The 71,025-nt window shown below is 44.6% G+C and overlaps 4 protein-coding genes and 1 pseudogene across 8 annotated transcripts; 4 read left to right on the plus strand and 1 right to left on the minus strand.

Moving 5' to 3' along the window:
* Positions 1-7,653: 7,653 nt before the first annotated feature.
* On the plus strand, positions 7,654-9,165 carry LOC120645099 (40S ribosomal protein S29). Its single transcript, XM_039921848.1, has 3 exons — positions 7,654-7,802; positions 8,555-8,654; positions 8,887-9,165. Exons 1-3 carry the CDS (start codon positions 7,741-7,743, stop codon positions 8,893-8,895), a joined length of 171 nt encoding a protein of 56 aa, XP_039777782.1. The 5' UTR covers positions 7,654-7,740; the 3' UTR covers positions 8,896-9,165.
* A 261-nt stretch (positions 9,166-9,426) lies between these two features.
* LOC120645098 (transcription factor BHLH133-like) lies at positions 9,427-13,546 on the plus strand. 4 transcript variants are annotated; one of them, XM_039921844.1, is made up of 7 exons: positions 9,427-10,594; positions 10,854-11,000; positions 11,183-11,865; positions 11,982-12,173; positions 12,262-12,327; positions 12,413-12,478; positions 13,210-13,546. In XM_039921844.1, exons 3-7 carry the CDS (start codon positions 11,437-11,439, stop codon positions 13,261-13,263), a joined length of 807 nt encoding a protein of 268 aa, XP_039777778.1. In that variant the 5' UTR covers positions 9,427-10,594; positions 10,854-11,000; positions 11,183-11,436; the 3' UTR covers positions 13,264-13,546. The 4 variants fall into 4 exon arrangements, with proteins under 4 accessions (XP_039777778.1, XP_039777777.1, XP_039777779.1 ...); XM_039921843.1 differs by having other exon boundaries at positions 10,854-11,865; XM_039921845.1 differs by lacking the exon at positions 10,854-11,000.
* A 3,518-nt stretch (positions 13,547-17,064) lies between these two features.
* On the plus strand, positions 17,065-22,364 carry LOC120645100 (adenylyl-sulfate kinase 3-like). Its single transcript, XM_039921849.1, has 7 exons — positions 17,065-17,446; positions 20,906-21,046; positions 21,134-21,283; positions 21,375-21,493; positions 21,615-21,699; positions 21,776-21,822; positions 21,979-22,364. Exons 1-7 carry the CDS (start codon positions 17,200-17,202, stop codon positions 22,075-22,077), a joined length of 888 nt encoding a protein of 295 aa, XP_039777783.1. The 5' UTR covers positions 17,065-17,199; the 3' UTR covers positions 22,078-22,364.
* A 14,198-nt stretch (positions 22,365-36,562) lies between these two features.
* Positions 36,563-37,126, minus strand: LOC120646432 (annotated as a pseudogene).
* Positions 37,127-42,265: 5,139 nt separating this feature from the next.
* LOC120645101 (disease resistance protein RGA2-like) lies at positions 42,266-54,710 on the plus strand. 2 transcript variants are annotated; one of them, XM_039921851.1, is made up of 6 exons: positions 42,266-42,825; positions 43,294-44,388; positions 47,505-49,668; positions 49,796-49,883; positions 50,035-50,041; positions 54,585-54,710. In XM_039921851.1, the coding sequence occupies exons 2-3, from the start codon at positions 43,315-43,317 to the stop codon at positions 49,587-49,589; spliced, it is 3,159 nt and encodes a 1,052-aa protein (XP_039777785.1). In that variant the 5' UTR covers positions 42,266-42,825; positions 43,294-43,314; the 3' UTR covers positions 49,590-49,668; positions 49,796-49,883; positions 50,035-50,041; positions 54,585-54,710. The 2 variants fall into 2 exon arrangements, with proteins under 2 accessions (XP_039777785.1, XP_039777784.1); XM_039921850.1 differs by lacking the exon at positions 54,585-54,710 and having other exon boundaries at positions 50,035-50,615.
* Positions 54,711-71,025: the final 16,315 nt, after the last annotated feature.

Below are 71,025 nucleotides of genomic sequence, written 5' to 3' on the forward strand. Positions count from 1 at the left end.
GATCTGTACTAGTATTTAGCCATTTACATTAAGAAGGATGTCAATGTGTATGATTTTGCATTGCTATCCCATCTTCACAACACAAACATGACAATGTGTCATTTTAAAGTCTTCAATAATCTATCCTGTTTTGACGCGAGAGAACAATCTAAACATGTATATCGAATCTATCTACCTCTGCTGGCACAACTGTGATAGCACATGCTTGGATTCCTGATACATGTGTTCAAATCTCTTTAATAACTTGGCATATCTCATTATGATAGTCAGCTCCATGTAAACTATTGATTGCATTGCATTATAGGAAGTTCAAACGTGCACTCAAAGCTAGTATATATAGTGCATGTGTACCTGATGTCTATCTGTACATGTTTGACAAAGTTTGGACAGGAAACCTCAAGTTGGCCTTAAAGAAATTGGGGAGATATATGTTTATTATGTATCCTGTGAGTGCAAGACGGAAATTATTAGACTATATATACTATACCAAATGTCATCTTTTAAGGGTGCAATACGCTAAAATTAGCTTTTTTCAGACTGAAATTCTACTTATTGCAAAGGCAGTACCTATGATCAATACCTTTAATTTTGTTCATTATTTAAGCATGTAGGAGTACGACCTATATCTTATCTTACTATTACTAACTAGGAAGGCCACCCGCGTATTTGCGCGGATAGATGTTACCATCTCTAATGTTACATTTTAAATTATTTAATTATTTATATTTATTATTTGTGTAGCTAGGTGTAAGTATATTTAAGGTTTAACTTTTTTAATCATTTTGAGATAGCTCTAGGTGTAAATTTTTTAATAGTACTCAAAGTTGTGTTTCGAGGATCGCATCAATAGCAATTAGATTATTATTCATTTGGAGGTAGTACTATTTTTTATATAAGAAATTTTTTGAGCATTTTTTAGGTTTATGTGTTACAGATAATGTTGTAGCGTAATATTTTTATTTATTTAATTTGGATTCTAAGTCAATGATTTGCGACAGCTTATTGAACTTTCTGGTACTCACCTGCTGGTGTTGCTGCTGCTTCTTGTTTGCTGTTATATTGGTTGCGAGACAAAAAGGAGAGGTTTACTCTCTCATTCCCAGCTTAATTCGTAGAATCGATAAAACATGTGAATCCAATTCAACCCCAATCATTTATTTCTTCGTTGTTGCCCCTAATCCAATAATAGTTCCTCCACACTCCACACTCCACTCCTCCGTGTCGTCCACTCCGTATCCGTGCTGGCTTATGGCCTTTCTTTTTTCTCATTTTCTTTTTTCTTATTTTTTCTCATCCCCCTTATCGTTTCCAATGGAATATGGATTTACTGCACCTATTTTGTTCCTCTCTTAGCCTTGGGTACTCATTTAATAAATTCAAATATGCTGCAACTGATTTGACTAAGATAGTGAAATAAACAATCGTTGACATAAGGTTGTTTCAGTTTTTTCAGCGCCATTTATTCGTTTCGACATGACTTTTGACTGAAATGTTAGTAAATATAACACATATTAACTTTGTCTGTATATATTTCAATTGTATGCTAAAAATAATATTATAGTTATTCAACTAAAATGATAATATTTCTCAGTAAACTGTGAGACTACAACTTTTCTACTTTTTCCGACGTGGTGCTATGGTGTGCAAATATTTTTCTGAAGCTTGTCCGGAATTTTTTTTATCAATGTTTATGCTCGTAGAAAAAATGAATTAAAAATTATGATTGTAATTTTTAAGAATCTCCTAGCTTACCCAACGCTAGTTGTTTGGAGTCTCATTACTATACTAAATATTGGATTAATTTATTTATAATGGCGTGGTGGGCTATATTTAGTTAGACACAAGGGTATTTTGGGTCGATTTTTATCATAATGACAGTAGTTGGATTAATTTCTTTATAATGGTGTGGTGGATATATTTAGTCAGACACAAAGATATTTTGGGTCGATTTTTATCATAATGGCAGTGGTGGGTAATTTCAATTTCTCTTATTTTCTTCGATTAACGTGGGAATTTCTAGGTCTTGAGAGTGAACGTGGAGGCTCCGTTTGTTGGCTAAATAATAAGATAATATATTGGAGGCTCCTTTTGAAGCCTCCAGGTGAAGCCACCTAGGATCCTAGGTGGACAGTCTAAAAAAATAGAGAAATTTTATAAATTCTTATAAAAATTAGAAACATCCGACCATCAATTCGGCAACTTTAATCATTATAGCCATTGGATCTGTTATCTTTTTCTAATAAATTACTCACCTTTGCCATTATGAAAATAGACTAAAGTAACCCCCCTAAACATGTATCTTAATTACCCACCTCTGCTATTATAAAAAATAATCTAAAGTAACCCCCTAATCTTCATGTAAATTACCCACTTATACTAATATAAAATAATATCAAATAACTCCCTAAATTTTCACATTATCCAATGATATCATAATAAAAAGTTAAAATAACCCAAATCTGAATCAAAATTATATTATTATAATAATATCTTAAAGCACATCAATATATAATTTTATACTACTATTTCTATCATTATTAATATATTATTTATGTTATTATTTATATAAAAATACTAACCATAATGTGTGTGTCACCATATATTTATGTATAAGAGAAGAGATAAGAATACTGATTTTTATGTTGTTCACATAGCTCAAACAAAGTGTTCAATTAAATACATATTAAACATATATGGAGGTGTGATGCAAAGTGAGAAAAAATTAATAGTAACTAAACCTATCACATTTATTACAATTACATAATGATAAATAAATGTATCTTACTCTACTGGGTTCGAATATTTAATTGATTAAAGAGAGCGTGAGATAAATAATTATTAGATATCTCTAACTAGCACGTGCAGAAGCAGGGGTTGATAGACTAGTTCTTCTAATTCTTGTTTCTCTTTCTCAAAAAGCACGTCTGTGCAAATCATGATATTCCAGTATGTCAAACTGTGTAGTAGCAAATGTTAATTAGTATAGGTACCTTCAATCTCTGAGTCGATATGATCTCTCCGCTGTTATGTACAGTAGTACGCGTGGAGGAGAAAGGCCCACAAACAGTACTGCACACATTGGACATTGCCGGGGTAAGGAGGCACAGGCTGATTCATTGTGGGGCCGAGTCAATGATGGTTGCATATGCATATATATATGGTCATTGGTACATTGTATCGAGAGAGAGAGAGCGCGCGCGGATGGATGGGTGCTGCTGAATGAACTCAAAGGATAAAGCAAATTAAGTATCCTAATACTAGAATCATTGTGTTTCGCAAAAGGAAGTTTGGTCTAGCAAGGAAAGATTTGGATATGCACACGAATGTGTCCAGTCAAAAGTTGGCCATGATTTTGGGTTCTGGTTGCCCAACATCGGCTATGATGTCATCTTTACCCCCAAACACTTGAAGAATCCACATGCGCATATATACTGTTATGCCCAAGTCTGAAACTACACTTATTTTGAACTTGTTATGTGTGTTCATTATGGTATGAGTATATTGAATTGAATACTGCTCATGTTCATCTAAGATAAAAACTAGCAGTGACTAAGACACCAAGGTAGAAGGGTAGGTTCCATCAACGTTAAATAATAATCGGGACAACCCTAGCTAACATGACGCCACGTTACTGCTCATGTTCATCTAAGATAAAAACTAGAAGTGACCAGACACCAAGGTAGATGGGTAGGTTCCATCAACGTTAAATCATAATCGGGACAACCCTAGCTAACATGACGCCACGTTAAAAAGGTGTCTTTACACAAGGATATACATGTAGCTAGGTTGTAGGTTATCATTACTAGAGCATTAGGTGCATCTCATGAATATCCAAGACGAACACACTTACGTCAATGATGGCTATATTCATCCAACCCAAAGGAACAATGATACCAATCAATCAATCAATCAACGAGACATGCATGCCATTCTTGTTGATCCATCGATCGATCGACCTGCCACCCACCAACTGTATTCGTGCAAAATGTTGCTCAATCGTTTGTGATACATAAGTTTTTGGAAGAGGATTACACTAATTAGTTTGGTTAGTGACCCATCATCATATTAGTTTGCTTGCTTAGCCACACCAATCTTCAGTCTTATCAGCAGCATCCAATGGATAAAAAAGATTCTGCCTTAGAATTATACTATGATATGATGCCTTACTGTGAGATAGCGAGATGTAGTTTGTCTCCTGAATGAAAAAGAGCACTTTTGATCTTAAACATCAAATAAAGAATTAATGATTAGTACATCACTTGTCAAAGCATGGTTAGTTGAACAATAATCAACTAAATGTCTGATCAATCAAAATTATTATATCGTGTACCCATAATCTATCTGGTAAGCCCATCCGGCCGAACTTAATGACGGTGTGTCATGCTGAGATCTGGTAGCCCTTCATCAAATAAAATGTTATTTAATCACTAGATTATGTAATGTCCATAGTTATGTGCTAGTTTATGGTACAATACATATTCTATATCAGCATTGTTGTTTAATGTTAGAAAAAGTTACCATTCTTAAGTACTATACTTAACCAACTTGTTGATCAAGTCATCTCTAAAGTAACATTGTATATCTCGATTCAACTTAATTAGGGATATCTCGATCAATCCTTGATGGGCACGTCCCGAATCACAGGAAAACTGATAGCTAGGAATCAAAACTTTTTATTATTTGCAAAAATGTCGACACCCTTGCTTCAGATGAAGTGCACTTGTAGAAAGGATACACTACGAATAATTCTTTGGTTCTGATAAGATGCATCTTCCCATCTAAAAAAACAACATTTGCTTGAGACAGACCTGCTATCAACACTTCCTAAGACAGCTCAAGCAAGTAAGAATTCCATGCATGAAACGGCCTGCATGCGTCCATTTATTGGAATCGTCCTTTTGCACACTTGTAGCTAAGGCTCATCTATTGATGTATCAGCTCGATGGGCACGAACGTGGATTGTTTTTTGTACGCTGTTGAGTCACTCACTGACTGTTTTCCCATTTCCCGGATTTCTTGGATGAGGTAAAATTAATTTTTAATGTCAGCATTAATCAGACAACGACCTAACTAGAGTTAATTAAATTTTTACACTATGGTAGTACCGCGATCGAGGATTTAAATTTTTTTCAAATCTGACTGTAATGCGAGAAATCTTTATAAGTTTTTGTTTGAACATGAATGATTGAATTGGACAGTCAGAAGTTTCATGGTTTTTCCTTTCCTCTACCATACCGCGCCATATTGCTCATACGTGCAGGGTGCACGTCCTCACAATACATACTGGCTTGGGACAACATAAGTGGCACCAATTATTTGGCCATTCGCCACAACAATTTGATGCAACCTAGAATTTGGCAAGACTGACGCTTCCACTACAAATACACATGTCATGCCACGGTTCGCACACTTGGCGCGTCACAATCTACACGCAAGATCACTCCAAGACAAGCAGCATGCAAGCGATACCGACACAAGAGATACTTCCAGAAATCCAGCAGCCTGATTGGACACTGGGCAGACAAAGGTTAGGCAATTGGCAAATCTCTGGCAATCATCCAATGGCCAGCACCAAAGAGAACAAAGCATGGAAAAGAACAGGGGGAGACAAGGAGCACTGCATGGGCATACAGGCATCTCAATCAGGGGACAACATCCATGTCAGCATTTATCCCCTCTGGAGCACACCACTTGGACTGATTGCTGCCTGGGACCAACCAGCCTTTTGCAGATGCAACGAATTTCTCTCCCAGTTTGTCACACTCAGAGTGCCCAACTTGGCCTTGAGATCTTCCCATCCGTTGGGATGAAATCGGAACAACTGCCTAACTCAAAATGCACAAGTACCAGGGTGAGCATTTTCTTTCCGAAGAATCAGCACCGCAAAAACTAAGGTTGATAGGGCCATCACCTTGTGAAACATTCAGAGGCGCAGCACAGGTCTCAGGCATCATAAACATTCAAATTTCTCCATGATAAGGCTGGCAATATGGTGAAGGAAACGGCGGTCAATTCTTTTCGTAATTTGGGTGAACTACTCATCACCCATCATCACAACTCTCCTCAAGTTGCTGGTTGGGGTCTATAAACCTAGAGTGAAAGCAAAGGGATAAGTTCTTTGTGCCTTGCAGTAGTGGTCCTAGTGGACAGAACAAAGTTGATCGGCGACGGCAACCAGATGCCACACTACTCCTGCTAGCTAGCTGCTCAATCATCGCTGAACACTTGGGACTTTTCCCAGTGCCCTTTCACACAATTCCCTGCATTTTTTGCAACGTGAAAAAGGCAGCGCATCAACAGATAGGTACACTTGTCGACCGCTTCTTCGAGCGCCTAACAAGACAAACGAATATGTGGCTTTGGTTGACCATCCAAACTAAAGCAGCCACAAGTTGTTGTTAAAAGTGAGAGCATCCATGATTTCCCACCGAAACAAAAAAGGTAAAAAGAAAAAAAATGAGACCATTCTCACTTCAGTGTTCACTCCTAGATTCCCTTCAGCTTTGTCAGTTCAGCTCTACTTGCACTAAAAATATCCACCAACTGATTCATCAGAACAATAATTCGGGCACACAATAAGGGTTCGATCGGTTCCGCTCCCTGTTGGTTGGCTTGATCGCCGATCTCGTCGCAATTACGGGATGCAGCGGCACATATCTTCCCAGGCAATAATCAGATGGAACTCACTTTCTGAAAAAGGGAGGAGCATTGGCATCCGACAGTCATCAGAATTCAGAATTGGCTTCTCAGGTTCAGATACTGCACCGTATCGTATTCTCCATGCTGCCAGATTGGTTGCGTTAACCATGTGTGTGTGTGTCAACAATTGGAAAGAGATTTTAATTCATGCGTGATTCTTCATTTTATATTATTTTAGCTCATCTTTTACTGGTTGCACGCATGAACTCATTTCGATTGGGGGGGGGGGGTTAATTTCTTATTATCCGGAAATACTAAAGATAAACAAAAAAAAGAGGGTTTGGACATGTCCGAAAAAAGAAAAACTTACCCAGCATCGGCTGAGATGGTTTGGACATGTCCAACGAAGGCCTCCTGAGGCGTCGGTGCGTAATGGGGTTCTTGAGCGGGTCGATAATGTAAAGAGGGGTAGAGGTAGACCTAAACTGACGTGGGATGAGTCGATTAAGAGAGACCTTAAGGATTGGAATATCTCTAAAGAGATAGCTTTGGATAGGAGCGCTTGGAGACTAGCTATCAATGTGCCTAAACCTTGAACTTATTTATTTCGGGTTTCATCTCTAGTCTACTCCAACTTGCTTGGGAAAAAAAAGCTATGTTGTTGTTGTAAAAAAAAATGAGAGGCCCATGGAATTTACCGGCAATTACACCTTGTGAGACTCGGGCCCAATAACCCTAGCCCATAATCACCGGGCTCGGCCCGGCACCAACCTTAACCGGGCCAAGCGGGAGAACTATACTAATAGCCCAATTAGGCCCACGTCCCGGGTAGAACAGGACCAGGCCCAGTGAGCGGTTGGCTCTGGGCCCACGTCAAGGATGGCTCTCTCGGCTCTCAAGGCCCAGGCCCAGCCCAGTTAGGCCCATGTTCCCAACCGGACTAGGCCCAGCCCAACGCGCGGGTCAAGAGCTAGGGTTCCGCGTCCCCCACCCCACTATATAGCCTCTCCACCACCTCGCGCCGCCACTTCTACGCCTCCCCATCTCCTCTCGCCCTCCCGCGCCGCCGCCGAGAAGGAAGGAAGGAGCAGGCAGGCGGAGATGGGCCACTCCAACGTCTGGAACTCGCACCCGAAGAACTACGGGCCCGGATCCCGCGTCTGGTAAGGAACCTGCGCCGCCGCTCTCGTCCCCGCCGCTAGGATCTCGGTTCCTGATGCTCATGAGCTGTGGAATGGCCTGGTTGTGGATAGCGAGATAAGCGGGTTCCATGGATCTGTGGAGTTTCTGATGCGATGCGATGGTTAGCTTGGTTCCCGTGGGTGTTAGGACCGTATGTTCTTGATGTGCCTGCTGTTTAGAAATATATACTCTGCGTTAATTTGTTTCTGTGTTTGAGCATTATGTTTGCTGCCTGAGGAGCAGGTGTGGTCATTGTAGGTTTCTAGAACGATAGTTGGTGTGTATTTCTAGGATTGTTTAGTTTCCCAGTGGAGACATGATCTGCAACTGTCGTATGGAACTGCGGTTCTGCTAGTGCTACCCTGTTAATTTTTTTTAGCCTTTGCTATTTTAGCATTTCTATCTTAGCTTCATGTAGATGTTGTGATATTACTGCTCATGTCTTGTGGTGAACCACAGAACCAACTCATGTCATCTCTTAGCCAATCTGTTTGTAAGCTTTGTGGACTATTTATTTATCTGTGCTGTAACTTGTTGTAATGGATATATGTTTGGTTGGTTTGATGGATTATGATTTTTGTGATTCGCTAGCGCTATGCAACAAAGAGAGGCTTGCTTTTGCTAGGGACTACTTGATTTGTTCCAAATTGTGTGTAAAATGTATCAATTTTTCACTGACAATAGTATTTATCATACAATGAATACTAACTCTGAATGCATTTGTATTTTGCAGCCGGGTCTGTGCTAACCCCCATGGGTTGATCAGGAAGTATGGGCTCATGTGCTGCAGGCAGTGCTTCCGCAGCAACGCCAAGGACATTGGCTTCATCAAGGTATCCCTGCTTGTGCAGTGGGCTCATTATTGTCATTAATTTAGCGCAGATCCTTGTTGAAGTCAGTTCAATAATTTGTGATTGTTACATACTTGCATCGGTAGATAAGTATAATTGTTTTCAACTGCATGTTGGCCTTCATTTGCCATCATTGGAAGTGATCAAGTTAGCTGTTTTTCTAATGCTACTGGTTACCAACTTTCGTCTGATATCTGTGTTCTTACATTTGCAGTACCGCTGAAGACATTGCCTTGATGGCGTCGAGAACTTCACCCGGGGTTGAAAAAGAAATCGATCCTTCAATAGGAGGCTCAATTTATGTGCTTTAGCTTTTTGTTCAGACCTGAGACTGATGTGCTAGTAAACTACTTGTTAAAGATTTGATGGGTACTATATGCCTGTTAAACTAATTATAATTAAGTGATTGGAGTATTTTGTCATGCTTGATATCTGGTGTGCTCAACCTGCTTGTATTGGTGCCCTCCAAGCTATTGTACTGCCAGTTCTATTCCGTGCTTCATGTATGAGCTTGGCGCTGATGAATGATGACATGTCTGTGCTATCAAACTGTAATGTGATACTAATAATTACAGTGTGTATTTGCTGGTACAATGGGTAACACCTAGTAGGCTGAGGCACTGTATCCTTGAGGCAATATTGCTACTGCAGTATGGTGTTGCCCTCCTCTTCTGTCATTTCTCTGTCTATCCTTGCTCTATTGCAGATTCTGTAATCTGTTAGCTAGTTTGAAATTTAGCTGACACTTCTGTTCAATGTTTTGCATGATAATATGCTTGGATTTGATGGTTGCTTTGATTTAATGCTTATTAAGATTGAAAGTTGGAACTGGATTACTGGAACTTAAAGGTGTTGCACAAGCAGGCAAATGTTTCTTGCTGATGTGCTCAGTCTGTATCCTAGTTCCTAGCTCTATTGTTGCAAATTCTTTGATTTGCTGCTTTGGTGAAACATAGCTGATAATTATATTAAATCTTTTCCTTGATATTCTTGGATTTGGTTGTTTAAATAGGGGTTGGGATGAATATTTTCTTGTGAATTAGCCAAAAGCTCAAAATGGTTGCTGCACCAGTGTGTCGTATCTTGATTTTCCATGATCTTGTCGTTGTATAACAAAATATAGCCTGCAGCTGTGCTGTGGAATGAAGTGGACAATGCGAATCACATTCTGTAGTACATTATAATTATTGTTCATTGTGCTCCGTAGCATGTGATTTGAACGCTCGAGTTATTGCTCAGACTCAGTGAGCAAAGATGTACATTGTTTGCATTTGTATACTGATGTTCAGCGAGCAAAAACGCTTTATGGTGATCTGATATCTTCTTGGGCTATTAACACGCTTTCTTTTGTATTTTTTGAGCGGGTGATAGTGTTGTTGAATGAGATGGCTGAATGATGCTTTAAAGAAACTAAAATCCTTAAAAAGAGTCTTCATTGTGAAGCTGGACATTATATCCTTGTAAATGCCTGCATAATTCTGTACGCCACACATGTCTGTACTGGCTTGGGGGCATAATTCAGTAAAATATAGGCAATTTGGCAAAATGAAGTGGACTTCACTTTATAGTGAATTGCCTGTTGCATAATGGTGTCCACAACAATCTTGTTCTTGCGTTGCACATTGAATGGAAACTGAAGTCCTGGGAGCTGGCATTGCATTATTAGTAGTATTAAGTAACATTATTTTTCTTACTAGTGCCCTTTTCTCTTGGCATTTCATATTCCCATACACAATCAGTGGATCTCTCCATTCTGGAATTTTCTGATGACAGTGTTTCTGAAGTCAGGTTGAGTTAAATTATTGCTCGTGGGTCATTAATATCCTGATGATCATTTCAGAGGCAGTACCCAACTGAAGGGCAGCTTGCTAGTTTTTTTGTTGGGAAGGCCGAAAGCATTGATGAACTTGGACAATTTGCAGGTACTTATTCCAAACTCCATGTCGTGATCTGCGAGTTTTCCTAATCTGTTGCTGCAACCCAGTTAATACGAGCTAGACCGTCGATCTTCCCACAAGCCGTGTTTGTCATGCTTAATACAAAAATGAAGCACGTCTCAAGCTGTCCTATTATACATAATGACTGACTTAATGACTTCACCTTGTCTCCTTGGTTAACATTTTCATCCATCATATGGATAATCTTCTGTGTCTTAAGTGTTATAGTTTCAATCCTGCACAGGGCCAAGACTTGAAAAATACAGATTACTGAGTTATGGTTTGATGATTCGTAAGTTAGTCAATCAGATGAAGGAGTGTTGCACATCTTGAACATGACTTACAAGTCACAAATCACAAAGAAAAATTCTGAATTGCAAGCTGAGCTTAGGTTCGCCTCCTTTTATTTTATTTTATTTTATTTTATTTACTACCTCCAGCACTTCTTCTCCATGATTACCTACACCCCCAGTTATCCTATGTCTGTTTTCCTTTGTAACTTAATTGCAGATCATGCGGATCATTTAATGCAAGCATATAATTGCCTTGATTATTGATCTTTTTTTTTCTTAGGCCACGAGTTAAGACATTATAATCATCTTGGACCCTTGGGACATCACTAAGATACTGCTCTCTCTTAAGTGGCTCAATGGGCAAATGATTCCGTATGCGATTTTTCTAGTATCTGAACAGGAAGATTGAGGGATGGGGCATTGCGTTTCAGGCATTAACTACTATCATCTAGCTGTCATTCTAATCTGTTTAAGATTGGGATGGAACTCGAGTCAAATTTATATCTGAAAAGATTCCCCGAGAATGCAGTATAAATGATGTCCTCACCTGCACCATGCATACAGACATATTACCAAGATTCCTCACATAGCTTCGAAGTAGAAAATATCAACAGAATGGAAGCAAAGGGCGCATCCATTTGGAGTGAGGAATCTGAGATGATTGCTCACCTGCAGTCCATGTTCTGGAACAGCAGCGATGCTGATGTCAGCCTTTCTTCCCCCAACAGTAGCACTAGTTCTTGTATTGAACCTAGCACATTGCCTACTGCCTTGTTCCTTCCATTTAATGAAAAAGAGAGTTATGACACAGCGCCATTGCAGAACGCTGCCACAGATTGGTGCTTTGATCACCAGAGTGAGTCCTTTGGTTCAATTGATACTGCAGTTACTGGTGACAAGAGGGCCCTTCTCATGGATGAGAGAAGGAAGAAGAGTAACAAGAAACCCCGTATTGTTGCCCCAGTAAGTAATGCCAACACACTGAAAAAGTTTTTTTTCCCCACTTCAACTGTTCCAACATTATATTTTATAGAACACGCAGCTGTTTCTGATATTTGTAATGGTGCAATTCATATTAGGTACTGATGACAACTTCAAGTGCTCTTGATGATAAGGCCAATACCGAGCTTATCAATATCAGCAGCTCCTGGTGCTGTAGCTCTGAAGATGATTCTATTGGCGTGTGCGAGGAATCTGTTGTTCTGAAACAAAGTTGCAGTTCTAGAGGTCGTAGTCGGTCCTCGAAGAATTCACAGAGTCTTTACGCAAAGGTTAGAATTACTCTATCTTAATTGCACACTAATCTCTGAATCATTTTTTTTTCTGATGACTTTTGTCAATTGTCATACTGTTTAACAGAAGAGAAGAGAGAGGATTAATGAGAGGTTAAAAACACTGCAGCAGCTAATTCCCAACGGCACCAAAGTAAGCTCTTACTGTTTTATATTTAGTGATCTCTAACTTTTTATACATTTGACAGTAGTGATCATTTGTTTTCCTGCATTTGCAGGTTGACATGAGCACTATGCTGGAGGAGGCAGTTCAGTACGTCAAGTTTCTACAGCTGCAAATAAAGGTTCTTCATCATGTCTCACTTTAGTCAGATCAACCTTATGAAGAAACATTTGCTTACAGTCGAAATTCATGGTTTTAGTTCTCACTCTAAAAAAATACCCAAAAGAAAATCATTACACTTCTGCTAAATTCACAGTACTTTGACCATTTCAAATAAACATAAATGTTTATAGTATTTTCAGGATGAGGTCATGGTAACAGAACGAAGGATTTACCAAGTGTCTGATCCAAATTTCAGATATCAATTTAACTTTGGCAATGGATAAAGTTCTACATATTATAGTGTTATAAGAAGGGAACGTATCTAGTGGAAACCACAGACTTCGTGAAAACCCGTGCAAACCATGGCAAAAAATCATCTAAATTCACAAGAAAAATTACACATGTAGATGATATGATGATACACAATCTTGTAAAATATCCTATCCAAACTCGACTTCGTTTGAGAGATATAAAAATAACAAATTTCTAACAAATCATCTGGACAGCTTATTGGCTTGAAATTTGTTATTTTTATATCTCATAAACGAAGTCAAGTTTGGATATGATATTTTACAAAGTTGTGTATCATCATATCATCGACATGTGTGATTTTTCTTGTGAATTTAGATGAAGTTTTTACCGTAGTTTGCACGGATTTTCACGAAGATTTTGTTTCCACCCGATATAATACATTTTTAATATATGATTAATTGATCATGCTCTAATGTACTCTCTCTTTTTCCCAAACAGCTGTTGAGCTCTGATGAGACATGGATGTACGCTCCTCAACCACTCGAGCATTGATATTAATTTGAATTCTTCTGTGAAGAAATGATGACTATCCAAAAAGAATTGGGCAAACTTATCATTCAGAAGGATTGGACCTGTCAAGTCAAACCCAGTACATGTTGCATCTGTTTTTAGACCTGTAATTAACCCTGACTTTACATAATTCAGTTGCTTCTTGTAAGTAAGAGCAAGAGATTAATTTATGATAAAGTTGGAGCAAGGATCTCCCTTGTCAAATGATGAAATAATGTATCAAAGATTTCTACACAGTTTACGATCATGAGGTCACAGTGGCCTACACACATAGTAAAAGTCTGAACAGCCTTGGTTTAGGCAATTCACTTTTGCAAGATAATGTTTCCAGCTGTTAAGGGAAAAAAGAGAGATTAACAAAAATTCGAGCTTTAATTTCTATCCTGGTCACCACTAATTAAAAAGGCCTGTTCAGGAGAGGTCTGTGCAAGCAATTTTCAGGATTTAGTTTGAGTTTGAAATAAATCCAATTGATCAGGATCCCAAAATCTGCTATTTGGTAGCTTTATTTTTCGGATGTCATTGCCCAGGTCTCCACATGCTATGTAATTCTGGGGAAACTGCAAACTGTCAGCTCGGAGAACTTCTTTAAAAAACTGCATTTTTTTAAGCACAATGTTCATCAATAATGTAAGTTTTTTTTAATAAAACATGCAACAAGATACCAAACAATGTCATCCATGAAATAGATTGCATTTCCTCTGCTTTTCTCGTCAGTGATACTCAAAAGCTTCTCGTGGATAAGAAGAGTAACCAAAACCTGCAGAAAGCGTCAGGCCAGGACTGAAGTGCTTGTAGCACTATCATATATAGTGGATCATGAGTTGTCATTACTTGTTTGCTGCAATGTATATCACCAAAGTTGCACCAATCATTTGGTGTTGTTACTACTTGCTTTTGCTTCTTTGCCACAAGTAAAGTGGTCCATGTTTGCTGCATAGTTTCCTGTTAAATCTACTTGCTTTGACATGGTTAGGTCTGAAATTTCCCTGTTTCATGAAGAAAAATCAGTTTTGCACATATTGCCTTGTAACATAAAAGCTTGATGTAAGTAAATAATTGCCAATCGCAAGTCTATATTGTTTCCAAGAGGTAACTACTTTGTATTCATTCCCGAAAGATAACTTCTTAACATCAAAAAAAGAAAAAAAGAAAGATAACTTCTTTGTTAAGGGACCTAGGACTTTATCCAATTGGTGATGACCTGTCCAATGCATGCTTGTTGTCACCACTATGAAACTTTATTTTTTTTTGGTTGCGCAACATGAGGCATGCACTAGATAGACACGAACACAACCATTTGTGGGTGCCGAGTGTTAGCACACAAAGGAGACATCTGATTGCCTAACGCGTCATGTCCCTCTTCTTGATTTCACATCTTTATTTATGTGCAGCTTGAAGGCAATCTTGGGCACCTACAAACTACTCCCTCTGTTCTTACTTACACATATCATATTAGATTTGTCCTAAGTCAAACTTTGCAAAAAACAGAGGGAGTAGTAACATGCCCAAATCTCCCGAACATATATATTTGTGCAGTTAGCATTTGTCGTTGAGAAATTTTTAGAAGTTATTTTAATTTTTTGAAACACCATCTACTGTTTTTGAAAGAAATTCGGCTTAATGTTTAACTATTTGACATTTACCTGAAATATGCATTTAGCTCTTACCAACAAATATTTTATTAATACATAATTTCTGTGGAACAATATTGATACTATTAGATTTGCAGTAAACATTTCTTTTAGTTACAATTTTGTAGAACACAAATAAAGTATTGATCAAGTAACTACTCCCTCCATTTCAAATTATAATTTGTTTGATTTTTTTGATCCCAAATTTGACCACTCGTGTTATTCAAATTTGTGTAAAATATCACTTCTTTTGTTGTGACTTGATTTTTAATAAAAGTTTTTCAAGAATAACTTAAATTCAACTATGTTTGTATAATTTTTTTGAATAAGACGAGCGGTCAAGCTTGAGCTCAGAAAAGTCAAATGAATTATAATTTGGAACGGAGTGACTATTTGTCAAAACCTTGTCCGCACGGAACGAAATACTCTTGTAGAAAAATGAAGAGACTAATTAAGAAAAGTTTCTAACTATGAAGAGAAATACAAGCTTTTGCGGTGATTATTCCCACGCCCTATCAATGGAGCAAGCAATTGTCCCCTTGCAACATCTTGTGGCCTGTGACCTAACAGCATCTTGCATGACCCGGGAAGTTGATTCCAAAACCACGTCATCTTCTTCCTTGCAAAACGGCCAAAGGATTTGAAAAGCATCTGCTACCGCTAAGATTCCAAGAAATGAGTGCCCTTTTACACAACGGAGTGCAACTCATCTCGACAGGGAGCCTGCAGGTTCATTGAACCTGCCCACAATTTTTTACCCCGGATTCGGACAGGAGGTGAGAGCACGATTCTTGACCACTTTAACCCTGTTTTTAGAGTTCTCCAAAACGCCCACTTATCCTTTTTCTAGACGCTGACTTGTACGGAACATGAATCTTTACGGCTGGTTTTATTGGAAATACAGGCTGGAGCTACTGGATTTGTTCGTACAAAAACCATGCAAAAAATCAACTAGGAGCTCAGGAATTTCAGAGGGTACATGCACTGTACTGAAACAATTTCAAATCATACTTATTTTGTTTCGTACCAAGTCATGCTAAAAGTCTAAAATGGAGCCCAGTATTTTTAATCGTACAAGAGTTCAAAATATAGGATTTCAGAGTGCAGTTATAAATCTCCGCGTACTGAAAATTCATGAAACAAGTCCACTATAACAAATCAAGATTTTCAATGCGCCCATGCAAAACGTGTTGTGCGTCCGTTACAGCAAAAGGTCGTTCTATGACAAATCCCTATCCGTAGGCGTGCAACTCTAGTGAAAATATGCTAGACATCAAAAATGGTGGAAATTAGTCCAAAATCGTACTTTGATTTTTTTTAAAAAAATGAATCTTGAATAGTTCATGCAATCCATGTTTAGTCAGTGTCATTGTGCAGTTGTCTAGCTAGATTCTTTTAGACGTCGATTTTCTATTTGCAGCTTGGACGAATTATATCTACGGTTTGGCCGAAATGAAGAAAATATATGATCATACAGCGTGCAAAAGGAAAGAACTATGGTTTCAGTACGTGGTTTCCCCTATCATTGGCTATATAGATTTCGGGTCAAAAGCTGCACACAACAGCCAATGTTTCCTGACTTTGGGAGGAGTTTCTCCGTCAACAATAAATACTTTCACGGATTTCCCTGTCCATCAGCTGGTAGCTTTCTTTCCGGTGGGATTGGACGGGGCTCAACCTGCCGCGAGACCGTTGAATATTCCTATTCAGCATGCAGCGTGTTAAATAGTTAAAGTTTACCATGTCTTACTGAAAATTGTGATCATGTTCAAATGAATTCAAATTTTCCACAAATTTTCCACCACAAGAGTATAAGGATTGTAAACTATTATATAGTTATACAATTAATTTGCATTTGTGAAACAACCCTCGTTTCAACCGTCGGTAGCGATGCACTCGTCGACCGAAATGACTTCGTCAATTTCAAGATCTGACGACTCGATCACTCTAGACAGTTACATGGGTGTGAACATCACCGTGTCTACATCTTTATTTCCACGTGTAGCAAAATAATAATAATAATTAGCATTTGATTTTGGTCTAACAGCAATGTAAGTCTGACAGGGTGGTGTACCTTCGCAGAAGCTGACATCTGCGTTCCACGGCCCTATAAATAGCACATCTCTCTCCCTCTCTCGTAAACTCGGCCTGACACGTTGGCACGCACATTTGTACACCAAACCGCTGCGTGTGTGTGTGTGGTAACTGGGTGTATATATAGCGTTCGACGCTGACCACCGAACGCCGCCGCCCAGACCACCGGCGTCCGTGTGACCTTGCCACCATGCTCGCGAGGGCTCCCCCGCGGTCGTGCCCCGGCGCCGGCGCCGGCGACGTCGTCGTTCGGTGCCGCCGCGAGGCCGCGCCGAGCAGGACGCCGTGGGCGGTGCCCGGTGGCCACCGACGAGCTGGCGCCAAGCTCGTCGCGGCGGCGGCCGCCGGGGAGAGGAGGACGGCGGCGGGGCAGGAGCCGGTGGCCGCGGCGGCGCCGGCGGACGGGACGAGGCTCGCCAATGGGTCGGCCGTCGCAGGTACGTTGGTGCAGCGATTCGATCGTTTCAAGAACAAGTGATTCCGTTTCTGTAATTTTGGGTACGGTTAAACGTTACTTCTCTTTGCGACTGATTAGCGTTTTAAGTGCCATTTTTTAAAAATAAACTGGAATTACTGCTGTAACCCTGAATTTTTACAGTAATTCCATTTGAAATAGAACAATATTACTCGTGCAGAAATCATGTGAGCAATGTTAAAACCATCTTGCACTCGAGCACTGATAGGATAGCATTGCATTTTCTTGAAAGAAACAAAGAAAATAACGTCAGAATTGGTTGACTAACCATGTGGAACACATGATCTATTTATATATGTATATCTCTATACACCCTACAGTCCTCATCAGTGTAGCCATACGCCCATACCGCATTCGATTGCGATTTTGTCAAATAAATCAACAGAGGGATGTACGGAACAAAAATGATTTGGAGTTCATCACCCTGACAGCTAGCTCAGCTCACTCAGCACACAGTCATGAGTCCTCTGTTCGTCAAAATAAAGAGTTGGTACGGACCGTAAGCAACACATCACAAGATTCAGATAAAGAATCTACAATTCTGGGGATATGTTGCTGATTTTTCTCCCTTTCGTTTTTGTTCTTGAGAGAAACTCTCTTTGTTTTTTTATTTTCTAAAATCTGTCACGAGGCAACAGAAGTACAGAACAATGCATCCATCACCATAGCTGCAGAGTTTTCGTAAAGAGGGGTGAGGGATACGCCGCAAAGTTGTGTTGACAAATGCCAATGGCATCACTGGATAACTCCTAACGATCTTCTCCTCCCTGATGAACTTTCCTTGTGCTGTTTGAGCCTAGGAGACAGAAAAAACTGCACGATTCAGGTCAGGGTCACGGGTTGAGCTTGAGCCTGATGCATTTAATGACTTCCTGAAAATGACTCCGATTTTGATAATTTGGTGCCTTTCTAGAACACAGATGGATAGCTTGGTGATCACTTTCAGAATGGGACAACATGTTCAGATTTTTAGATATATTAGGCTGATTGCTGAATGAGACAGCATGCCAAAGATTGAGATCGATTGGTACCCAGCTCGGTTCTTATGGAATCTGAATTCATGAGGGACCGAAACCGGCGACCAGAGGGGGGGTGAATGGGAGCCGAGCAAAATTTCTTCTGAAAATGATCCGTCGGCCTATATCCCAAAATCACCACAAGCCCTCAAGAGTTCTAGGTGAAGTTTGGAATAGCTATGAAAGAGCTAAACCATCACAAACAAGCCCTAGAACGAGCGAGCGAAAACTCAGAGGCAAACGAGAAAATCAGCAGACCTGGCAGACGCAGACCGGTCAGACCGCTTACACAGACCGATCAGACCGGTCGGGCTGGAATTGAAATCCCAGACCGGTCAGACCGGTTTCACCGACCGGTCAGACCGGTTTCACCGACCGGTTACTCCCAACACCCCACAAACAAAGCTTCAAATGTTGAATCTCGAGCAAACGAAGTCCAAATCCAACGAAACTTGGAGGATACCTTCACATCTGTCCCGTGAACAAATCCCCAAGAGATCTCTCCCAAAAGATTAAAGAATCTTGAGAATTCGGGGGAAAATCAAAGTGGATTGGGGTTTTCTCAAGAACACAAAAACTCCAATTCGTGAGAACTTGCGATTCCAGAGGGATTGGCACTAGGCTAGATACATAGGAATCGTCACAAAGAGTACAACAAAGCACGAATTCAAAAGGTTGTCTCCTCCAAACACAAAACACACCAAAAGAGGAGAATTCGAACCCAAAACGCAAGAGAGGAGGGAGAGGACGAGAACTCAGCACACAAAGGTGAATCTCAAACGAATTTCATTCATTAATCTCAGAGGAATTCACCTATACAAAGGCTAGAGCCATCCGCCCATCATCCTACCCACTAATTTGAGAGATTAGCTAAACCATAACCCTCTTTTGCGTTGGAGTCCTTGGCCCTAACCTGGAGCAGGGGCAAGGAGAAGGAAAAACGAAGAAGACACAAAAAGACTCAAGAGACTCCCCCAGCCCGTCGGGCTGGTGGAGGTATTTATACCCAGCTACTGCGGCTAGACCGGTCAGACCGATCCAAGGGACCGGTCAGACCGGTCGGGTCTGCAGCAGCCCTGTACACGTCCTCAATCAACGGTGGAGTTTCTTTCTTCGACTCGAAGTCTTCCATGTGATGCCTCCACGTTGACGAAGATCCGGTCCGCGGTTTTGGAGGGTCCGCGAAACCCGGGTAGATGGCCGGTTTTGAGAAAACCACCAAAACTCCACGCGCGGGAAGATTCCCGCCTCCACGCCGTGGCCCTAGACGCCGTTCCCGCCTCGGCCTCCTGACGGCCCTAGACGCCGTCCGACGCCCGTCACCTCCTCGCCCGCAGCGAGGCCCTAGATGCCGTTGACGCCCGTCGCCTCCGCCAGTCCCGAGACCGACGCCCGTGCCTCCACGACTTGGCGTTTTCGATCGGCGTCCGCCTGCTTGGTTTTGTGGCGCAAACCAAGAAACCCGCCTTCCGTCGCCGCTTGCGCCCTCGATCCAGGAGTGGATGCCACAGCTGCCGCCCGGCCTGAGCTCCTCCACGGCAACTCTCCGTCGACACTCGACGCCCGTGTACCTGCAATCCAAAGACCAAGCGCACGATCACACCGCACGGTTGACAATTCACTCATCACAGGCAGGATAGAGTACTCAACATTCCTCAATTCACTTATGCGATCATTGGAGATAGCCTTAAATCGAGGTTGATTGTGCTCTCAGTTCTACACTTCTAGCTCACCTTTTATTGTTAACCTTGACATGAACTGTAATGGATATTTCTTAATTGGTGCGATGCGATCATGCCAACCAAGAATTTTTTATCTTTGGACTGATAGGAAGATTCCGAATAAATGAGAAGGAAACTTTATTGATATGGTTCTTTATTTGGCACTGATTGGTGGTGCCAAAGTTATGGGTTCGATGGGTACTGACTACTGAGATGTCAGATCTTTAGGACCCATAATATGAATGACCATATTTCAGTGACTTTCATGCAACCTAATATTGCCATTTTCTTCAAGGTATGGTTATAACTACAGAAGTGGAGTACTCAGCATGCTTTTTGATAATGAAGCACAAGATTTTCACTATGCTTCTCAGTTACATGTTTTGGTCTTACAAGTTTTTTGTTTAGTAAAAATCGTAGTAAAGTCTTAAGTGTAGGAGTTGCACTGCAAAAGTTTCTCAGTGACCAATTAACTGGCTTATCCTTAAAGCACTACTCCTAAATCCTAAGTAACTGGCTTATCCTGAAAGCAGTACACCTGACCATTTAGGATACAGTATTCCAACTTTTGATTCAGGAAAACATAATTAACTGGCTTATCCTGAAAGCAGTACTCCTAATTGTCGTACCAGTTTTCTCATTATACTCTGTTCAGAAATTCAGAGAGTTTTATGGGCTTTACAGGTATAAGCAAGCTTGTGACCTCAACCGTTGGGAAATCGACAAATATCCTGTGGCATGACTGTCCCATAGGGCAGACAGAGAGGCAAAAGTTGATGAACCAGAAGGGTTGTGTCGTGTGGATCACTGGACTAAGTGGTTCAGGTCTGTATGAGCGGATCCAATGCCCATTTTCTCATACTGAATTTGCTCAAGCAGTGAAATTTAACTAGATCTTAACATCTACCACAGGAAAGAGCACGCTCGCATGCGCGCTGAGCCGGGAGTTGCACTCCAGAGGTCATCTGACATATGTTCTTGATGGGGACAACCTAAGGCATGGGTTGAACCGGGACCTCAGCTTCAAAGCAGAGGACCGTGCTGAAAACATACGCAGAGTAGGTCTGTTCGGCTCAGAAATCACTCTGCATTATGATCAGTTTCCACTAGAGAATTTCACTGCTTAAAGTTCTAACTGTGTTACTCTTTTCAGGAGAAGTAGCAAAGCTATTCGCAGATGCTGGCCTAATCTGCATTGCTAGCTTGATATCACCTTACAGAAGTGATCGAAGCGCATGTCGAAATTTACTGCCCAAGTCTTCATTCATAGAGGTATGCATGACTGACTTTGAACTTTCTTGTAGAAAAGTCAGAACTTGCTGTCTTATTCTACTATGGACTCAGTTTCAGACTTTCAGTAAGATTTATAGTTGAGAGGAGTATGTTTGTGCAGGTATTTTTGAATGCCCCAATTGAGGTGTGTGAAGCGAGGGATCCAAAAGGCTTGTATAAGCTTGCCCGTGCTGGCAAAATCAAAGGTACTAAAATGAAGCAACTGATTGTCCTTGTTTGCTATCTACTCTCACAAAGCTTACTAAGGAAAATCACCTGTAGGTTTTACTGGAATTGATGATCCTTATGAACCACCATCTGATTGTGAGGTTAGCCAAATCTTGTATTTCTAGAATATCTTCGATGTCTCTGCAGATACAGTACTTTCGTATTACTGCTGTCAGCTACTCTGGAGAAAGGTTCCTTGTTTAAGATAGTGATTTGCAGCCCTCTGAGTCTTTATTATTATGAACAACTTTGTGCAGATAGTGATACAGTGCAAAATTGGGGATTGCCCTTCACCAAAATCAATGGCTGATCAAGTGGTGTCATATCTCGAAGTGAATGGATTCTTACACGAGTAGCGGTCGATGTTTGTGATGCATTTTCAGAAGCACGGGATTGCCAATGCTAGATATCTATGTCCTTGCTGATGATGTATCACACCTCAGATCATTTGGTTGACAAAAATTGCTAGCAACTTGTCTGTGTGCATGGGTAAAGTTGTTTCTCCTGCATGTTTTAGATAGTGCATACCTTATGGCTGACTGTGGTGGAACATGTTTATATATGTTAGATGCAGCAGTGTAAAATGTAAATGTGCATTGTTCTGATGATAATTGCATTTGACTGTTTGTCACAAAACAACAAATGGACCATGGAAAGTTTTCTTCCTAGGGGCCAAGGGCCTGCAAGGGTGCTTTCAAGCACTAACCTACACAGGGTCCAACTTCTGTCACTCCTACACTTCTGCCACTCGTCATTTCTGAAGATCGATATAAATCGCCACATATCAATCCTGTGTAGTTACATAATTGAAGTAAACACCTACTTATCTGAAACATCATTGCAGCATACCTACTTCGCCTCGGAACATAAATGAGTTGGCTACATATAAGCAAGTTTCATGTCGTCCCACTCACTTTAGGAAGTCCTTTATCAGAAACTCTGCTAGTTGCCATGGTGCCCAGCCCAAGCAACCATCACAGATCATGAGAGCTAGGTAGGGATCACGACATGTGTTCTATGCAACTAGCAAATGATAGGATATTACATCTGGGGAATGGGAGGAATTGGGTAAACCTGAATGGCTGCTAGGAGCGTTGTGTTGGCACCTATGTCTCCAGCAACATGCTTGAGCTAAGAAATCCGTGCTTCTTTTGCAAAGCATCTGCTGAATGAGCACTGTTGAGACTATGCTAGGATTGGGGCCAGGAATTAATTGGCAATTAGTTGATTGGTTAAGAATAAGGACACACAAGTTTATCCTCTACTGCTTTACTTACCTGTAATAAGCTGCTCTTGGCATATAGTAATGCAGTGTAAAAGTTGTAATAACTGTTAAGGGTATAAGAGTCATTGTACTAGTGTAGGGTTTGGGCTAGGTCACCTCTTGTGTATATAACCCTTTGGGCCTCTCTCAATAGATATCTAGTTCAGTCCTTGTCGTCGCCACTGCGCTGCCCCTGGGAGCATTGATCATGCTCCTGGGGGCAGCATCTTCTTCCCCAAACCCATTTTTCTCTCCAATTTGAGTCACAGCAGCAGCAGACGTACCCATACTTTTTTTTCCCGACGGGATCCGTCGCCTCTCCGCCGCCGTTGTGCCTCTGCTCTGTTTTGCGTCCACCCGGTGCTGCACGTCTCTGTTTTGCATCACCTTGTATTCTTGTGTTGGTCAATTGCTTCTAGTTCATCTCCATATTTTGTCCTGCTGCTGCCATATCGCTACTATTGATGCTGCCTACTAGCATCTACTATATCAAGTCATTTTTGTTTGTCTCGTGTGTTCTGCTATATCAATCCAAGTCCATTACACATGTTCAGTTCGTCAATGTTGTGAGTGTCCACAAAATTCATTTGTCAGTCAGCCAATTTCTTTTATTTTATGATTAGCTGAGTCCCATTGATTTAGCTAATCACATCATCATCGTTAGTGCGGCAATACCCTCTTGGTCCCTTTCGGAGCCGTTTTACTCCACATTATGATCAATGACCGTTTATTTATCGTCATCGCCTTCATGTCATCCTCCTGCTTGCCGTATTTGCAGCAGCGATCTCTCATTTCTCTCTTTGGTTGGTTTGACACATCTCACTGTTATTGTCAAGTTCAAAATCTCCAAAGCAAGGTTCATGTTGAAGAGTCGACGTACTGGTTTGTGAAGACTCGGGCTATTCGCTGAAGTACGGTTGTGAAGACAATACCCTCTTGTGGAAGAGATCATCTACATAGACATGTTCAAGAGTTGCACGCTTTGATGACATCTTTGATTTTGGACTTTGGATGTATCATTTTCATTTTGTTGAGTCTAGTGCTTATTATCAACTCTCCAAATGCAACGTCATTGCATTCACGTTGCATTTGAGAGGGAGTGTTAAGGATATGTGTCATTGTACTAGTGTAGGGTTCGGGTTCACCTCTTGTATATATAGCCCTTTGGGTCTCTCTCAATAGATATTGTTCAGTCCCCTTCTCTTTATTCCTAACAACCACTTCCTTAATGACAGTCTAAAGACTTAATAAGCTCAAGAACACGCTTTAGAGCTTATTTTTGCATTGTTGCGAGATGCACTGGTGCTCCGGATGCGGAAGCTCCAGTCCCTGCTGCCGTGGAAGTAGAAGGTGTTGCCGTCGCCGGTGAACAAGGGTCGCGGCAGGAGGTGCCCGGGAAGATGTCGCACGCTAGAAGTTTGTATAGCAGAAGGTGCACGTTCATTGTTGGGGCAATCTATGCATATACATTGCATTATCTTTAAAATAATTGCCCAGTTGTGCCATTTAGCAGTGGTATTCTAGTATTTTATCTAGGGGCATTCTTCTTTCTGACTAAGTGCCAATATTACAACGGCATAAGGATTGCAATAGTAGCCATCATTTTTTACAACAATTCCAACCATGGAAATATAAATACTAATGACACTCGTCATTTATCTGCTGCTACTGCTGCTCCTACTACTTCTGACACTCATCATTTCTGAAGATCATCGATATAAGTCGCCACAGATCAATCCTGTGTAACTATAATTGAAGTAAACACCTACTTATCTGACGCATCATTGCAACATATACACCTACTTCAGCCCGGAACATAAATGAGTATTGGCTACAAATAAGCAAGTTTCAAGTCCGACCCCTAGCTACTTTAGGAAGTCCCTTTTTATCAGCAACTCTGCTAGTTGCCATGCTGCCCAGCCCAAGCAGCAACCATCACAGATCATGAGAGGGATCACGGCATTTCTTTCTATGCAACTAGCAAGTGATAGGATATTACGTCTGGGAATGGGAGGAAATGGGAAAACCTTACTAGCTTCTAGCAAGTGATAGGGTTTAGGATTGGGGTCAGGAACTGGCAAAAAATAGTTGGTTAAGAATAAGGACACTAGCCCCATGACTTCTTGTCAAGCACAGCTCTTGTTCGATTTCTCTTTCTTTGATCTGAGAGTTTAAATCGATGGTTTAATTTCTCATAACAACTTTGACACATTTTTCATCATGCACAGAACAAATCAAACTAAGAATTACAAGCATGACACAATTTTTGGAAAAAAAATGTTATTGCTTTACCATCGTCAGAGCTCTTTTCGTAATGATAGATCGATTAAAGATTTAATCTAGAAACACGCTTTAAATTTAAAGCTTATTTCTGCATCGTTGCGAGACGCACCGGTACTTCTGAAACTGAGGTGTTCTTCCCATTGACACAATTTTGTTTTCTTATTTCGTGGTCCTGGCCGGCGATCAGCAGCTCGTCATCGATCACATGTTTAAGAAGCTGGCGCCGGCGCCGGCGTGGCGGAACTTGGAGACAGCGCAGTCGGTGGAGAAGAGGCCCGACGAGAGGTACTTGTGCGCGCCGCCCATGACGGGCATCTTGGCGCCGATGTCCAGCGCGCTCACGTAGCCGGGGCTGTAGGTCTGGCCGAGCACGCCGTCGACGTCTCCGGTGAGGTTGTGGAACCGGAAGCCGAGGTCGAGGTGCGCGAGGCTGTCGTCGCCGGTCCTACCGTACCCGTGCACCCTGTCGTCCTCGTCGGTGACGGGCACCCGTTGGTGTTGGTGGCGCCGCCGAGGCCAAGCCGCACAACAGGGCAAGCGCCGCCGCCGCCGCCTGCACCTGCTTAAGAGGCCTCGCCATGTCGACTAGCTTGTTCGTTGCCTGTAGCTAGCTGTGACCACATGCATATATATGGTGGCAGGCATATGCGACTTTGAGGAATAGCTTACATGGCAAGTACGTACGTACGTGGAGTAGGAGGTCCCAAAGTGACCTCGCCGTGGATGATACTACGTTACTGGGCTCATTACCGTTGACTAGCTATTAATTACAAGGGAATTGACTACACTACCGTGGACTCATATCAGCACAAGAAAATTGGGCTCTTTTGTCACGACTCATCACGAAATAAAAAATGTTGCACCTTTAAAAATTATTCAGGTTTTATTGCGGTGCCCACGAGACGCCGCCTGCTGATGCGGGTTCATGCAAGAGCCTGCAGGAATTCGACGCGAGTCTGCTAATTAAGCGCCTACACGGTTTCCTCAGCTTGCTAATACTGCTAAGCGCCTACAGAATTCCAGAGAGGCAGGTAGTAAATAATGTGGCAAGCAGATAGCGATTTCCTCAGCTTGTGGTTGCGGCTCCAAAGATTCAATCACATGTTTAGACGCAGCCAGCATGTACGAAAGAGTCACATGTTTAAGAAAACTCTAAAACACAGAGAAATTTAAAATGGTGTATTTGTTTACTGTAATAATGATAAATTATAGTACATTAACTTCTTACATACTGATAAATGAGTAATTACTCTGTTTCGCTGAAAAAAAAAGAGCAATACTCCGCAGCAAAGCCATCTTGAGCTCCTTTTTGCAACATCGGACAAGCTGAGCACTGTTTTGCGACATTAACCAAGTTTTGATGATGCAATAAGCTGATCATGAGGACCTCTATTAGAAATTCTCTGTTTCCTTGAAGCCCATCCCTATCAAGCTGCTTTATAGCAAAAACCTGCAGCAAAATATCACACTTAAGCTATGTGCCTTTTCTTTTTTTATTCTCACCTACTACTACATTATTGCTCTATTTGCATCCACTGCACATCATATTCTTTCAGCAAACTATCAAGAGACAAGCACATAAGGTCTCAAGTCTAAAAAAATTAAGCACCGTTGAATAGCTACTACTACTTTATTCGTTTCAGAGTTCACTGCACAGCTACCGACACAATAACAGATTAACTTGGGCACTTCATTTGTGATCTGCTTGGGCACAGCTGAAAGCATCCTGAAGGCACTTCAATACGGTTTCTTGCTGATACTTGAAGAGTTTCAGTTTAGAAATGCCTTTGCCCGTTGTTTCAGAAATGTAGAGTTTCAGTACACAAGTGCAGAGTTTCAGTTCAGAAGGTACTCCGAAAAATGCTGAGTTGGGGACAAAATTATCAACAGATATCAAGTACTTTAATAATAGTGATGAAGTAACACTAAGAAATTACAATTCATTACTTGGAGTCTTGAACAACACATCCTCCTAATTGCATAAGGTGCTGTTTGTTTTCACTGTCATTGAAACTAACACGAGCACCCTTCCTGCATGCTACTGAACTTTTCTGCATTGGCCATGATTCATGAACATGAGATGCTATGAGTGACAGGATTTTTGACATGTTAATTAAGGTCTAAATCAAGTTCACTCTTATATCTTATTAATCAAAAGCAAGGAGGACTCCATCAATGCAAACGATTCAGCCGTCAAGCACGGTGGAGGAGGACCGACGGGCGACGGTGATGATGTCCTCGTGGCAAGCGTGGGCACAGGCACGGACGCCGGCGATGGCAGTGAAGCAATCCTTCCTGTCAATAGAGGCAGCTTATGCGGAGGAGTAATAGCAACAGATAGCAGCAATGCCGGTGGGATGGGGCAATGGTTCCCCATGGTGGCGGCGGCGGCGGCGCTGCGGAGCGACGGCGACCGCTGCGGGGAGCTGGGAGCTGCGATGTGAGTAAGCGGATGGTGCGGGTTACTTGCGGGAGTACGTGGGCTGATGGCGCTGGTGGCCCAGCAGGTTTGCTTGCATTTTGCTTTTAAATAATTGGCAGTTGTGCCATTTAGTAGTCATCTTCTAATATTTTATTTAATTAGGGGCATTCTTTCTTTTTTCCGACGAAATGCCAACACTACAACGGCATTAGGATTGCAATAGTAGCCAATATTTTTTTACAACGATTCCAACCATGGAAATATAAATATTAATGACACAGTTTTAGTTAGTCATGGCAATTGGCAAGCGACCATTTTTGGCAATGATATTTTTATTTTGGTAAAAAACATTGCTGGGAATCAAACCCCACGATTTGTCAGTTAGGCACACAATAATTTACCACAACAGCCAATTTATTTGTGTTGTAGCTTCTGCTACTGTTTCCGTTTTTATGCTCTCTCTTTACAATCACCAGATCCTCGATACGATCATATCTCTTCTGATTTGCTCTCATGCTCCGCGCTCTCTTCCCTTGCTACTCCTAAATCACCAAAGGATAAAACACAGAGATATGCATGTCTAGTGACCATGCATGTTAATTAAAAAGCGGGATTCAACTTGGGAATCGGAGGCACCGGGAAAAGTGATTTTAGTCCCAAGGCAAATGATTGTGGCCAGCGATGAACTCGTGGCAAGTGGTTCGAGTGCTTCTCTGAATCCACATAAAAAAGTTATCATTTATTCACTTCAGATTTCTATCTTATAAGAGCTTGCTAGCTCACTCCTATGACATTACAACATAAAACACCTTTTAACAGCGCGTAGCTGGCAACACATAATTTAGTCTTTCTAAGAGTACTCGTGGCAAAGTTTGGGATAAGCTAATTAATTAAACGAAAAAAGATTTTGCATGCTATTTCAGATTATATATAGGTCCAATACCGCTCCTCAATTACATTGCTGCTTCATGACATGTTTTTCATTTAATTAATTAGCTTATCTCTTCGAAAATTAAAGATCCAGATTTATTCAACCTCTTACCTCCTAGGAGGTAATAGGAGTACCATAGCAATACCCTTTAGACAAATATAAATAGAGAGAGGATACATAGTAGGTTGGGAGAGATGTGGGCAATAATGATGTGTGCAGATTGCAGAATAGTTGGTGGTTGATTTCTTATTTTTATTTAAAGCTATACATGGACCAGCAGTTTCCCCTGCACATGCTGCCCTATTATTTTTATTGGAAGAATCCTCGTGGTAAAGTTTGGCAGCTGTTGGAAGTAGCATCTGTCTTACAGAGGTATTAGTGATTATCCCGTTAATTACTTTTCACTCCTTAGTTTTTTTCTGCAATGTAACATTGTAAAAATAATTACAACAAAAAATGCCTTAAACCATGATTCGAAATGTGTTCGTTTTCATTCAACCTCACCAATAATGTAATAATTATATTATCTATCTAGGTAAAAGATGTGTGCAAAATCATACAAATTCATTGGGCAAAAAATTGGCTTGCATTTGAGATATGGTGATAAAATTGTTGGTGTCCACCGTAACATTTCTAGGCACAGCTATCTAGCATGATTCAAGTAAACTTGGTGTTGGTCTTTTTGTAACATAGCACAAACAAGCTAGCATCACATGCGTCAGCACAGACAAAAAGGCAGAGGGGGAGTGTTTTTTTTCTCGAACGCGCAGGAGAACTGCACATCATTATATTAAGAAGAAGGGAAGGATTATCCCCCCTCCACATCATTATATTAAGAAGAAGGGAAGGATTATCCCCCCCTCCAAAATGTTACAGATGAAAAGAGGCTGTAACTCCCCTAAAAACATCTACACTGACTTGTCTTTCGAAGAGAAAAAAACTAGACCAGGACTGGACAAAAAAACAAACTGTCTCTAGGCGCCAAGGCGAGGAGAAAGGAAATTCCTCTAGCCCCGGCCAAGGACCACTGCTGTAGATCTTCAAATGTGGTCGAGATGATGTTCGAGATACTAGGAGAAGCATCATCAAACACACAACGGTTGCGGCGATTCCATACATTCCCGGCTCCTATAATTATGATGGAGTTCAAGCCATTAAGGACTTGACCAGACACCCTGCCACTTGCATTCACCCACCACTCATCAAAGTTTTCATCATCAAGGTTTGGAGCCAGCTCTTGTAGACCAAATCTCTGCAGAATATAGAACCACATCTGGCGAGCAAAAACACAAGAGACTAAAAGATGGTCAATTGTTTCCTGGGCTTGGTCACAAAGTGGGCAAGCAGCAGGATGCTGTAACCCTTTACTTGCCATCCGGTCTGTTGTCCAGCATCTTTTGTGTGCAGCTGTCCACAAGAAAAACTTACACTTGCTAGGGGCCCAACTCTACCATATTCTCTCCCATGGACCAAACTGGATAGCTCCAATGAAAAGAGCTTCATATGCCGATTTTGAGGTGTACTGGCCACTAGTGGACAATTGCTAAATATGTGTATCTTCAACATCTAGTTGCAGCTCAACATTTAAAAGCAGCTCCCATAGATGAATGCATTCAATTAGGACCTGTACCGTGAGTGTGCCTCTTATGTCAGAAACCCATGTTCTATTATTGAGAGCATCAAACACCTTTCTTTTCCTTGCTCTAGCAGCCACTGCTCTAAATAGATTAGGAAAGGATTTTTGTAGACTTGGACCACCCAGCCATCTGTCAATCCAGAAACAAGTATTCTTGCCATTGCCCACTTCTGAAATGATGGTAGCTGCAAAGAAGGCTTTAACTTGTGGTGAAGAGTGGATAGGAAAGAAGGCCCATGGTTTTCCAGGTTCAGTTTTTTGAAGCCACAAACACCTTAGCCGTAGGGTCCATCCCAATTTCTGTAAATCAGAGATTCCTAAGCCTCTCAAGTCAGGTGGTCGAGTAACTTTAGGCCAAGCAATTAAACAATGACCACCCCTTGTATTTTTTTTTGCCTCTCCACAAAAAGCCCCTTCTAATTTTATCGATGGCCTGCAATGTCCCAGTTGGGAGATCCAGGGCAAGCACAAGATAGATTAACATGAAAGTGAGCACATACTGCACTAAAACACTTCTACCAGCCTTTGTGAGCAGGTCGGCCTTCCAGCTAGGCAATCTGTCTGCAATTCTCTCTATGATGGGCTGAGCCTGAGCCTTGGTAAGCTTATGTGGTGAGAGTGGTACTCCAAGATACTTGCATGGGAACTCAGATATCTGACAAGGAAGATGAGTCTGCAATAGAGTTCTATGTCCTCCAAGCAATGAATGGGTACAATAGTACTCTTCTGCACATTTGTTTTCAGCCCTGATGCTTCTCTAAACAGATGCAAAATATCCAAGGTGGCTCTGATATCACTAGATGATGGCTGAAGAAAGATGACTACATCATCCGCATATAGGGAGATACGGTTCTGTAGGTTTCTTTTGGATAGAGGTTGTAGGAGTCCCTCCTCTGAAGTCTTTTTCACTAGGTAGCAAAGGACATCCATGACACGAATAAAAAGCATCGGGGACAACGGGTCACCTTGTCTAAGACCACGCCGATGCACAATCTTTTCCCCTGGGGAACCATTCAGCAGCACTTGTGTGGAGGAAGTAGCCAAAAGCCCACTAATAATATCCCGCCAAATAGGACCGAAACCCAAATTTTGCAATACTTCCAGAAAGAAGGGCCAAGTATAAATTGTCAAGTATAAATTGACCTTTAATAAAAGCACTCTGATTTGGTGAGACCAACTAGTCCAATCGACCAGCAAGTCTATTTGCTAGGAGCTTTGTGATGAGCTTTGCGAAAGAATGGACCAAACTGATTGGTCTGAAATCTCTGATGCTAGCTGCATCATCCTTTTTTGGAAGGAGAGTAATGTAAGCAGAGTTAAGCAACTCAAAATTGCATAACTTCCTACTCCAAACAGCTGAAATTGCCATCATGATTTTAGTTTTAATGATTGGCTAGCAAACCTTGTAGAACTTCCCTGTGAACCCATCGGGGCCAGGAGCTTTGTCTGTAGGCGAGGACTGAATTGTTTTCCACACTTCCTCTTCGGTGGAGGGAGCATCCAATTCAGCTAGATCAATCCTTGGTAGATTTAATTCTTCTAGATTGACAGTGGCCTCTCGGTCGAGGCATTCCCCCAGCAGGTTGCTATAGAAGTTAAAAATATTCTGCTCCTTCTCGTCATGTTTTGTGATCACCATCCCTTCATCAGTTGTAAGCTTGTAGATGAAGTTTTTTCTCTTCCTGTGCCGGGCATGGGAATGAAATAAGGCTGTGTTAGCATCCCCTTCACTGAGCCAGGTGATTCGTGAACGGCTTTGAGCAATAGTACGTTGAAGGGAGGATAACGCCAAGGAATACAGCTTGGCCTTATTTCGGAGCCAGGTTCCTAGAGGGGATAAAACCTGATGATCCTGGGCTATTTCCAACTGATGCAAAATTTCTCTAGCTAATCCCAATTGAGTATTGACATGACCAATAGTTTTTTGACTCCAACTTTGAAGGTTTCTGACTGTGGCTCTGAATTTTTGTGCTAGTGTATCAAAAGGGCATGAAGAAGTTGCCTCACTTGCCCAAGCAGATTCAATTGCTTCCTGGAATCCATCTAGCTTGGTCCAAATCTGGCTTTGCTGGGCTGAATAACATTCATTCCTAAGAGAAGTGGACAATGATCTGACCCATCTGTAGCTTCACTTCGCAGGAGACAATTTGGAAAGAGCTGCTCCCATTCAGCTGAGCAAAGGACTCTGTCCAGTTTAACAAGTGTTGCCGTATCCTGCTGGTTAGACCATGTGAACTTCCTGCCGTGCAAAGGTAAATCTCTTAATTCCAGGTCATTAATCAGTCGACGGAACCTCCCCATCATTGCTCTATTGATGTTTCCATTGTTCTTATCTTCAGTATTGGTGATGAGATTGAAATCCCCGAGAACTAACCAAGGTCCTTGACAGGCAGTCCTAATGTTTCTGAGTTCTTGCAAGAACAGAAGTTCATTATCATCTCCCTGAGGTCCATAAACACAACAAAAAGCCCATCTCATGTGTTCTTTTAATAAATGAACATAGGAACAATGAACTTACTATAACACCCTATTTTTAAATTTCTTTCAAAAAAGCGAAATAAAATTTTGAGATTTCAAATTTCAAATAAAACTCGAATAAATCAGAATGGTAGAATTAAAATTTCTTTCAAAATAAAAACTTTTCAAAAAATTTCCAAGTCCCTTGAGTACATCATCGAGTTGTTTTGGTTTTAACGGGGCATTTTTGCCCCTGTTGTGTCTTTGGACAGTTTGGCATTCCCTCAAAAATTTGAACTTAACCTCATTTGAAAAATGTTTGAAGCTTTAAACCTTAACAGGCCACCCCTTTCCTCTCCTAGGCCGCCGCTCGGCCCAGCCCCGCGCACCCCGCAGCCGCTCGGCCCAGCCCCGCGCGCCGCCGCTCGCCAATGCGTCTTCACCACGCGGACACGCCCCGCGCCCCGCCCGCCTTCGCCATCGTCTTCCTTCCGCCGGCCCCTACCTGCGCCCATACCATGTGACCGCCGAGCGCGAGCTCGCCCTCTTCCCCTCTCTGCCTCGTTTCCCCTACCCAGCCCTACTCTGCTGAGCGCCACACAACGCTCCTTCCCCTCCGCCTCGCACCCGGCCCTACCACCACCGCCATGGAGCTCAGGGAAAGTTTCTCGAGCCGCTTCCCTCCCCGAACCGACCTAAGCCACCTATAAATGGATCTCTGCTCCCTCGTGCTCTTGTAGCCGCTTTGGCGATGCCCTGAGCACCCTCACCGCCTCCAATCGAGCACAAACGCCCACACCCAGCGTTTTCCCTTTCTTCGGCCACCACCGCTCCGCCGCACCAATTGGCCACCGCCGACCGCCGCTTCACCCGAATCAACGCATTGGTAAGCATCACTGCACCTCCTTGGTCCTTTCCACACCGCCCCAAGACCCAAACCCCTCAGCTCGGCCTATGCCCACCTCCGTAGCTCCGGTACCGCACGACCCGTGTTGCCGGCCGCTATGGCTGCAATGCCAACCTAGCTAAGCATGCTCAAGGTTCCTCATGTGCGCACACACGCTGCCAATCCCCAAACCCCCTCTGAAACCTCCTCTTTCCCTTTTCCCCATGCACCCCTTTTCTACCCTCATCTCCGGCCACCCCACACGGTCGCTTTGGTGAGCCACCGAGCGGACCCCAAGAAGCGCGCCATCATCCTCTACCCCGGCAGCCACTGCTCAACCCCGGCGGCGAACTCCACACTCCACCGGCGAGCACGCCAGTGAGGCGCCACCGCGGGCTCGCCGCGAGCTCATGGTGAACCGACCATTCTTCCCCTCTGTGCCTCCGGTCCACTGGACCGAGTTCATGTGCGCCAGGGTAGCAGTCGACCGAGGGTCCACCTGTCATAGGTAGAAAGCCCCTCCTGATGGTTGGGGACAACGGCCTCCGGACCCGCTCCCCCACAGGGTGGCAGGTCAGGTGCTGCCACGCGTCCACAAGGACGGAGAGCAACCACGGGCCCGGACCCTGCTCCCCACTCGGGTAGAGGTCTGGAGCCGCCACGTGCCCTTGTGAGCACAGCCGCTGACCCCATGGTCCCGAAAGTTACCAGATTCCAGATCGGGTCCGGAACGTCCGATCGTAAACAGGCTATCCAGATTCCAGATTGGGTCCGGAACGTCCGATCGTAAACAGGCAATCTAGATTCCAGATACGGTCCGAACCGTCCGATCCAGATCCAACGGCTGTCGACCCTAGATACCGGTCAGCTGTATCGTTCTTACAAAATAACCCCTCTGCCCCTGCATTATTGCACCGAAGCCCTCAACCTTTCAAATAAATACAAAAGAACCCCTTTCTTTTCAGAAAACCCCTTAACTTTTCCAAGCCCTTGGAATTTACCAAAAAGCCCTCCAAAACTTGTTTTATCACCATTATACCCCTGGTATCGGAATATTCTTTAGAATATTCTCTGGTTTTCCAATTTACAGAACTTTCAACTTCTAAAGGCTATAACTTTCTCATCTTTTATCCAAATTCGATGATTCTTGTTTCTAAAATTTTCTAAATTCAAGATCTATCCAACCATACCAAATTTGCCAATTCAAATTTCATTTGCAAACACACGTACTAATAGTGACGCTTTCGATGTTCGTACGTAGGTTTAAACGACGACGAGTTTGACGACAGTCCCGAGGACCCGGACTACGAGGAAGAACCCATCGACGAGCCCGAAGGCAAGTCCTATCATCCCTCCTTGATCATGTTGAACCCAGAGTTTTACAAATATTAAACCTGACCAACAATTAAACCTAATTTTTTTAAATGCATTGTGTGATATTTTGATAAATAAAACACGTATTTTCTTTCTGAATAGTTAATACCCAAATTTGATACTAAGCCATTCCTTGAGTTTGATCACCCTAATTCCTTGTTGACCCTAGGATAAAATCATCATTGGTTATAAAATGATGATATACTACCTTGTATGACAAATTGCTTAGGCTAGAAGCTTTACTATTGAGAAAACCTTATGATATAATATTTTCAATGTTATCCCTGCTTTGCAAATGTGTGACCTGTGTGTAGGTTATTTAATGGTGTGTTAAGGTTTATAAACGGGTGATTGGTATAAAAACTATTTCTAGAGCCGGGGTAGACATGGCTATGTACATATGCTAAGGAGAGTCTACCCTAGCACATAAGGACTGTCGTTGTGGTTATCACCTAGCATTCTTAAAGTGCAACCACACGTCCGACCTAGGATGGACTTGTCCACATACCCATAGGCTTAGAGCCGCAATTCACCTAGAGGCAGGGTGCAATGGATGCCAGGAGTGGACTCGGGACCTATGTGGCATATCAGAGTCTGGCCCCGGCACAGGGACCTATGTGGTGTACCGTGTCGTGACTTTAATCAGATAAAATATCCTCAACTATCTGTACACTATTGGGCCTGTGGATGTTTCGTGGGTGGTTGTTGGCTATATGACCTGTGAGTACGGGATCAAGTTGTACTTGACGCAATTCAAGTGCATCGTGTGGGAAAAGTGTACAAACTCTGCAGAGTTATAATCTATCCGCATAGCCGTGCCTGCGGTCTCAGGCATGCTATGGTGGAGTCACAGTGATTAGGCTTTTGTGTGAGTTTCTTTTGCGTGCGTAACTTTTGAAAAAGATTTTCTAACCCTGTTACTGAGACACTGAGAGAAACTGTGTGAGGATATGAAAAGAGATTCGACGTATAAACTATCTTTTTAACCTACAAGATAGGTTAAGTTGTGCTTAGACCTCTAAGCGTGGGGAACTGGCGGGATTGAAGTATCTCCCCCATGGCCAAACCCATTAGCCTCACAAATCGTTAAACTCTTATTCTTATCTTCTCTCATTTCAAAAATAACATAGCAGATTACACCCTTGCATTAAACTCAGCATTTCCGCAAAAATAAACCCAAAGCCTTTCCTTACCTTTACCCCTATGCATCTAAGCAAACTTTGTAATGAGGATAGGGCTTGTTGAGTACTTTTTGTACTCATACCTTCTTTGTTATGGTTTTTCAGCTGAAGATGCGGAATTTGACTTCGATGCAGAAGAGGACGTGTAGATAGGGTTCGCCTGCACCCGTACCTGACAGGGAACTTGGGTGACCATGCAATAAAGAACCGCTGTGTAATAAAGTTCGTGGCCTGTGAGCCGTTATGTAAGGACTCTATGTAAATTATGTCTAAGACTGTTCTATGTGATGTATGCGATGTATGGCTTTTGTACCATTTCTATTCTCTATGCGTATCAGCTACTGATCCAGGGACTGATACGGTAAGTACAGTGGATCTCGGAAACGGAGTCCGACTCTTACTAGGCTTCAAACAATAATTGATGTATTGGCACCATGAGATGCCAAATCATAGGCAATCTCCATTCCGGAGTTGCCACATCCAACCACTAGTACATTCTTCCCTGAGTAGGTGGCACCTGATTTGTATCTTGATGAGTGGATAATCTCTCCAGCAAAGCCATGCAGTCTAGGGATCACTGGAATGTTCTCTACACTATTCTCACCACTTGCTACGACAAGGAACCTAGCCATGTACCTAAAAACCATGGACATTTTCATGTCACGAGCCATACCGCACCAACACCTTCTACCTTCATCATATGTGCATGACTCAATGGCAGTATTGTACTTTGGTCGGATGTCGAAATACTCAATGCAATCATCGAGGTACTTCACAAACTGATCCTTTGGGATGTAGGTTGGGGTATCTACTGGGTATGACATGTGGGGTAGCTCACAAAACTCCTTTGCCAGGTGTAGCTTGAGGCAATCAAAGGCATGGTTGCGCTATAGGGATGCATTGCAATCCTCATGCTCAACGATTACATAAGGGATAGAGAGTTGGGGGAGGCATGCTGCCATTGCAAGGCCTGCAGGTCCTACCCCACAATGAGGACTATAGTATGTTCCTCCATTGGGAACAAGAGAACTATTGAAGCTATAGGGTGTGATGTGATGGTAGGCCTTCGAGAATAATTGTTCTTTGTTGTTTGTTTGATGGATTGTGGAAACTGTGCTGAAGGGAAAGAGCATATGTGTCTTACTTTGACGCGTTCATTGCATTTGACCGAATGGGGACATGGTTGTTGTCAATTTTGGTAAATTGTGCTGAATGACAATGAATAGTGTGGATGCTATCTTGTGTGTCTAACGGTGTTGGATGAGATGGTGAACCTTTGGAAAACTATTATTTACATAAATCATGACTTGGCACGAGACATTATACGTGTGCTGTGTATTGGCATGAATATGATACAAACAGGGAACTGTAAACAAGGAAAGAGTGATATTTATGTGAGCATTTTGAACATAGTGCAAGCTTGGCAATACTAGTTTGAAAGCTTCTCTGGGACAAAAATGGTTAGAAACACAATCGAAGAAATTCATCTTCCCGGTGCATATTAATTTGATGACGTAATTTATTCAAGATTGTTGTTTATATCCCTCCATAGAGTTATCATCAAGATGATGATCGGTTTGGAGAGTTGTAAATAAAATTCAGCCATTCAGTCGAAGCTTCTTAATCCCCCCCTAAGAATCTTCCTCCCCTACATTTCCCTCCTCCTGGGATAATCATCGTCCCATCAGTCGATGCATAAACAAACAGTTGTCGACCGCCCTATCCCACTCTATTTTTTTTTATGGACCACAAAAGATACGTGCTCAGCCCAATTGCATTTCTTTACGAGTACATGCATATATAGCAGACAATTAGCTTTAGAGATTGGCCTTCCCTTTCAGTTTTTCTCTTCTTCTATGCTACCTAGCCGGCCACCCTTCGCCGCCGGCCACGGCATCTGAGATCAGGCAGGAGTGCAGCAGCCACAATCGGATTTCAGGTACTTAAATTATGATCACAAAGGCCAGCTGAATTTGCTTCTGTGTTTTCCACAGAAGAGTAGTCTGAATATTCAGACTTACCTCCGAGTCTGCTGCAAGTTTTCTAGGATTCGGAAGTGTGTGCCTCGATGCTCTGGCTCTGGCCGTCGACGACATGGCATTGCCATGAAATTTTTACCCCAAACATCCCATTAATAATTCTTTTAGAAAAACCTTCTTGAACTCCACAATAAGAAGCAATCCCCTGCTTGCATATCATCAGTGACATGCTCACCGTACCCAAAAGATCCATGACTGCAGATAACTACACAACACAACCAACTTTCTTGATAGGCGTGGTTAAACTGCAAATTGATCAAGACCAACCAGGGGAAGAAAAAAGGAACTGCTTCACACCGTGCAGAAATGGCAGCAATCTCTACTGAAAGCTGGACGTATCAGTCAACCAAACCTCAGCCACAGATAGAACTTCCAACCAGAAATGGTAGGGACGCAATTTGTGCAGAGACAAACAAACAATTGGTGCAGGCAATCAGGCATGGATGAATGAAGAGCCCTTCCAATTGGTGCAGAGCTGCAGGAGAATGTTTACGCAAAAGACAGAAACTTTCTTGTCGAAAACGAACAAGCAATTCGTTCCCCCCAAAAATAGGGGGAAATAAAAGGAAACAATTCATGCTCTTCGGGAACCCAAAGGAGGGAAATCATCGAAGAAATTGGATGCGCGAACCAGCAAGGGCTCTCAGAATGCCTCGGCGGCCTGCCTGATCTCCTCGAGGCGGAGGTCGGCGACGCTGTCCGACGTCTGCACGAGCACCGTGCGCGCCTCGCCGTGGCGCCCACGCATCACGAGCCACCGCGGGGACCCCGGCATGGAGAGCACCCCGGCGGCATGGAGCACCGGTGGGAGCGCGCCGGCGGCGTACGTGACGCGCCAGCCGATGTGCACCGGCAGGCAGACCGGCGAAGCCATCGGTGGACACGAACCCGATCAATGGAGGCAAGCCGTAGCACGAGGAATAATCGATCACGGATCATGGGTGGATCGATGCGTGCATACGTCAACCAATTAACGACGGCACGAAGATCTCGGCGTTGTGCACCGGCGCTACGACGATGGAGAACCTGAAGCCGACGCTGGCGACGAACCGCAAAGCCATGAGCGCCGCGTAGCTGCCGCCGAGCGACATGGCGAGCGCGCCGGCCATGAGGAAGAGGTTGGCGAGTACCAGCGTGGCGCGGCGGAGAGGATGGACACGAGCATGTACACGTTCATGGAGCCGGCAGCAGTACTGCTCAGGCAATTGGTGGAGAAAACGCAAGAGAGAAGGAAGGAGGCGCCATCACTGACGAGCACCACGCCACCACCAGAACGAGTCCATTCAGATTCAGATTTTGTCAAGTTCAGATTCAGCACTCGTCTTGCCATCCACTCCGATTTCAGCATAATTAACCCTTGAATGTCATCTATACCAATAAATTTCAGCATCTTTAACCCTTGAATAGTATATTAGAGTAAATTTTACAAACTACACTCCGATTATAGTACACTTTTAGAAATCAATTCACAAACTAGGCTGTCATGGCTTAATTAAAGTTTAGTAGTATTGGGATAAGGTATGACAATATAATACTTGTAGGCTATAAGAATCTGAACAACTATGGCTTTTTGGCTTTTTGCATTGAAATTCATGCATCATTGCTAACTGTCTGTGATCATGGCAGACTTTAACCTTTTTTAAATACTTTCTTTTCTGTAGACAGAACAGGATTGCCTAGATGATATATGAGAACGTGCACACTGAAAATTTTAGTTGGTTATCATAGTTGCCATCACTGATCTTCAATCCACCCAAAAATTGTCAGAATAGGAACTTACATTGGACTGAATGAAACTCTTTAAGGTGAACATTAGGAGAACACCAATCAGTCAGTACTAGGGACCTTTTAGCAATCACATATTCAACTGATTGCTGAGACGTGCCAGGAACATTAGGGGAACACCAATTGTAGATATTCGTATATTTTCCTATAAATTAATTTCATCAAATATAAATAAGTTTGACTTAGAGCAAAGCTAAAAAGGCTTAAATTTGGAATGTTAACATTGGATTTATTTAAATTTGGAATGGATGGATTACTAATTAACATTGGATTTATTAATCATCAAGCAAGGCATGCATGATGCACGGTACTCCCTCAGTCCTAAAATGTGTTGACAACCAAAATTGGCAGCAACCAGTTTGACCGGTACTCCTAGACGGTTTGACTGGTCTGTCCTTGTAGCCAGTCCGGCAAGGGCCAACCAGTCTGACCGGTAGGCTCGACTAGTCTGACCGGTCCGGCAAGGAATTTTGAGAATTTATATCTGTAAAAGGATTTCTTGTGGGTCAAGACCTCCCCACCCTATAAATATAAAAGGCCACGATCGATTGAGGACATCCAATCAATCAAAAATACAAATGAATATACTACTTTTATCGTCTTTACTTTTTCTCCAAACCCTAGCTCTTCCAACCCCATTATCTACTGTTCTTCCTTCGTCTCGATGATGTTTGAAGGCATTCTAGGTGGCATGCCGACCCTAGATTAACTCTGTGTGTGCTTGCCCTGACGGGATCTTTTCTAGGCGAGCATTCGTTGGACCTTCGCTGGTTCACCCGGCGAACCAGTCTGACCGGTTCCTACGACCAGTCTGATCGCCCTGCGTAGGAGGCGCTGCATCGAGCTTCTCTTCGCGCCGCACATTTGAGTGCGTTCGTGTGTTGGCCCAGAAAGGCGTCAACAGAATCTAAGGTATTGAAGGGTTTAAAATTTTTACCCAAATGTAAGACATCCTAGGGTCCTTTGGATAAAAAGCCATGCTAATCTCCTTGGTTTGGTGCGGGCAGCTGAACAACCAGCTGAAATTTAAGCAATTGATTAATTGAATAGTGCACTAATGAGGGATACATACGACCTTTCTCTACCTCCATAATCTGTCTCAAAAAACCCAGGATGCCCTAGAATGGAGGGAGTAAGGCATAGCTGCACATAAAACGTTTCATAAACCATGCCAAGAACAAATCTAGAGCAGCGAAAGGGCCAAAGAAGCAAATTAAGGTACCTCTCCCACCTCACCTGTAACGAATCATAAGACTTTATTTAGAGTCTTATGATTCCGTTCCAAATTATTAACTGCTTCTTCCTTTCTAAATTGTAGATCATTTTAGTTTTGTCTTAAAACCACCGTGCAAAACCAACTGAGGGGGTTAATTAAACAGTTTTGCAAAGTTGGAGGAGTTAAATATCCATTTTGGAAGGCTGGGGCTCTGCTGGGGGTTGCAACAGCTGGGGCGAGGCGTGGGCTTGTGTTTGGAAGTCGGAGCTGCTCTTCGCAGGGTGCTTGAGGTTGGCAACAATGACAGGTCATGGGCGTTTGCTTCTGGGCAGTTGGTGGATGGTTCATGGTTGGCCTGCCATGGGAAGTCGGAGCTGCTGGCAGCATTGCTTCCATGCTCGGCCACGATAACCCATGGCAGTGTGTCGTGTTTGTGCTCAGCCGTGTCGCGTGGGTTGGTTAGCTTTGGGGGTGCTTTGTTTTGGCATCTCGTTAGCTAGCTTTCTTGTACATATTCTTTCATCTTAACTGAGCGGCAGACCTCCTACCTTTGTTTAGAAAAATATCCATTTCTTTAGTTTATGGGTCCTGTATACATAGTACATTCACTTATTCCGTTGCATATGAAAGAACTAGTGAGATTTTTCCTTCCATTGCCACACCCGGCCGGATTCAGAGTTCAGACTTCAGTGCATGCATACCACTACCTCCCAGAATATGTCCCAGTGTACTACACCCCACTAAAATGATAAGTGCGGATATTTGTGAAGGGAAAGGATGGGCATCAGGGAAAGAAGATGCCATCTTCCACCGAGGCCTGTCTACTTCACTTTGGTCTAAGGAAGAAAATTCATCTTGTTAGTACAAATGCTTTAAGCAAATCAGATATGACCTATATATAAACACATAAACATTGCTTTAGCCTATCTCTCGGTGAAAGAAAAATTCTGCAAATTGCACCTTATTTCATTTAATTTCTTTTACCCCTGCAGCCTGCACGGCCTGCACGGACGTCGTGTTTTTGCTACAGTGGCAAGGCGGGAACAGCAGTTCCACGCAGATGACCCACGCGTGCTCGATCAAATTCTTCTTAGCAGGTCCCACTCATGTAATTAAACAAGCTGCCATCTGTATTGCTTCCTTTAGTTGGTGCAAGGATGAAAGCAAAAGGCATTATGCATAATTAAAACAGCAAAGGAAAAGGCAGTTATAAGCATATGATGCCTACCAAACGCACTAGGTTTATTTTATCCTCTTATATCTCTGAAGTGCTTAACTTTGCAAGCATATGACAATTAATTATAAGCATATGATGCCTACCAAACGCACTAGGTTTATTTTATCCTCTTATATCTCTGAAGTGCTTAACTTTGCAAGCATATGACAATTAATGGTTTCTTCCATGGTTTCTTCCATGGCGCCAAGTTTGGCACTAGATCCTTGGAGTGTGTAGCAAGCACAAGCATTGGATCTTCTTTTTCTAGCTTCCTCTTTTTTTCCAGGTCCGATCCACCAACAGCATATATAAGTGCTGGCTCATACCTGCCTGTCGCCTTGCTTTTCACTGCTAATCGCATTCTCGAGAGCACATAGCCCAAGACCCGAGGTGCCACGCCTGCAGCAAATTGAGGTGAATCAGTCTCTCTTCAATTCATGTTTGAATTCTGTATAGCAATGCAAGTTTGTTTCATCAATATATAGATATACATGCACAAATATATATATATATATATATATATATATATATATATATAAACTCCCGTTTAAACTCCCTGCTACCCCTTGGTGTAAGCAAACAGCCATATAAATCCTTTCAATATGTAAACATTAAAATTTTGATATCACTATGCATTTGCAATCCTAATTTTTTTCTCCTTGAATAAAATAGAAGTATTATATTTAGATCCAGTTTGAATATAGATTGATGGCAATCCAAATTATGAAGATCTGATAGATTTGTACAAATGTAACGTGATTTAGTGGAGCTCGGCCCTTAAATACCTTGGCTGCCGATTAGAGTAACAATTTCACTAAGTGGACCTGCATGCAGCAGTTATCCGGATGGAAATAATGTGTTTTGGTTAATTTGTCCATGTAGGACGTACGGGACGGTCAAGCTATGGCCGCCGTCGCTGCCATGGTACCATACGTGAAGAATCTGATTGCGGGCATGGCAAAAGAAGAGGTGAACATGTTGTTGGGCGTATCCGGCGAGATCACCAAGCTGGAGGACAACACGGAAAGCATCAAAGCCTTCCTGGCGGATGCTGAGAGGAGGCGCGTCACCGAGAAGAGCATCCAAAGATGGGTGAACAAGCTCAAGAATGCCATGTACGACGCCACCGATATCCTAGACCTGTGCCAACTCAAGGCTGACAAGAGGAGGGAATCTGAAGATGGCAGCATGGACAAGAAGGCTCCTAGTTGCTGCCAGTCATTGCTCTTCTGCCTGCGGAATCCTGTGTTCGCGCACAAGATTGGCAGCCGCATCAAAGATCTGAACCAGCGTCTTGATGACATCCGCAAGGGGGCTGATCAGTTCAACTTTAATATCATGTTTGGTTCTTATCAAGACAGGAGGATGACCAGCCAAACTGAACACTCCAGCCGCAAGGCAATGTCAGAGTTTGATGAGTCAGCCATTGTTGGGAAGAATGTCGAGAATGATATGAAGTTTCTTATCCAAGAACTAATCATTGATGACAACAACAACGACAACAACATCAAGGTAGTTTCCATATCTGGCATGGGTGGCATCGGAAAGACCACCCTTGCCCAGAAGATCTTCAAAGAGACAACCATCCAAAAGAACTTCAAAACTAAGATATGGCTGAGCATTGGCAAGCATTTTGACGATGCTGAGTTACTGAAGTCTGCACTCAAACATGCTGGCAGAGATCTTGGTGAGGAGAGAGACATCTCCCGCCTTGTATGGAACCTCACTGACGCCTTGTCAGCGAGCAAGTTCCTGGTGGTGATGGATGACATTTGGAGTGATGAAGCATGGAGTAATGTACTTTGTATTCCAATCAGAAATGCTAGCCGGAATAAACCGGGGAGTAGGGTCCTTGTCACTACAAGATCAAAAGACTTAGTTTTAAAAATGGGAGAATCCTTCCACCAACATCATGTCAGCCCGTTAGACGAGGAGGATGCCTGGTCCCTGCTCAAGAAACAATTGACACCTAATCAGGTCAGTCTATACGACTCCTAGCATTTCATTTTTTTAAGGTATGCACACGTTCCAAACCTCTCCAAGATTCAAACTAATCAATTTGACCAACAAATGTCCTAAGCATTAATTAGCATATTACACTATATAATTCGGTGTAGCCTTAAAGACTGCCGTGGCTCGACCATGTCCTATATATATTTTGAAACAGAGGGAGTAGTATCACAACAAATTATGAGTAAATTTATTGTATGCCATTGGAAAAACTCTCAATCCTTCAACATGATAGAAAATTTAGAGTTCACTTCCATGTAATTTGTTAAAATTTTGTTTCACTCTATTCAACTTCCATTAGTTTCGAGCTTATTTAGCTTAGGAATTGTTTTTGTTTGGTAATGACTAAACTATCCCTAACTTCTTGTGAGAGAGCCTTTCCAATCTCATCAATTCTAAGGAGCTATTGCCTCTGCCCCAACCTAACTCTATCTCATGTCTCTGACCGAATGCCCACCACTGGATCCGCCATTGCAAACTGCCCACATGTGAACCTAGCATCATCGGGCCAACATCCTTTACTTCCTTGCCATTGGCACACTGGGCACTCCCCGTCCTTCACCACTAGTGGTCGTCAGTGCACCGGCTCGCCGCTTGGCCACAAGGAAGGCGCATCTAGGCCCCTTAATTAGGTTTGAGCTGATCAATGACAAGCGATTAAGTACCCCCTAGAAGAAAATTAGATCTTATGGGCACTATTGTCAGTATACAGAAGTACAAAATGATGGTCGAGATACTTAATTTGCTCTTGTTGTGTCGATATTGATTTATGAAGTGGTTAATTTAGAGGAGTCAAGGGCCTATTGGGCCTTAGCCCATTAGAGTTAATTAGTCGCTTGCTTAGGGGTCAAGTAAACCTCTCTATATAAGGAGAGGAGATGTATCAATCTAATCAAGCAAGAGATTAGAAGGAAACCCCTTCTCTCTTGCCGGCCGTGGGCGAAGCCCCGCGGCCGGCGTTCCCAGCGCCCCCAAAACCCTAGCCGCCGCCATCCCGTGAACAGTACCCGCGGTACTGTAGCACTGCGGGTACTGTAACGCGGCAGCCACCATCACTTCCTCCACAATCCTCTCAATCCCACCTGCCTCCTTCCCCTTGCGCGACTACGGCGCCCAGAAGCCGTCGGGCGCGCATCATCCTCCGTCCTTCTTCTTCCCACGCCTACAACCTGCGTCCACGCCTTGGTAGGGATCCAATTCCTAACAATCTGGTATCAGCTATGCTAGGCGACGACAAGTCTGAGCCACCACTGCCGCCGCCAACCATGGAGGGTCTGGCCGCCATGATGACCAAGCTGCTGAGCAGCATGGGCGACATGGAGACGCGCATCACCTCTATGGAGTCGCGCATCACCTCTATGGAGTCGCGCCTTCAACCGCCACCGACGTTGAACCCCACGGCGTCCATGCCCTATGGGATGCCAGGGTACGGATCTACAACCCTGGCGAGTTCTTCATCGACGGCCGCCGCCACGCTGTCCACGGCACCCCCAACGTCTTCGCCGACCCTGCCGATCACCAAGGATCTGTGCGCCGACGTAAGGGTTACAATAGTCCAGATACAAGCCGCTCTCCAGGAGATGATACAACTTGAGCGAAAGAGAGAGGCGATCGTGCACCTACAAGCGGCAACGCGCAAGTTCTTGGCGCGACGTCTCGTCCGCGTGATGCGCAAGGAGCAACAGGACCAAGCGGCTTCATTCATCCAGGCGGCGGTGCGGCTGCAGGCTGCAGCACGCGGCCTCCTAACGCGGCGTCAGCTGCAGAAGATGCGCTTGGAGATGCAAGAGGCGGCTTTGACAGCGATCGACCTCGGCAATTGGGGGCGCGACCTTGTCCCGTCGGAAGGCCACCAGCGCTCGCGCCAACTCGCCGCTGTCTTCAAGCGCGCGCTGGGTAGCGAACTCTAATTCTACAGCAGTGGAAGGGGAGGCGGTTTCCTCTTTGTCATCGGCGGGGATGCAGTGCCTAGCGCCACCGCTTTTCGCTACCGGCCACCGCGAGGACGTCTCCGCTGGTCGCAGTCCCGATTAATTCCAGGTGGACGTACCCGCGCACCCCTCTCGTTCCGATGGTCTCCGTGGGATCCAGGCGGTGACATACGTGCAGATCCAGCACGCGGAGGGTGTCCGCCTTATCTGCAGGAGTCAAAAATAAAGAGTCGCAGTTTATTTAAAATAAGCCGAGATGAAAAAGGCTTGTTCTTAGGAGTTCGGTTTGCGTCTAGTGGAGTCATTGTTAGCGTCATCGTTAGATTGCAGCTTGAGGACAAGCTGCATGTCCAGGTGGGGTGTAGTGTTAGAGGAGTCAAGGGCCTATTGGGCCTTAGCCCATTAGGGTTAATTAGTCGCTTGCTTAGGGGTCAAGTAAACCTCTCTATATAAGGAGAGGAGATGTATCAATCTAATCAAGCAAGAGATTAGAAGGAAACCCCTTCTCTCTTGCCGGCCGTGAGCGAAGCCCCGCGGCCGGCGTTCCCAGCGCCCCCAAAACCCTAGCCGCCGCCATCCCGTGAACAGTACCCGCGGTACTGTAGCACCACGGGGTACTGTAGCGCGGCAGCCGCCGTCACTTCCTCATCCACAATCCTCTCAATCCCACCTGCCTCCTTCCCCTTGCGCGACCACGGCGCCCAGAAGCCGTCGGGCGCGCATCATCCTCCGTCCTTCTTCTTCCCACGCCTACAACCTGCGTCCACGCCTTGGTAGGGATCCAATTCCTAACAATAGATTTATGAGGTTTCTTTTGACTATTTTTATTTCTTTCGTGATGGCGGATGTGGGTAGCTACTTTAGATATATACTACTTAGGTTGTTATTTTACATCAAACTGTTTTTATTTTTTCATAATAACAAAACTTCCAAAAGGTGTTTGCAATTAGTAATAGTAAGAAATGTGGCTAATTTTGATGTGTTGACCAACCTACGCTTTATGCTTGTGAAAAAACTGAATAACAAAATGACAATGACCCTTGTCTAACAGTAGCGGATGTGAAAATGTATATAAGCATGCAAGCAGTGCTGACCCTGTTTTAATTTGTAGTAAGAAATAAGAAAACTTAATAAATTAATTGTTGGCCGCAGGTAGTCGGAATTGAGCAGCTGAAAAATATCGGGATGGATATTCTTAAAAAGTGTGACGGCTTACCCCTTGCAATTAAAGTGATCGGAGGACTGCTAAGCACGAGGTACCCAAGCGAGCGTGAGTGGAAGGCTGTTTTGGACAGTCCCGCATGGTCAGTAGGTGGACTGCCTGAGCAACTGGACAACCGGCTCTACTTGAGCTATGAGGATTTGTCTCCCCAGCTGAAGCAGTGCTTTCTATACTGCTCACTCTTCCCTAAAGGTGCAATAATTATACAACAAGTAATTACTCCAATGTGGATCAGTGAAGGATTTATTCAACCTCTGGGTGCGAGTAGCAGTTTGCACGATGGGTGTGGTGGGTTAGAAGACATAGCAATCCAGTACTACCGAGAGCTAATCAACAGGAATCTCATAGAACCTACAAAAGAACATTCTTTCACAGGATATTGGTGCACCATGCATGACGTGGTCCGCTCCTTTGCTGAACACATGACAAGAGACGAATCTCTGGTGGTGGTTGATGACAAGCAAGCTTGTACTACACTTCGTGGTGGCAGCAGCAGCATGCTTGTCCGTCGCCTCTCACTAGGAAGGACCATAACACTAGCAGACTGGGCTGTTTTGCAAAGGCGGAAGTCACTTAGGACACTGATTATAGGTTGTAGATTAAACTTGAAGTCTGGTGATATGCTAGGTAGTTTCTCTAGTCTGCGGGTACTGTGCATACGCTCTTTACATTTAGATAGGTTGGTTGCCTCTCTATCGAAGCTGAAGCACCTAAGGTACCTTCACTTAGAGGATACAGATGTGTCTAGGCTACCAGAAGACATCCACAAGATGAAGTTTCTACTGCACATGTACCTTCTCAATTGTAAGAAGTTGGGCCATCTACCTAGCAGCATCACAAAACTTGTCCATTTAACAAGTCTAGCACTAAATGGCACGAATATCAGTGCCGTGCCTAAGGGGTTTGGTGGCTTATCAAATCTGACGTCACTTTATGGGTTCCCGGTACACGTGGACGACATGGATGCTGGCAGCAGCAGCTGGTGCAGTTTGCAAGAGCTGGCACCTCTTTCTCAGCTTAGGGATCTCACACTACATGGCCTTGAGAAGGTGCCTGCCTGCTGGATGGCTGAGAAGGCCATGATTAGCAGCAAGGCCCACCTCAACAATCTAGAGCTGAACTATAATAATCAGGAGGCCAACGAGAAGCAGCAGCAGGAGGAGGTCTTGGAAAAGCTCTGCCCTCCGACCTGCATTGAGAATATACGTGTGTTAGGGGGGTACGTTGGTTGCCACCTACCCAACTGGATGTGCGCACCAGCATCGGTGGAGTTTAAGAGCCTGAGGTATTTGACGCTGCAGGACCTGCCTTGCTGCACACATCTCCCAGACGGACTGGGTTGCCTCCCAAGTTTGGAATATCTTGACATCACAAATGCACCAGCCGTCAAACGAATTGGGCCTGAATTCCAAGCCTCCTTGGCTCCATCGGCATCGGCGGCACATCCTCCGTTTCCTAAACTGGGATGGCTGCAACTGGTATGGCTTTGTGAGTGGGAGGAATGGGATTGGAACAACGACGGTTGTGAGGAGCAGCAGAGTGATGCGAAATCCGTTATAGCCATGCCTTATCTTGAGGGACTATACATAAGAAACTGCAAGCTGAGGTGTCTTCCACCAGGGCTCGCCAACAGCAAGAGGCATGCTCTGAGGGAACTGTACCTGTACAAAATCACCAACCTGGTATCCGTGGAGAACTTTCCTACTATTGTGAAACTTGACGTGATCGACTGCCCCGATCTCAAGAGGATCAACGGCCTCTTGATGTTGCACAAGATCAGGATCATCCGCTGCCCGAACGTGGAGGTGCTGGAAGGTGTCCCAGCACTTGATAGCCTTGTGCTGGAGGACGCCACCATGGAGGCTCTTCCAGGATACCTGCGAGGTGTGAACCCAAGGTATCTCAATCTGGGTTGCAGCAAGAAGCTGTGGGAATCCTTGTCATCACCAGGTAGCTCCGAGTGGAACAAGATCAACCATATCGGAAAACACAATATTGTCTTGTTGGAAGATTGAGATGCAAGCTCGCTGGAATATTCAGATGAAGTTCGAGTACTGCACGGCTGGATAGAAATCAATTCATGCGTTCCTTCAGGTAATTTGCATTCTTTCCATATGGCCAAAGTTGATTTTAAATTACTAACTGTTAATTGCTTGTATCATATCAAAGTAATGTCCATGCATCAATCACTGATCTGATACATATGTCTGTGCCATCACAGGGAGAAAAGCTATGATTCCACCGGACATCATACTCTGCTGATGAAACAGAGTCGTGCTGATATGAAAATTATCCATGCATTCCTTCAGGTAATTAATTTGCATTCTTTCTCTGTCACATACAAAAGTTGTTTTCCAGATTGCTTAATTGATTGATGCTTGTACTCACATATATTCTATATGAAGCCACGGTAATCTCCATGCATCGATAATTGATAACATCCTGTATTTGCGTGATCAGCGAGGAGGTATGCTTCCGGAACCACACCGAGGCACACCCGGGCATTGTATTGTTCAGTGAAACAGAGTCCTGATGCAGCCAAGACACACCAAGACACATCCTTCAACGGGACGGAAATAAATGCAACCGTCGTTTCTCATAGAATTAATTATAATAATAAGATTCTAGTCGCATGCATGTATATTTTTTTGCCCTTGTTTAATTTCCTAGTACTGATCCGGCTGAGAGTTGAGGAGTCTGATTTCCCTCATTATAGTTGGGGTTATTCTACAAGAGTCAATAAAAGTACAGCTACATGTTGCCAATCAAGCGAAGTATGATTATTTTATATAATTTAGTACAGTATGATGATGTGAGGTGAGGAGACTGCCCTGTGCCAGCAGGCGTGCAGAGGACATCTGGTGATGGCCTAGTTTGTTAACATTATTCGGTAATGCTAGGATCAGGCATCCGATGGATCGGACGCCGTCCCCACCATTCCATTACTCTTCCTCCCGTTCTTCTGGACCAGGCGGTAGCGAGCGGCGCGCAAGGTTGGAGGCGGCGACGTCCAAAACCGGTGGCGAGCCCTCCACAGCGGTGGGGCCTGAGACCGGCGGCGAGCCCTCCGCGGCGGCGCCCGACGGCCTCCGGCGACGCCACCAGCCCCTTGACGAGGGGACTCCTGGCCACACGGGCGGTGGCGTGCGAGGGGTGGGTGCAGGACCTCCAGCCTCCATGGGTGGCTCCCCCTCGCAGGGGTAAGCCGCACCGGCTGCTGGAGGAGCTCCGGGCGGCAGCTATTGCAGCCTGCTCTTGGAGGTTGAAGAAGAGCGAAGGTTGTGGCGAACACCGAATGGTTATGGGGCTGTTCGGCTGATTTAAAAGCCGGCTGATTTCGGCTGATTTAATAGTACCATGTGAGAAGAAATAAGACAAAACAAGTCGAAATAAGCCGGGAAAAGAAAAGCGAACAGGGCCTATATTGCAATAGGTATTTTATTGTCACACCCGGTTTTAAGGACAAAACCGAATGCATAGCTATATGTATGCTAGGATCAAGTTTCATACATATAGAGACATCATAAGTGAATAATCGGTAACAGTATCACGAAGAAGAGAAATACAACAAACAAAAGACTATCAGAGTTATACAGCTTATCCTGGAAACGAAGGCTTCAAACCTCACAGGCAATCGACTGGGGGTTGCGTACGCCTAGAACTCAGCATCATCTTCAAAATACTTCTCACACCTTCTTCTTCTGAGCAGCAGTAAGCAAGGGTGAGTACACTTATGGTTGGTACTCAGCAAGGCCACAAGAAATAACCAGAAAATGGTTTAAATCCATCTTTAAGTTTATTAATCATGTGAGGGTCCAAGCCGCTCTTGACCGTGAGCACGGCTAACCGGTTAGTTTTAACTCTGCAGAGGTTGTACACTTTCACCACAATTCGCGTAAAAGTTCCGAAGAACTTTAAACCCAACCACGCAATGTGCTAGCTAGGCACAATACCACACTTCCGAGGTGTGATTGCATAGGGACGCTACGAGGCCTTTACAAAGAATCCCTATATGTATGTGTTGGTCCCTGTCGTGCGGTCCCTCAGAAGACGCAGCTTCCTTCACCCGCTCCACAACACAAACTCATAACCACCAAGCGGAACAACCCCAACACAACATATAGTTCATCTAATTACTTAGCCAAGACCAGAGCCCATTAGTATTGTGGTTGTACGGTTTTCTTGGGTGGTTCTCCATGTTCCAATTAAATCATAGTACTCTTGTAAATAAAGCATAGATAGAAGTATGGTTAGGGTCACTTGCCTTTCTCCAACGAAAAGCTACTCTTACTGCTCTTCACTGCTCTTCAGCTTTTGCTCACTTGGAACTCTTGATCTTCAATCTTCAAACGGCGATCCTTCTACTCGGAGCAATCATGGAACAAACATACAAAGCAAACAAGAAGATACAACTAAGAACAATACACCAAAACAAAAGAAAGGCTTTAAAAGAGCATACTAAAGGATAGGACTTGTTGCTACGGTTACGAAGGCTCAAGAAACGCGGAAAACGGAACTAAAACGGCGATTCTATAGACTAAACGGTGCTTCAGGGATCTAGTCGCGATTAACTAAAGGGTTAAGGTCTAACAGAAAAGATTTGCAAGACACAGAAAACTATGCTCACAGAGGATAACAAGGTCATAAAACTATCACACACGTTGCAAGGATCACGTGAGCGCGAGAATCGATGAAAACAGAGTTAAAACGTGGAAGATATGGCTAAAACAGTGCACCAGGGACTTGTTTGTGATAGATTTAAACTTCCAGGGGCTAGCTTTAAAGAAACCAGGGGCTAAAACCTAATTAAACCTTAAACGCAGGGGTTAGATTGCAAAAACTCAACTCACGGACGGCGGGTTGGATTTTAGAAAAACTCAGGGTTTAAAACGTAAAAGGAAGGACATATACGTAATTATTTTTGAACGCTGATGGACTGCGGGTTTATTTTGTGGAAACTGGGGGACTCTTTTGCAAAAGGGGCGGGGCTGACCGGTATTTGATAGGTTTGACTCAGGATGGATCTAATCTGGGCCGTTGATGCGAGATCTGACGGCTCTGGGTAAAGGGGGCAAACGGCGGCGGCGCTTGACCGGTGAACGGCGGCGCGCGACGGCGGATCGTCGGCGTGTCGCGTCTACGCGAATCCGGCCCTGATTCAACTCGGGTCTTGCTCTGGGAGCACGCGCGCGGCAAGGCGAACGCATCTAGGGCAGCGGCTCGAGCTAAAGCGGATGGGGCAGCGCTTGCGGCGACGCATGGCGGAAGGGCGGCAACGGCGAGCTATCTCACGCGAAGGAGAGGGTAAGGGAGAGGGAAAAGGGGCCGGTGAGAGTTCTCACCACGACGCGATGCTCCAGCGGCAGCTTTTGGAGGCGAGGGAGCGACGGAACGGCAGCGCGGCGATGGGCTTCAAGCTCGGCAACAATGGCGGCTCGCGAGCTAGGGTTTCGCGAGGGCGTGACGACTGCGGCTCGGTTGGATGGGTTCACGGGGTGCAGGCGGTGCCTTTTATAGGCCGGGGCCGAGGCCCTTGGCGTGCGTGCCAAGGCGCAGAGCGGCGGCGCAGGGTGTGGCCGGACTCTACAGAGTCCGCGCCTGACCCGGGGTAGGGGAAGCCCCTGACGGGTGGGCCTCGCGCGGCAGTGGAAGGGGGAGACAGGGAGGCGGAGCGGCCGGGCCGGCTGGCGTGCGGAAGCTCGCTGGGCTGCGGGAGCGGGAGCGGGCCACGCGCGGGGGGGAGGTGCTGGGCCGCGAGGAACGGGCGGCGGGAGAGGGAAACGGACGGGCCGGCGGGGGAGGAAAAAAATGCTGGGCCGGCTTGGGGTTTTAGGCTGAAAGAGTTTTTTTTCCTTTTGCAAGAGATTCAAACAAATTCAATTTGAATTCAAAATTTAAAGAATTGAAATTCAAATTGAACCACAACATTAAAACAATGCAAGGGTAGCATGAGTGCAACACGCAACCAACTTCATTTTATTTTATTTTTAAATTCAAACAAACTTTATTTATTTCTACTAAATTCCCTGTGAACAAAAGAAAATGTTGCAAAATTTTAAAACTATGAGAAAATTGTTTATTTATTTTTAATTTTAATCACATCCTGAAATCCAAAAATTCCAGGGTGTGACATTTATGATATTGCAGTAGAGACTTCTGGAATGTTGCATGTGCTTTATGTAGATGTTGTAAAAGTAGATCTAAACATTGCGTTGTCAAATTTGTTGCAAGTTTTTTATCTGGATGTTGCGTCTTCAATGAGAGATTTAGATGTTCCATTCAATATGAAACAGATATTGCGGCCGGTTTTTTCCTCATCATCAACTATGGATAACAACTTTTTTTAATATCTTTTTGATGTTGCAAACGATGGTTTTTTATGTTGCAGATATTTGCTTTCTATGTTGCAGCCATCATTATTTAATGTTGCGTTGCACCAATAGTGTCGGATGGATCGGAAGTCATCACTAGGTAGCTCCAAGTGGAACAAGATCAGCCATATCGGAAAACACAATATTGGTTTATTGGAAGGTTGAGATGCAATCTCGCAGGAATATTCAGATGAAGTTCGAGTACTGCACGGCTGGATAGAAATTAATTCATGCATTCCTTCAGGTAATTTGCATTCTTTCCATATGGCCAACGTTGATTTTAAATTACTAACTGTTAATCGCTTGTATCATATCAAAGTAGTGTTCATGCATCAATCTCTGATGTGATACATATGTATGTGCCATCACAGGGAGAAAAGCTATGATTCCACCGGACACAGTGACCCGGACATCATACTCTGGTGATGAAACAGAGTCGTGCTAATATGGTCTGCGCTCAGGCATGCACGGTTTGATCAAAAGTTATCCATGCATTCCTTCAGGTAATTAATTTGCATATAAAAGTTGTTTTCCAGATTGATTAATTGATGCTTGTACTCACATACATTCCATAATGAAACCACGGTAATCTCCAAGCGTCAATAATTTATAACATACTGTATTTGCGTGATCAGCGAGGACAGCTTCCGGAACCACACCAAGACACACCGGGGCATTGTATTGTTCAGTGAAACAGAGTCCTGGTTCAGCTGCCTTACATTGAAATAATTTTGTTATAAGTGTTTTTTAAGTTTTTGATTGGCGATACGTAACACCCAAAATAAATTGATTTCAGTTGAATAAAAAATGATTTTATTTGCAAAATGATTTTTTTGCTTTTTGTTAAAAAAGAAAGAAAAAGATTTCTTTCTTTCTCTCTTTCCCTTAATCCGGCCCAAACCTCTCTCTTTCTTTCCCTCTCCCTCTCGCGGGTGCTCGTAGCCTAAGAGGGGGTGAGGGTGAATTAGGCAACTAAAAATCTTAACCTAAGACTCCAATTAGTTTACACATAAATTTAAACTATTGCATGCTATCTAGATATCCAACTAGTTTTGCAACCTATAGCCAATACTAGCAAGATATTACTCTAAGAAAGTAGAGGCACTCAAGTTGCAAGTATAAAATGCGGAAATGTAAACATTGAAGCACTCAATCAAGAGTATCGCCTCTCGGTCACCAAGTCTCTTTCAGGGACACCTTGACTTGCCACCAAGGCTTGCACCAAGTTCTTGGTCACCTTGGGCACGCTTTCCACTGAGAAGCTTCTCCATAAAGGATGGAGGTCTCCATATCTCTCGCAAAAGCCATCAACGCCACTCCACATCAAGCCGAAGGGTCGATGACTTGCTGGTGAGCCACCAAGACTCCAAGGAGACCGGCACACCAAGATACACGTGTGGTTCACTCTAGAACCAGCACACAAGGCTCAACACCTTGCTCTCACACTCTCTCAAGAGCTAATCCTAGCACTAACACTCACAAAGCTTGTGCTAAAATCTAAAGATGTGTTCACTAAGCACTTGATTGGCTCGGAGGTGTTCGCTGATATATATATAGGACTTCTCTTGACTCCAACAACCCCAAAATGGCCGGGATAAGGCATATATAGAGTCCTCCAACTCAATAGAGTCGTTACTAGCCGTTGAGAACTTTCTGTACGTAGCGTCGGTTCAACCGTTGGTATAGCTGCGGTTCAACCAGTCACACTGAGCTTTGAAGTAGCCGTTGGGCTTCTGACAATCACCTTCTGCTGACGTGCCAACCGTCGGTTTAATCGACCCTTGGGTAGCGGTTTAACCGGTCACTATAGGGCTGTCTGATTGCCGTTGAACTTGTTTTCATCTACTGACGTCATTGCACCGACGCCTTGTACCAACGTACCGTCAGTTTAACTGGTGTTGAAGACTTTGCTCCTGGTCGCTTGACATGCTCTCTAGATAATACTAAGGTCAATGCACCGACACCTTTTAATGCACCGTCGGTTTAACTGGTGCTTAAAGGAGTTTCTTCACTTGGTCTTCATATACTTTATCCATTGCACCAACACTCTTAAATCTAAGGCCGTCGGTTTAACCGGTGCAACCATTCCTGCTAACCCTTGTCCAATTCATCGCAACAGTCATTTGAACACCACAAATATATTCACTATATTTTAGGCATCTTGATAATGAATTGGATACCTTAGATATGGTTTGGACTACATCCATGGGACCTAGAAATTCTACAAATATGATCTCACAAATTTGTTAGTCCCATTGACTATATTGTTACACAATCACCAAAATCACAAATAATAGACTAATGGAGGCCATTTTCCTTACACCCTCCCTCCGGCCCCCCAGCACCCCATGCCGTAGTGCGCTCCACCTGTTGTGGCCCCTTTCCTTCCCCACGCCCGCACGTCTTCCTCTCCGCCTCAACCCGCCTTGAATACTCACCATCACTGCCGCTGCCACCTCCTCGCTCCCTTCAGTTTCACCTCACCTCTCTTTGCTGACGGCTACAATCATCTCAGCCTTCATGGCCGGCCACCATGCGCCACCTCCTCTCCAACTGGCCTTTCCTCTCCCTTTTTTCACCTATATAGCGCACACCCAAGCCTGCTGCTCCCCTCTTTCAAACCCCCTCCTCCAGTCGCTCTCTTGCTCCGCCCGCCACCACTGAACAATGCCACCATGCTCGGTCCGCCGCCGTCTCACCACCTCCCGGACAACTCCGACCACCGCCGAAGCTTCGCGCAGGGGTAGGGACCGCCGCTTGCCCGTTTCCTCTCAGATCCGCACCTCCCCATGCCAGCAATTTCTCATCAGAGTTCGGGAGCCGCGCCTCACCATCGTGGAGCTCCCTTCAATCACTGCACCACCCCCATCGACCTCGCCTTCATCTTCGTCATCGTCTCCTCTCCATCTTTGGCTTCTACACATGCGAAGCCGAGCACAGGACGACCGAGTTCGGCCATCACCGGCGAGCCTGCCGCCGCCGTGCACCAAGGCGCACCACCTTTCCTGCCCCGTGCACCATCACTGACGTTGCCGTCGTCTTCTTCGTTGCGCACGCAAGCCCTGTGGCCGATCCCCGACTTGAACCAAGCCCTGGAGGGCCTATTTTGGCTTTCTCCGGCAACCCCGCCGCACCTCTACTCGCCGTCGGCGCTCTGCGCTGCCCCCCGAGCCTAGCAGCCCCAAGCCGCACCACCGCCGAGCTGAGCCGAGCCACTCCTAGCCCTCGGATCTTGATCCAACGGTCTAGATTCAATCTAGACTGGACTCAAACATATCCGTACCAGTCAACCCTAGGCTCTTTTGCACTTAAGCCCCTAGGTTTCTTTAGAATCAACCCACCATCCTGTCCAGCTCAAAAGTATTTGCAAATATATCCTTTTTCTTCTATTTAAGCTCCTGTCGTTTGTAGTTTTTGTGCTCGCCATCCTTAGAAACTTGATGGGATAGCTACTAAGGATATACCTAGTCTTTTTACCCAAGCCTTGGAACACCAGGTTTAATATCTTGTTGGATAGAAATACTTAGTCGCTTAACTCCAGAAATGGTGATATCATAATCCTTTGAGAAATGTTAATCATGACTTTATATTGTTATTGTACTTGTTTAAAGTATACGATCACTTTGTTTAAATGGAACATGGGGAACCACCCAAGGAAATCGTACAATTGCAATTGTCATATGGCTCTGACCTTAGCTGACTAATTAGGCATGTAGTTTACTGATAGCCTTACCGAAAAGGTAAGGAGGGGATCGGTGTTGGGGTATAGCCTGGTCCTCTTAGGGTAGTAGACTTTGCTAAGGTATTTACCATTATGGAGTGTTATGGTCGTCACCACCACTGAAACTCTAGTGGGCTATCTAGTTTTCTGTATATCTTTGTAAAGGCTTCGTAGTGAACCCCTCGCCACTCACCAAAGGAAGTGTTTAAAGGCCTTACAAACCCAGGCGACATAGGGGAACACGATTTGTGGTGAAAGCGTAAAACCTCTACAGAGTGTAAAACTGATATATCAGCCGTGCTCATGGTCACGAGCGGATTGGACCCTCACATGATAATTGAATTTTAAGAATAATTAATTTATGGTTTCTTTGGTTTTGATATGATGGTGTATCCTTTATATTTAAGTGGGATGGTATAAACTATTACTTAGATAATAGGTGCTTGCTAATAAAATTTGACCAACTAAAAATGCTAAAGGCTGTAAACCTCAGCCTTTCTTTGATAGCCTTGCATTTTCTCTCACTTGTTAATTACCAACCATAAAAATACTCACGCTTGACTAATTGCTGATGTTGAGTACTTCAGCGACTTGGAAGAGTTCTAAGCGTGCGTTCACCGGTCATCTGCCAGTGAAAGAAGACGTTGCCGAAGACTTTGTTTAGGTTATTAGTGGAACATTTAAGACCTTTGGAGTCTATTTTATTTGGAGTGTAATAATATTATGTACTCTCTTTTATTTACGTTTTGAACATTGTCTTTGATATATTCACTCATGACATCTTTCATTGATCCTAATGCACATATGAGGAACATGTGGTTCCTTTAAGAAAGCGGGTTGTGACACGACGATAGTTTCAATGATTGTGCATGAAACATATCCTTAAATTTTTAGATTAATGTGGGAATTCATAGACTCTGTCGACGAATATGGTAGTTTTTTTCTAATACTCCCTTATTAATATAACTAGCCTACTATCAACCCTACCTCGCGTACAGGCTAATTAAAATTAATATATCTCACGCCCTCTTTTATGTATTAAATATTCTAACACATACTCTAAAATATATATTTGTCATTGTTTAGTCGCAATAGATTTCATTTTGCATCACCACTTTCCATATCTATTTGATATATATTTAATTGAACTATTTATTTATGAATTGGTATTCTTATGTCTTCCATTGTATATGAATACATGGTGACACATATCGTGGGTAGTATTTTTATAGAAACAACAATATAAATAATATACTAATAATGATAGAAATAGTAATTTTAAATTTTATATTGGTGCACATTAATATTTTATTATAATTATATAATTTAGATTCAGATTTATGGGTACTTTAACTTTTATTAATGACATAATTGGATAATTTATATGCAAATTTAAGGGATTATTTGTGTTGGGGATCGCCACCTCCGAAGGACGGGGAGCCAAAGATTGTGGCCCCTCCAAGAGCGAGCCGAGGATAGCGCCGGAAACCTTCGGTCTCCTCTTTGCCCCTTACAACCATCTTCTCCTCAAGTTTCATTTGCAGGGTCGGTATTTGGACGTGCGGAGGTCTCAAACGGATCCCTGAAGGCGAATCTGAATCCCTGATGACCTTCGAAGAGTACCTGCGAGGGTCTGGCAACAACAGACGCCGGGGAAAATGGTGGCAACCTTGGATTCGAGAAGCTGGATCCAAAACCTTCGAAGGTGGTTTGACATGCACGCCGCGCTAAAGGGATCACGTGAAGACAGGCAGCCCGAAGGTCCCAAATACCCTTGGTATCATTCAAGAAATGTGATCTTGTAATAGTGAGCAATTTATACACTCCAATCCCTCGGAAATATCCAAAAGCCCGGAATATTTCTTGTCGCATGTGGGCAGGTAGGGGCATTTCTGAGACATTGTAACGGAGGTTGGGAGTATAAATATCCTCTTCCATTTACCTCGATGGGGAGAGATTTTCTGAAAAGATAACACAATTTACTGTCATGCCATTGTTCCACTTCAACCTTTACATTTGTTTCGTTCTTTCTGCTTGGTTTTCGCTACTCGGATCCCGATAATTTGTATTATTTTTATAATAGCATAAATGGGTAATTTACACAAAGATTAGGGAGTTACTTTAGATTTTTTATAATGGCAGAGGTGGGTAATTTAGATACATGTTTAGGGGATCGGTTTTGTCTATTTTCATAATGAAAGAGATGGGTAATTTATTAGGAAAGATAATAGATCCAATGACTACTATGATTAGAGTTGTCGGATTGATGGCCGGATGTTGCTGATTTTTTTGAGAATTTATAGAATTTCTTTATGTTTTTAGCGCGTCCACTTAGGATCTTACGTGACTTCACGTGGAGGTTCAAAAGAATAGATAGATAGATAGATTTTAAGAACGAAAGAGTGTATTTACAAAAAAAAATTGAAGAGAAACTAAATTATTGAAGAATCATTCCATGTTTGGGCTTCTTTTCCTAACATGCAAAAGCTAGTTTAGCAATAGAGGCTCAATGATTGCTAGCAGGAATAATAGCAGTCCCTGTTTCTTTAACACCCGAACTACAAAAATGATTTACTGTACTTCGATCGTTGAGTTTAATTTTGCTGTTTTTTCCTGAGGGAACAATTTGATTAGAAGGGTGGCAAAAGCTAGCTTTACAGCAAATTTTATTAGAAAGCAAGGGGATCATGTAATCACTCATTATTATCGATAATCTAGCAGGCAAATTGTATGTATGTATGTATGTGTGGCCTCTCACTTCACTTGTCGAAGAGCACGCCCATGTCCTCCAGGCTCCGCCCCCTCGTCTCTGGCAGCCGCGCGTACACGAACACGAACGCCGCCGCCGTCACCCCGGCGTACAAGAAGAAGCAGCCGGCCATGGTGATCCCACCGGCGAGCGAGATGAACGTCATGCCTACCAGCCCGCAGGTGAGCCGGTTCACGGCCACGCCAAGGCCCGAGCCCTGCGCCCGCAGCGCAGCGGCAGGATCTCGGCCCTGTACGTGTTCACCACCGACCCGTACCCGACCGAGTACGTGGCCACGACGGCCAGCACCGACGCGAGGCACGCCGCCGCAGGGGCCGCGCCGCCGCGGGATATTATTTTCAATATAAATAATATAATCTATTTTCAATATAAGGTATTCTCTTTTGTACTGATTCCAATTAAAAAAAGAATATGAAGTGGACCATATATTAATGTCACATTTCATCATGATGTTGCACGAATATTATTTAGGGGGGTAAATTTGTCTCTCGTGAATTTATTGTGGGACAAGGAAATGGCCAGCACCAGCACAACACATTAGAAGGGACCAAGCACGTATAAGGGTAGAAAAAAGATATTTAATTTTTGGACCTTGTGCCCGGTGACTCTGCCCCCACCTATGATTCCTTTAACAATCGAGCCCACTAAGTCCAATTATTTACCAGCCCATGCATATATAAAGGAATTAATTAATTAATTAGCCCACTAAGTCTTTTACTTCCCACAAAGACTTGCCACCAAGTCACCATGGTCACCTTGATCCCACTTTCCACTAATGAGCTTCTACACAAAGGATGGGGTCTCCATGTCCCCCGCACAAAACCGTCGACGCCACTCCACACCAAGCCGGAGGGTCGTAGACGCAACAGGCGAGTCACCAAGACTCCAAGGTTGGTTCACTCTAGAACCAAAGCACAAGGCCAAAGCACCTTGCTCTTACACTATCTCACGAGCTAAATCGTGCGCTTGGTCTTTGGATTGCAGGTACACGGGCGTCGAGTGTCGACGGGGAGCTGCCATGGAGGTGCTGTGGCCGATGGACCGTGCGGTGGACGGCGGTGAATGGCAGCCGGGACCGGAGCTCGGACCGGGCGGCAGGTGTGGCGTCCACTCCTGGATCGAGGGCGCAAGCGGCGACGAAAGGCGGGTTTCTTGGTTTGTGCCACAAAACCAAGGAGGCGGACGGCGGTTGAAGACGCCAAGTCGTGGAGGCACGGGCGTCGGTCTCGGGACTGACGGAGGCGACGGGCGTCGACGGCGTCTAGGGCCTCGCTGCGGGCGAGGAGGTGATGGGCGTCGGGTGGCGTCTAGGGCCGTCAGAAGGCCGAGGCGGGGACGGCGTCTAGGGCCACGGCTTGGAGGCGGGAATCTTCCCGCGCGTGAGGTTTTGGCGGTTTTCTCAAAACCGGCCACTTACCCGTGTTTCGCGGACCCTCCAAAACCGCGGACTAGATCTTCATCAAGACGGCGGCATCGCTGAGAAGGCTTCGTTTCGAAGAAAGAACCTCGGCCGTCGGATGAGATCGTGTACAGGGGGTGCTGCAGGCCAACCGGTCTGACCGGTCCAGCGTACCGGTCTGACCAGTCCCGCGGGTATAAATACCCCTTCACTTGTGTTAGGTCAAGTGCGGCTTTTGTTTTGTGTCCGTGAATTGTTCTGTTCTCCAGGCCGCCGCCCCTGTGTTCCTCTCCCTCAGTTCATCTCTTTAGGGTAGATTTGAATGTTGTTTGTGTGAGAACTCTTGTGGATTTGATTGGGAAAGGAGGCCCTAACCACCTCGTGCCCGCTGGGCGGTTTGAATCAATCCATCTCCTCGTTTTGTGCCTTGTTTGATGAAATTTCGATTTCGTTTTTGGTGCACTTGATTGCGAGGAGTCCATGAGTTCTTTGCTATAATTCCCGTGCTTCTAACCCTCTCCTAAACCCTCTGGAATCACTGGCGTGTTCGAATTCGATTTCTTGAGTTCTAGAGAAAACCCCAATCCCTTTTGATCTCCCCCATAATTCTCACGTTTCGTTGATCTTTAGGACGAGATCTTTTGGGGATATGTTCACGGGGTAGGGACGAAGCAATCCCCCAAGTTTCATCGATTTTCATGGTTGTTTGGTCGAGATTCACCGTTTGAATCTAAGTTTTCGGGGGTTTTCTGGGTGCCACCGGTCAGACCGGTAGGCAAGACCGGTCAGACCGGTCCAGCGCACCGGTCAGACCGGTCCAGGCAGATCAGTTCTGCAGTTTTCCCGATTCGCTTCTGATTTGCTTCGTGGTTTCGCTCGCTCGTTCGAGGCCTTTTGTGTTGGTTTAGCTTTCCATAGCTATTCCAATCTTTTGGCCAGAACGCTTGAGGGCTTAGGTGATTTTCGGGATATAGGCCGACAGTTTGAATTTCAGAAGAAATTTTGATCGGCTCCCATTCACCCTCCCTCTAGTCGCCGGCTTCGGTCCTTCAATTGGTATCAAAGCTTGGTTGAGGTTTTCAGTACCTTAACCGGTTCGAAAACCACTCGGCGACCATGGCGAGTCTTGGTAAGATCCCGGTGTTTTCCGGCGAGGACTATGCCTACTGGAAGGTTCGCATGAGAGCCTTCCTACAGAGCATGGGAGCTGATGTCTGGGAGATTACCACGAACCAGCTTTACGAGGTGCTGGCTGTTCGGACCACGCCTCTTCAGGTGACCCAGCACGAGGCTAACGCCAAGGCTGTCAATGCCTTGTTCGCTGGCGTTTCTCGTGCGGAGTTCTCACGCGTCCATGGTTTTCAGGAAGCCCACAAGATTTGGACGTGCCTTGAGAACTACCACGAGGGTACACCTCAGGTGAAGGCCAGACTGTTCGAGACTCACCGGCGTGAGTACGAGAACTTCACACAGGAGCCGGGTGAGAGCATTGACCTGATGTTCAGTCGTTTTCAGTCGATTGTAAAGAAGGTCAATGCGAACAGATCTGCTAGTGCCCTTGAGTACACAGAGCACGAGAAGGCTCTCAAGTTGCTCTATGCACTGGACCGCTCTGTGTGGGATCTGAAGGTGAAAACGATCATTGAGTCTGCTAGCTATGAGACTCTGACCGTGAACGAGCTTTTCAGCAAGCTCAAGGCCACAGAGGTGGATAACCAGACACGAGCCAAGCTCAATGGTGCCCCTCCTTCCAAGAGCGTCGCTCTTGTGACTGGCCCAGGTGGATCGAGCTCTAATGCTAACTCTGCTCTTGGCTTTTCTCTTGCCTCTTTGCCTTCTGTTTCAGATGAGCAGCTGGAGACGCTGGGCGACGACGACTTGTGCCTCCTCATCAGCAAGTTCCAGCGCGTCTACCACAACTGGCAGAGGAAGAAGAACCCCGGGTGCTACAACTGCGGCGATCTGAACCACTTCATCGCCGATTGCCCCAAGAAGTCCGGCGGTGGCCAAAACAACTCCTTCGACTACTACTGCCACCACGACCGCGACGAGGGAGGCTCCAATAAGGAGCGTCGGCGCCACAAGCACCGCAGTCGTGACCGGGGAGGACGCTTTGACAAGGAGTCGCTCAAGAAGCGCTTCCAGTACAAGGCTAAGAAGCGGGAGAAGGCCTTCCTGGCGCAGCTCAGCGACCTCGACAAGAGCTCCGACACCGACCGCTCTTCTTCACCGACCTCTGACGACGACGACGACAAGAAGAAGAAGAAGCGGGTCAAGGAAGCCACCGGCTTCATCGGCCTTTGCTTGGCGGCTGGTCGGCGCAAGAGCTTCTGCACCATGGCGGGCGAAGCGGATGGTGCTCGTGCGTCTTCGGGTGGACATGCTACACCGACGCACTCCGGCTCTTCTCCTGGATCCGAGAGCGATTCTGAGGTAAACTCCACGATCGACCTGCTTGATACAGAGGTTAGGGAGTTGCATGCCGCTCTCGACAACCAGAAGAGGCTGCTTAAGGAAGCATCTAGAGAGCGTAGAAAGCTTAGGGCTGAGCTGGCTTGTGCTAGGGAGAAGTCTAGTGAGGATGAGTGCGCTGGCTGCATATCTCACATGAACGATCTTATTGCTCTCCGTGCCAAGCATGATGAGAACGTCGCGAAGTTAGATATTGCTAAGATTTCGCTTGCTGACGTGTCTCATGAGCTCGCGAAGGCCAAGCAGGAACTAGAACTGGTTAAGGATGCTCCTATTGTTAGCGATGTGCTTGAATGTGAGGAGTGTCCTATCTTTAAGTCTGATCTAGCTTCGTTGCAGTCTAAGTTTGCTACAGTTGTGTGCGAGCTAGAGGAGATGAAGTCTAGGCCAGTTTTGCTTGGCACTTGTAAGCTTTGTCCCACGCTTAGGTCGGAGCTAGAGGAGAAGAACGCTTTGATCAAGTCTTTTGGAAAGACTAAGGTCGTAGAGTCTAGCCCACCTATTGACTGCTCTGTTTGCCCTGGTCTGATTTCTGATTTGGATAATCTTGCGGTAGAGAAAGCCAACCTGGAGAATGAGAATACCTATCTTAGGGCGATTCCTAGTTGGGTTTCTGCTAGTGAGCCACAGTTGGGCATGATGATCAAGCAGTTCAAGCGTGGTAATGGGTTTGGGGTCGGTTACACATATACGAAGTCAGACTTTGACAGGTTGTATGGTAAGATTGGCAAGGCTGCTGGAAACACTGCTAGCATGAGCACACAGTCTTCGCTTATTGACCCCGCGGATGGTGTGCTTAAAGAACCACCGAAAGCACCTCTGCAAAAGAAGATTTGGGTTCCAAAGCCCAATGAGCTGAGGAATCCCCTCGACACGCTCCCTGCTGTCACAGCCCAGGTTGCCCAGAAGAAGAGGGCTGCTCCTCCCCGTCCGTAGGCTAGGCCTCCACCTCTCAAGCGTGAGGTGAGGTACCACTGCGAGTTCTGTGACAGGGAAGGTGTAGGATCAAGAACACCGACTAGAGGGGGGGTGAATAGGCAGTTTAAAATCTAAAGCCAACAACACTAGAGAAATTTAATTAGTAACAATGGAAAGCTCTATGTCATGCTATTACTATCTCTAGATGGGTTTGCAACCTAGGGTGACAAGACACAAATCAAGCTCTAGTAAAGTAAATTGCTCAAAGTAAAGACAAGAATAAAAGTGAGCAAGAGAAGTAACCAAGCTTGACACAAAAATATATCCCGTGGTGTCGATGACTTGCCGGTCACCCCTAATCCACGTTGAGGTGGATTCCAAGAGTCAACCGCTCCTCTATCAAGAACCTCTTGATCTTGAGCCGGCTTGAATCAAGGAACCGCTCCACACCTCGATTCCACTAGAGTTGCTCTTCACCACTCCGGTGAGGTGAGCACAAAACCTCTCACAACCGAAATCGGGGCTCCTCAACAATCTCCTTGGAGGTGCTCCACGAAATCCACTTCTCCAAGCCGTCTAGGGAGCGGCAACTCCCAAGAGTAACAAGTTGATGACGCTTGCTTGAAGTTTCCCTAATGCCACAAAGCTCAAAACCTTGATGCAATGCACTAGGAAGCTCTCACACTCTCAAGAATGCAATCTCTAAGCAAGTGTGTGTGAGAGAGGGATGCCTTAGCTCTAAAGTGTCAAGAATGCTGTCCAAATGGCCAAGAGACCCACCCAATGGCCGGGCATTGGGTATATATAGACACCCCTTCAAAAACTAGCCGTTACACTCTTTTCTGCGAAGTCGCGGACCGTCCGCGTTTCAAAAACCGGACTGTCCGCCATTATAAGCCAGTGAGTCAGAGTGCATTTAATGCATGTTAGAACTAGCCGTTAAGCCCTGGCGGACCGTCCACGCCCCAGGGGCGGACCGTCCGCAGTTAAGAGTCCCACACCACCAGAGACTAACATCGTCTCTGGAACAACTTTGAGATTAGCCCGCGGACCGTCCGCGCCTCAGGAGCGGACCGTCCGCGCCTCAGGAGCGGACCGTCCGCAGTTAACTTTTCAGCCCAAACCAGAGAAACAACCTCTCTAGTACAAATCTGAGATTAGCCGGCGGACCGTCCGCGCCCCATGGCCGGACTGTCCGCCGTTCAACTTTGAAGCCCACACCAGAGGGACACCCTTTCTGGTACAAATTTGAAATACAGTGGCGGACCGTCCGCCCACCTGGGCCGGACTGTCCGCCAGCCCACTAGAGCCTCTGCAAGCTCTCTGGAACGGGCGCGGACTGTCCGCCCCTCTGGTGCGGACTGTCCGCCGTTACTCAGTCAGCTCTCTAACTTAGTCTTTTTCAAATCTTTTCAAAACGCCGTTAGCCCTCATGCATGCAACTATACATTTTGAGCAAAATGGCACTAAAGACCCGTCAAGCATGAGTACACAACCCCTCTTGATAGTACGGCTATCTATCCAACAAATCCGATCACTTTTCATCCACTAAACGCCTTGTGTCCGGTAAAATGCAAAAGCCCTATTTTATACCTTTGCCTTGTGCCCGAGCTTTGCTCATCATCTCCAAAACTCCATACGTTTACAACCAAATCTCTTTCATCCGTGGATCAACCTATACTCATTATCTCAAATGAAATCGTTAATCCACAAACCGTTGTCATTAATTACCAAAACTCGAATTAGGGGCCTAGATGCTTTCAGAAGGTCACCTGGAGGAGTTTTGCTTCAGGAGGAAGCGGGCTGTGAGGAGAGAGCAGGAGAGACGGAACGCGGACATGTACTCTACTCGGGTGCATGGTCCTTCTCGGCGTGGTGATAGGCGTGATGCTAGGGCGCGCCGTGTAGGTGGAGGTCAGGGAGACGGTGGTGGTTACCGTGCTCCAGCAGGTGGTCGCTTTGCCGGCCGTGCTCCTGGTCATTTTCAGTATGGCTATGGACCACGAGACCGAGGCTTTGGAGGAGGTTTTGAGGCTCCACGCTTTCCTCGCGGTGGTATTCGTCAGTCACGCGGTAGACGGGACGGGAGATACGCTTTGTCTGATTTTGCTAACCCTTCTGTAGATCAAATGGCTCGACACTGGTTTGCTTCTCACTTTGCTAACCCCAGTGTTGAGACATTTGCTCACCCTTTGTCTCACTACTGATGTGCAGGTCGGAGGCTTGGAGAACAGGTGGATCATGGACTCCGGTTGTTCGCGCCACATGACCGGAAATGACAAATGGTTCTCCAGCCTCACCCCGATGTGCTCAAAGGAGTACATTGTGTTCGGGGATAACGGAAGAGGAAAGGTACGTGGACTTGGCGCTGTTCGAGTTTCTGATCGCTTTACCCTGAGAGAAGTTGCTTTGGTTTTGAATCTTGGCTTTAATTTGCTCTCTGTTTTGCAACTTCTTGATGAGGGGTTTGAGGTTCGCTTCAAGGAGGGTTGTTCGCGTGTTTTGGATTCCAGGGGAGATTTGGTTTGCCGTATTACACCCCGCGATCGGGTTTTCTTGGTTGACTTCTCTGGAACTCCTTTTGGCCCTTCTCATTGCTTGATGGCTGGTCCTTCTTCTGATTTGTGGAAGTGGCATAGGAGACTAGGACATTTGAGCTTCGATTTGTTGTCGAGACTGAACTCACTTGGCCTGATCCGAGGATTGCCCAAATTGAAGTTTGAGAAGAACCTTGTTTGCCATCCATGTCGCCACGGGAAAATGATTGCCGCTTCTCATCCGCCTGTTAATCAGGTGATGACCGCTCACCCTGGAGAATTGTTACACATGGACACAGTAGGTCCTTCTCGGGTGATGTCTGTTGGTGGGAAGAGGTACGTTCTTGTGATTGTGGACGACTTTTCTCGCTATTCTTGGGTCTTTTCATGAGAACCAAGGATAAGGCTTTTGAGTTTGTTCGAGACTTGATCTTGAGGTTTAAAAACATGTTATCCCAGGCCATGCGAGCGATTCGCAGTGATAATGGCACAGAATTCAAAAACGCTCGTTTTGACGCCTTTTGCAGTGATCAAGGGCTTGAACATCAATATTCTTCTCCCTACACTCCACAGCAGAATGGAGTTGTAGAGCGGAAGAATCGGACGCTGGTTGAGATGGCGAGGACGATGCTCGATGAGCATAGGACTCCTCGCAAATACTGGGCTGAGGCGGTTAACACCACTTGTTATGTATCCAACCGCATTTTCTTGCGTGCTTTCATGCACAGGACTTCTTATGAGTTGCGGTTTGGACGCCAGCCCCGTGTTGACCATCTTAGAGTTTTCGGTTGTCGGTGCTTTGTGCTGAAAGATGGAAATCTTGATAAATTTGAGTCTCGCTCGTCTGACGGTATTTTTCTTGGTTATGCTTCTCACTCTAGAGGGTACCGTGTGCTGATTATTGATACTAACATCGTCAGAGAGACTTGTGAAGTCACTTTAGACGAGACTGCACCGTGCAATTCTTCTGTCTTTGAAGTTGCAGGAGATGATGAGCTTGGCACCTCCATCTTTGAAGATGAGGAGGAAGAAGCTGCAGATGGCGACGCTGAGGCTACCACGCGTGCTGTGGACCCAGCTATCTCTGCCACGAGCTCGGACGATGACGAAGGCCCCGATCCGACTACGTCTACTTGACGGGGGCTGTTCGAGGAGGTGACTCAGGCTACACCAGCTGCACCTGAGGAGGCACCAGCTTTGGTTGAGGAGGAGGCGACTTCGACACGGGAAGCACCGCGACATATTCAGCGTCGCCATCCACCTCAACAGATGCTAGGTGATCTCAACGAGCGAGTCACCAGGTCCAAGGTAACATGTATCACTAGCTTTGCTCATTCAGCGTTTGTTGCCTCCTTTGAGCCCAAAGATATTGGACACGCTCTTTCTGATTCTAATTGGGTCAATGCCATGCATGAGGAACTTGAAAATTTTGAAAGAAACCAAGTTTGGGTTTTAGTCGAGCCTCCACCTGCTTGTAATCCCATCGGACCGAAGTGGGTTTTCAAAAACAAGCAGGGTGAGGATGGTTTGGTTGTTCGGAACAATGCTCGTCTTGTTGCCCAGGGGATCTGCCAAAAAGAGGGCATTGATTTTGAGGAAACCTTTGCTCCTGTTGCTCGTTTGGAGGCTATTCGAATCTTTCTTGCATTTGCTGCTTCCAAGGGTTTTAAGGTTTTCCAAATGGATGTTAAATCTGCCTTCTTGAATGGTTTTATCGAAGAAGAGGTTTATGTGAAGCAACCCCCTGATTTCGAAAATCCCAAGTTTCCAAACCGTGTTTATAAACTTCAGAAAGCTCTTTACGGTTTGAAACAGGCACCTAGAGCTTGGTATGATAGATTAAAAACCTTTTTGCTAGCTCAGGGCTTTAAAATGAGATGTGTTGATAAAACTTTGTTCCTCATGTGATCTGGCACTGATTTTCTTTTGGTTCAGATATACGTGGATGATATTATCTTTGGTGGCTCTTCTCACGCTCTTGTCTCCAAGTTTTCTGAGCAGATGTCCAGGGAGTTCGAGATGAGCATGATGGGTGAGTTGCAGTTCTTCCTCGGGCTGCAGATCAAGCAAACTCCTCAGGACACTTTTGTCCATCAAGCCAAGTACACTAGAGACTTGCTGTGGAAGTTCGACATGAGCGACTTGTCTCCTCAGCCGACTCCGATCAGCACATCGACGGCGCTTGATGAGGACTTGGACGGCGAGGCGGTGGACCAGAAGGAGTACAGGAGCATGATCGGCTCTCTCCTGTACCTGACGGCGACGCGACCGAACATCCAGTTCGGCGTCTGCCTCTGTGCGCGGTATCAGGCTTCGCCGTGCACCTCCCACAGGCAGGTGGTGAAACGCATCTTCAGGTATCTGAAATTCACCCCTGAATTTGGTCTTTAGTATTCTGCGGATTCTTCTCTGGTTTTGGTGGGCTTTTCTGATGCCGATTTCGGTGGGTGTCGGTTAGATTGCAAGTCGACATCCGGCACTTGTCAATTTCTCAGTACATCTTTGGTGTCTTGGTCCTCTAGCAAGTAGGCTAGCGTAGCGCTTTCTTCCACAGAAGCCGAGTATGTTGCCGCTGCTAGCTGCTGCTCCCAGATACTTTGGATGAAACAAACATTGCATGATTATGGCTTGAGTTTTGGTAGGGTTCCCATCTTTGTAGACAACATGTCAGCCATTAGCATTGCAAAGAACCCTGTCCTACACTTCAGAACCAAACACATAGATATCCGGTTCCACTTCCTGCGAGATAATCATGAGAGAGGACACATAGACCTGATCCATGTCCCTTCAGAGAGGCAAACCGCAGATATACTAACCAAACCGCTAGAGCAGGACACCTTTGCTCGCTTGCGAGGGGAGCTTGGGGTTTGTTACCCCTTTTGATCGCTGACTTTTGTTTTGGTTAGCTTGGTAGGTCTTTGTTTTGCTTCTCTTTGTTTTTCTAGGTTTGGTAGTTGCATTGTGCATATGCATTGTACATGTTTGCATTTTGCATTGTCTCACTTACACTAGCATTCTTGAATATATTGCTATGATCTTCTAGTGCCTGCTAGTGTGAGTTGATAAACTTGATCATGTATAGCTTACTCCACTGTGTATATAATATCATCTGAGTTAAGCTATTTTGATTTGAAAATCTGAAAACATGATCACCCTGTCTTGGCTACTAGCATGTTAGGGCATGTTGATGTGCTTTGCTATCTTATTCATGCTAGTGTGCCTTTTCGTTCAGTAATTCATACTTGAAATGATCTAAATCTGAT

The sequence above is a fragment of the Panicum virgatum genome, chromosome 8K, assembly GCF_016808335.1.
Source record: "Panicum virgatum strain AP13 chromosome 8K, P.virgatum_v5, whole genome shotgun sequence".
In the NCBI taxonomy this organism is placed as follows: domain Eukaryota; kingdom Viridiplantae; phylum Streptophyta; class Magnoliopsida; order Poales; family Poaceae; genus Panicum; species Panicum virgatum.

Coding starts and splice junctions, on each gene's coding strand:
- LOC120645099 (XM_039921848.1), top strand. CDS start 7,741: ATGGGCCACTCCAACGTCTGGAACTCGCACCCGAAGAACTACGGGCCC. Junction 7,803..8,554: donor GGGCCCGGATCCCGCGTCTG/GTAAGGAACCTG, acceptor TGTATTTTGCAG/CCGGGTCTGTGCTAACCCCC.
- LOC120645098 (XM_039921843.1), top strand. CDS start 11,437: ATGATGTCCTCACCTGCACCATGCATACAGACATATTACCAAGATTCC. Junction 12,174..12,261: donor CACAGAGTCTTTACGCAAAG/GTTAGAATTACT, acceptor ACTGTTTAACAG/AAGAGAAGAGAGAGGATTAA. Junction 12,479..13,209: donor TTCTACAGCTGCAAATAAAG/GTTCTTCATCAT, acceptor TTTCCCAAACAG/CTGTTGAGCTCTGATGAGAC.
- LOC120645100 (XM_039921849.1), top strand. CDS start 17,200: ATGCTCGCGAGGGCTCCCCCGCGGTCGTGCCCCGGCGCCGGCGCCGGC. Junction 17,447..20,905: donor CAATGGGTCGGCCGTCGCAG/GTACGTTGGTGC, acceptor TGGGCTTTACAG/GTATAAGCAAGCTTGTGACC. Junction 21,823..21,978: donor AACCACCATCTGATTGTGAG/GTTAGCCAAATC, acceptor AACTTTGTGCAG/ATAGTGATACAGTGCAAAAT.
- LOC120645101 (XM_039921851.1), top strand. CDS start 43,315: ATGGCCGCCGTCGCTGCCATGGTACCATACGTGAAGAATCTGATTGCG. Junction 44,389..47,504: donor AACAATTGACACCTAATCAG/GTCAGTCTATAC, acceptor TGTTGGCCGCAG/GTAGTCGGAATTGAGCAGCT.